We start from the raw sequence: 55529 nt of genomic DNA on the forward strand, positions 1-55529 counted from the left end.
TTCTGTGTTGAACGTCATTCCAGTTCAGATCCATCAAACTATCCACCACAGAAACTGAAACATCATGGGCAGAGGAATACACAAAATCAGAATTTCTTGGAAAAACCCAGCCGCTATAATTGTAAATAGCTGGTTTTCTTCTTTGTATGCTCTTTCATTATGGATTCCACTGTTTCTGATTTCCAAGCTTTAGATCAGCTTAGAGTGGGATAGATGGGATTCATGCCTGAGAATGATTGAAAAATAAGGTGGTAGCTGCACAGAGAGGAGCATGTCATGTATTTCCAGTATGACTTGTGTTAATCAAACCAGAAATACTGTGATACCTACCAGGGTGACAAACACCTTAGCTACACAAACAGAAGGAAACAACTGAGAACAGGGAATGCCATCACCCTTCTGTAATTTGTTTGATGCTGCTGCTCCCTCTCCTAACAAAACAAAATAGAAAATGCAAAGCTCATGAGAGTTAAACACTTTTTCATCCATCAGAAAGATCTGGTCAATTTTGGAGAAGCTTCTTGTTTAAGCTGAGCTGTTACTGAGAGTCGTTAAGGCTATTAAAAGCAAAGCAAACCAGAGGAAACCAAATACCCCCCAGACCCAAGAGAAAGATGATGTGCCTTAGCATGTTCCCTTAGAACCATAGAATGGTTTGGATTGGAAGGGAACTTAAAGACCATCTATTTCCACGCCCACGGCCATGGGCAGAGGCACCTTCCACTAGACAAGGTTGCTCAAATCCTCATCCAACCTGGCCTTGAATACTTCCAGGGATGGGGCATCCACAGCTTCTCTGGGCAACCTGTTCCAGTGCCACACCACCCTCATAGTGAAGAATTTCTTCCTTATATCTACTCCAAATTTAACCTCTTTCAGTTTAAAGCCATTATCCCTTGTCCTATCACTACATGCCCTTGAAAAAGTCCTTCTCCATCTTTCCTGTAAGCCCTGTTTAGATACTGAAAGGCTGCAATAAGGCCTCCCCAGAGCTTTCTCTTCTCCAGGATAGAAAACCCCAACTCTCTCAGCCTTTCTTCATAGAAGAGGTTCTCCAGCCCTCTGATCATCTTTGTGGCTCTCCTCTGGACTCAGTCCAACAGGTCTGTGTCCATGTCCTTCGCACCCCTGGAAACCTGAGGTCGGATAATTCTCACCAGTTACCTACGTTGTCACATTACCATTTATTTTTGTCATTATTTGCTGTCTGTGGTCACAAGAGGACATGTGGCCTCGTGGACCCGCCCTAGAAATGAGGTAGAAAAGTGCAGTGGTTTCAGAGCCAGACTCAGAGCCCATCCTCATTTGGGAACTGAAAATGGAAGGAGCACGACAGTCGCAAAATTCTTCTATTCTTTGTTTCAATCGCTGCTGCTTCTTTTCACCAGTTTGCAGGATGCACACTGCTGTTTTGCTAGTTTGCAGGTGATAGATTTTGAGAGTCAGTCTCTAAAAATCCTGCACTAATAGGTAAGAGTAGAAGAGGAAGCAAACATATGGAGGAAGCTTAGACTGATTTTTGGCAAATCCCACGCTTGATTCATGTTGCAGTGTTGCCGACACTAAGTGTTCCAAAATCATGTGTGATGAGGGTGGCTTAAAAATAATCAATTTGGAGTTCCTTTTTATTTGCCTTCTGTCTTAAAAATAATCAATTTGAGGTTCCTTTTATTTGCTGTTGGTTTCCTAGCCTTCAGGGTACTCTCAGATAATGGTTTCTCAGAAACCACGTGTGCTAGAAAGCTGCTTTCTCTTTTCCAAATAAAAAATACTATTTCTCAAGTCAAGCCCCAACCCTACGCTAAGGCTTCAGGTACCAAATAGCATGAGATGTGCAATAAGCTTATTAGAGTTGCAATCCTTCATCTTGTTCCCCTCGTATTTTGTTTTGTTTGTTGTAGTCCAGGGTAGGATGACAGGGAAAGAAGTGGACAAGTTAATATGAATAAAAACAGGAGAACAAAGCGTTAGGGAAGGACGGGCATCAACTTAATAGATGAAGTAGAAAACAGAGAAAGGAAAGCAAGTGTGGAAACAGAGGTGAAGCAGGAAGATGGAAATATTCACAATGGGGAAGATTTAGGAGGAGAAAGCAAAGCAGACAAACAGGAAATATAATTCCGCATATACCTATCCTTTTAGTGTGGCAGCTGCATTGGGGCTCTGGAAGCTGTCAGGGCTATAACCAGCTATGTATCTGTAATTAACGATTTGAAGCTATGCCAATATTTAACCAAAGATTAGCCCTCCCAAAGCAAATGGGCAGCGGCATGTGGACCTTTGGAGACCAGGTGTTTTCAAGCTTTTAAATGCTGCACTCTCACATTGTTCTGCGTATATGTGTCTTCCGGAGAGCAAAGTTAATTTGAAATTCAAAGATCTTTAACAGTGTTGGGCTGGAGGGACACTCTTAACATTCTTAGGTCTGAAATTAAATCTGCAAAATTTGTTTTCTTTAGCAGGTACGTAACTCTGCTGAGGGCTGTCACAGTCTGCTTTTCCATAGTCTGAGTATTTGTGATGCCTGGCTTTCAGAAGGCTTGAAGGAATAATTCAGCAAAACACCCTGAAGTCTGGCTATTTCTTCAAAGTAGAAGGTTGTTCTTGTTTTTAGAATTTCTTCCTCTTTTACCCCTCTGTATATTTTTTGCTAGTGTGTCTCCTGTAGCATTCCTATCCCTTTCATTTGATGTAGAATTTTCTTTTAATTGCTCTCTCTTTTAGTGGACTTTTTAATGTTTCTCTCTCTGCCCCAAAAATCCTACTTAATGTACATTGAACTGTCTCTCATCTCCTTTTAAACCTGTCATTGGATTTGCAAGATTTCAGGCTATAACATGCTCTCTTTGTATCTATCTACTCTTTCTTACAGCTTGTGAAATAGGTGCATCATGTTTAGTCCCTGTTTAGCCACTCCATGTATCCTGTGTCCCTGTGGAACGAAGAGCAGTTAATAAGTTATGTACTTCAGGAGGCTGAATTTACCATTGTTGTAGATGGTGAGCCATATTTAATCTAGGATAAATGTCAGGACTTTTTTCCCCCAGATTTCAAATGCAAAGCCCAAATTAACAGAAGGTTCCTTATACAATCTACCTGGGTGGATGTGTTTCTACTCAGGGCTGAATACAAAACCAGAGAAATCTAAGGATAACCCTAGAAGTATTGATACTGTGACTTGGATGGGAAGCTAAGATTGCTTTTATGGTACAACTCTGACTTGGTAAAGAAGGTTGAAACACTGAAAAAATAAACTTCTCTCTATTGCATTCAGAGACACGGAATATTTGCACTTGCATTCATGTTCAAGGCTCTCATGCACTCATCTCTCCTCCCTGAAGACTGCTTGTCTTAGTAGTAAGTATTGGTTGTGCTCCACATATTGGCTCACCTCCTGGGAAAAAAAAAAAAATCAAGGGCAACAAACAGACTGAAAGAGACCAAAAAAGTTAAAGACAAAAGATGGACGGATAGGTATGCTATGACCATAGACCAATCCAGAATGAGCAGGTCTTATTTTAGGCACTATCAATTGGTCAATAATTAATTGCTAGTTTAAAAATGGCTTTTAGTAAAGTAACTTGGATCATCAATGCCTCAGCTACAGAAATTAGATAAAGTTTATTGTATAATTAAAAACTGGTTTGTTTATTTATTAAAATATTTTATTGGATACATTACTAAATAACCTTCCTATTCCATAACCTTTTCTTTTTTAGCTTTAAATCTAGCTTAATTTCATGCTTTAGAGTGTCTTTTTCATACATTTACTGAAACATTTCACATGTTCATGAGCTGCACAGAAAAAATACTGAAGTTCTCCAAGTGGGAAGCCTTAGACACAGATCTAAGTTTGGAGGTATCAGCATATGATGATGTCTGCAATATTAAATCCATGTCTGGAAATCACCTATTGCCAGGTCCCGAGTTGCAAAAATAAAGAAGCAAGGAAAATTTTTCTCCGTCTTTCTCTCACTCCCTCTTTCTCATACACCCGCACGAGCACGCCCACCGACACATGTGCGTGTGCATGCACGCATGCACGTACACACAAAAAGCTTCTGTTTTGATTCAGCTCTCCCAGCTTCTTTGTACGATTACAAATTGCAGATGTTCCAAACTTCAGGGCAGGGTTCAATTTCATTTGCAAATGAAATATATGATTTACATGTTAAAAAAAATATAAACTAGTCATCTCCTCAATAGCAATATTCAACCACTGGGTTGGGAATCCAAAGTTATTACAAATATCCTTCTACTTATAGAGTTAAAATTATCAGTTCTTTGAGGACACACAGTGTTGATTTTCCTTTTACCAAATGAGTGAGAATACTTCTTTTCTTTTTTAAAGAAGTACTTTAATATAAAAAATACCCTGGCTACTTCCACTGCTAAGAGTGCATGTTTTGATGTCAGTTTAAATTTAACGTAACAACATATATATATTTTAAGTATTTTTTTAGCTAATAATAATCCACTAGTATTTTTGTAGTGGGTAATAAAAATTGATGGTTGCACTGTTAGTAGCCTTGCATTTGTGGATACACCAGTTACAATTTTTCACATTATTCAACTCAAACCCGCTTGCAAGAGCTGACGAGTTCAAGGGGCTGACTAACTCATAGACTGTTAAGACCAGTTACTGATTTTGGTACACAAATTATGTTGTTGCCCAACTGCAGATGACATTATGGCTTGTAGGGTGTACTTTAACAGCTGTTTAAATGTTAGTGAACTCCTGACAACAGGACTTACTGCAAGGATGGAAGTATAGTGAACTTTAGATGTTCTGGATGGTATTCGGCAGGTAATGTCAATATGGTTTGAATATTGTGTGTCCACTTTCCCTGACACAAACCGAAGTGTTGCATTGAAAGGGAGAAGATGCAAGATGGTGTTCCCAACGTGTAACCTGGCCATTGTAAAACTGATGGCAGGTGAGTCTGCTGTTGTAAGTTGCTTAGGTATTTGATCTACTTTGAAACAACATCATACGGCCCAACCCAATTGCCCCCTGCACATACTTCTCAACCCCTGGTAACCATCACCTTGCACAGGACCCTGACACTGGCTTTGAATCAGCTACACTTTTCTTGGCTGTGTGTCTGCCCAGCAATTGTGGCTTTGCTTCTTCAAAGTTTCCCGCCCCTCAGAAGAGCTGAGTGTCAGCATGAGACTCAGAAGCTGAAGAGTCGCAGAAGAGATCCAGGAGAAGAGATTGAGAGGAACCTGATAAACATATTTTCTGAAAAGATGGAAAGCCACGCTGTGGGCAGGGATGTAGGTGGAGGATTGAGAAAACGGAAGTTAGGCTTCCCCAGCCTAAGATCTAAAGAGCTTGATCTTTTTCTCTGTATCCTCCTCTTCATGCTTCAGTGCCCCAGACTGCCACAATAGCTTGGTACCCTCTGCATCTGCATTAGCTTTTCTGATCTACTCTCTGTCATGCTAATTCCTCCAGCGATCTCTGAATAAAACCCTGCACATATCACTCAGCAGCTTTACACTCCCAGATGCTCAGTTCCACTCTCCTCAGATACCTGCATATCTTGGAGAGATGACGGAGAGGTGTGAAGGAGGTCCGGCTGTGAAAGCCAAGTGTGCTAACCGGAGGAAGGGAGGAAGGGCAGTGCGGAAGGGTATTTCCTTCCCAAGTATGAATGAACGTCTATGACAAGAAAGACTCAAAGCTTCTTCAGCATTTGCCTTTCTCATATTCTCTATTGTCTTACCAAAAAGTTATAGTGACCTTAGTAATGGCATGCTTGGCTTGTGCAAGGAGGGAAAGCGTTTCAGAGATTGATATGAACAGCCATGCCTTCATCTCCCTGTACCCAGTTCTGCTGAGTTAGGGAACATGACAACATTATCCTAACTGCTTCAGTTTGTTTGAGCAATGTCATTTTCCCCAAGTGGACTTCAGCGTTCGCATAAAACTCTACTTAAAAATACTACTGTTTAAGCGCAAAGCGCTATCAGAAGTTCTTGCATATGCTTTGCAAACTGCTAAGTGTCCAGGGCGAAACTCACTTAAATTTCATGACTATACCATGCCTGGTTACTGGGACAGCCTGCCATAAAAATCTTTTGCTTCATCAGAGCCCTGTGCTCTCTTTGGGTCAGCTGTTGGTTCCACCTTGACCTCGAACTCCAGGCACTGAGGTGAAGAACTTTCTCAGTTGTGTTTCACTCACAGCAGCACTTGGTCACATCCCCAGCAGCTGGGAACCTGTGGGATGGATCAGAGCCATGGGTTGAGCCGCATAAGCATGCAATAAATACATTTCAGTTGAACTGGTTGGTATTGTAAAATGCTGGGGTTTAGGTGGGCTGTATTTCAGAGGTCTGTTGTTTAAATGACTACAAATGGACTGGTAACCCACTCCCAGGAGGCACAAAAACTGTCAAGACAGTTTAGTCAACATGTAGATTTTTGACCATTTAGCATTTGACCAGTCAGCTTTTAAAAACGAGCTGGGCTTTATGGGTCTATAACACAGCACCCAGTTGCTGTGTCGCATGCAGCACTAGAGGGCAGAGCTAACAGCTAATGAGAAATTCAGGGTGCCTTAAGGTCCAGGGAACATACGTTGTAATGCAGTTAAACAAACTCTTAGGAAATAGCTGGAGAAGGAGGCTGAGACACAAAAGCCAAAATATTAGGTGACTGGTAAAAGAAACGGCAAATTAATTGCTATGCTGGCAGCATGACAAACGTGGCAACCATGGCCTTGCGTACTCCCCACAGCCCTGGTTGGGAGCGTTTGCAGCCCGGAGAGGTGCCGTTTCCAGCTTTCTGCACGCCTCCTTCTGTCTGTTTGCCAACGGAAGGACTAGACGTGTCGCTTTGAAAAACCAAAGCTGAGATGCTGGAGCACAATTCTGCTGCAGGAAGACGACTCCATGCCAAGTGCCACACGCCAGAGAGGCGGCACCTTATAAATTTGCTGGGGCCGAACCCGTCCTGCCACAGGCGCTCTAGCCCTGCAGTATTCCTGTGTCTCCATGCAATGGGGCTCACAGGTGGCTGGAGGGACTCAGGGTGGGAGTGGAGAGAGAAGGTGTAGGGATCTGTGATAAGTGCTGAAGTTCAGCTGTTGCTTGTCGGTCCACGTTGACCCTGTGCGTCCAGGTGAAGTATATCTCAGAGCAACATGGCACCCTGCTGATGCAGGTATGGGTGCTGCTGTGGGCGCCCTGCTTCAGAGAATACTCCCAGATTCAGTGAGACCCCTCGAAAGGGATTGCCTGTTCTCTGGTTGTTGCCCGAGGACCACGAGGAGTTGAGTCACATCCCATGCTTGCTCATGCTGCACATCCCCAGTGTAAGGCAGTCAGCAGCTATCGACTAGGTAGATGCAGGTAGCCTTGAATTTAATTTAATTGCTTTATCTCATCTAACTGAAGACCATGGCTGGTGAAGGTTAGAGGGTGTGAGAAAAGGAGGCTGAAACTGTGAAATGGGAGTTGTTCGTGTGCAGGCTAAAGAGGGAAATCCAGGCAAGGTATTAGATTCTGTCTCTACCCAGATTTTTACAGATGCCCACAGAGACCAAAGAGAAACCATTTGGCTAAACTTGAGTGCTTTTTTACACTGCTACATAATTTTCACCCATTAAACTGCTGCAAGGTTTTAGAAAAAGAAGAAAGTAAAAATTACTGCCCTCCCTCTGGCCAAATAACACCAACCAAAACCAGCCAGATGTTTGGTTTACCTCTGTTCATCAGGAAAAAAATGGAGCTAATTTTGTATATCACTAATATTGCAGCTGCTGTTTTATGGCCAGATATCTTCATTCTTTTCTGGAGACTGCTCAGTCTTCAAGAAATGAAGTGTGATTTTTACAGTTTACATGGCAATGATTTATATGAGGGTCGTGGCCTGTCACATGACAACTCCTGACCCCACATAACATGGTGGAAGTGTAAGAATCACACTCTTTCTCAAGGTCAGCAGCACCATGACATAGGTCCCTGTGTTCGACACACCACCCACAAAGTGGGGCATATGCCTTTTCCCTTTTTTTCTTTTTTTTTTTTCAACTCCCTGAATTACTTTCAAGTAGTTCTGCACATTTCTACTTTTTCATTTAATTAGGTGCAAACACTCTGTATAAATAAAATAAAAAGTTCTCTGCAGCTAGTAGACTGTTACAGACTGCCAGACACTGAAAAATGTTTGTCGCTGTTACTGTTGCTTAATAATTCACATTTTATAAACAAAGAAATCTTTCTCTCCCTCTTTTTTCTTTCCCTTTTCCAGTTGGCTTTTGGGGGTTAGAAGCTTGGATACAGCTGCAGAGTAAGTTTGGATCCCAGTATACAGTAGGTGTACTATCCGTGAATACAATAGGTGTACAGTACTACCAAGGCTTCCTGCCTGCCTTTCAGTCGCACTGACTCCATATGCTTTAGGAGATGTCAGTCATTGCAGTGCTTGTATGTAAATGGTATATAGTCTATTAGGTATTTCAGATCCCTTTACATGGTGCTTGGCAAGCCGAGCCGTAAATCTTTCTGTCCTGTTTCTAGCAGCAGCTCAAGCTCAAGTCTGCTTCAGGAAAGCAGACATCCCCCATGATAATGATATGATACTACAAAGGTATCTATAAAGAAACTTATATTGATTTACTAAGCATACCAGAATGGCGTGTAAAGTTGATTATCTCCATTCATATGTGAAGAGAGAGAGTCTGAAGAGGTTGTGCAGACTTACAAGGTGGTGTGTTAGTAAGCGTTAGAACCCAGATGCTCTTGGTTTCCACAGTTCTCAGCACTCTATCTAGGGAGAGCCATCGCCAACACGTCTGGCCTCCAGGAAATCAACTATTTCATGATATTTACATATATCAACTGGTATCTGAAAGTTTGGATATGACAACTGATACCTGGGTGTGAACCACCACAAATGGTTATGGAATTACCCAGTAGTGCCATTGTTTTATGCAGGCTCTGCAGCTGAGTGTAGGGCACACAGCAAGCTGTATGCCTTAGTTATTTCTGTATTTATCTCATTTCAACTTCATCTGGAGACAGTACTTAAGAAGTTCCAGACTGTATGATAAATTCTAATAATCATGCTGGTTAGAGCAATGTAGTGACCACCTTCCTCATATATTAATGTAGAGCTCTTTCTTTAAAAAAAGAGTTACAATTTAGGATGATAAGTAAACCTAAAGCCTATATTCTATTTAAATTAATTCTTCAAGCTAAATTATGCAGACTGTCAACATCTGAAGCTATTGTGTTATGCAGAGAAACAAATTAAACAGAATCTCATGCTTTAGTGACAGAGAAGAGAGGTATCTTTTTCTGAACAGAAACTTTATTTCTGTTGTGCTTTATTCTGATATGAAAAGTGACCTTTCCTATGACTTTCCAGCATTCTTCAAAGACCACATTCTTTGCCAGCTGCAGCACTTTAACAAATCTGCCAACATCTGCCCAGCTTGGCCTGAGACAGCAGATGTTTCTGAGAGTGCCTCTTTGCTCAAGGCCTTAAGATCCTAGGTCCTTATCTTGCAAAGGCCTGAGATCATGTGTTAGGATTTGCAGAATTGGAGCCTTTACGTCCATAATATTTATACTATATGCATTTCTAATGGCAGAAAGTAAATATTCCTAGTAGTAGATATGAAGGGACCAAATACAATAATCTCTGTTGTAAATACACATGTTCCTCTTTTCAAATGCGTCTTTGTTCACTTATATTTAGGTGTTTTATTTAGTATTAAAAATCCACTCTAATTTGAATGACACATTCCAGGCGTAAATGTATATAGATGCTCTTCAGGTACTAGTTGCCCAAGCCATTATTAGGTGCTTCACAGCGCCTGAATGTTTTGTGTGTGTACGTTCATATGTGTCTGTACATACTTTATGGCCCAGTGCCTTCACGTGACTTACTCCCCGTGTAAAAGTTTGCATATGGTGAGGCAGTGTTTCATAAAATATCGCCATTGGCACATTCACTACTCCCAAGGAAGGCACGATCTATGAGTTGTGTAAAGCTGCACGTACAATTAATCTTTTGTAATGTGTCATAATACATTGTACATCATGCACTGAATAGTTTGACCAATGTGTTACTGTAGTGCTATGAATGCCAGAGATTCTGAGCAAAAGGTTATATCTGTTTCTAACCATCTTAACTTCCAGATCTTATTCTGAGTTTTTGCTTCCAAGAAGCCCAAAATCTAAAGGCAGGATTTTAGCCTGATTGTTCTTGATTTCAATGCAAAACAATGCATACATCATTTCAGTACAAAACCTAATCCACCCAGCTTTACGTAGATCTTCTGCAATACACTAGGAGTAGGGATTTTTGACGATAGAAATATTAGATTGGAAGGACAGCTGTTTGGCAGTGAGGTAGGTACTTACCTTCCAAGAATTAATAGCTGCTAAGTGTCCTTACCTTTCCACACTTACAGACTTACTTTACAGTTGAGATGGGATGACAAGAAGAAGCCAGGTCATTCTACGAACTGTTCATGCCTTCAAAAAGGAACAGATCCTGTGGTCTGTTGTAATTCTTTAAAATCAGTAAGAAGTTCTACTCAAGAATACAAGCTGAGATTTTCCAAGAAAGGAGCCAGAGTGGCAACATGCCTCTACATATATCAACACAAGGAAATGATCCAATTACAGGAAAACTAATCCAACAGACCTTTGGAATTTTAGATGGAAATCCGGAAGATACTGTCCTTTCCTCCAGCTGCTTTGGCCAAACTCCTGAGGACAGCAAAGGGCCAACAAAATCATCGGCCCTATGACAAGTGTCAAGGAAACCTGCGGCTATTTCTGTGGTCACATCAAGTCTCTGTTAATGCCTGTGTGTCTTGCTGTAATTACTTACTCAGTTTCATGGAATCTCTTTGCTATCCCACTAAAAGTGTGTAGATTCAACACCTTCGCTCATCTTTTTGAGTCCACTGATTTTTAAAATGGGGGTAGAACTATTGGCATATCGGAGGGCTAAAATGGCATTTTATGCCATTAGCTATATCAGTAGTAAAAGAAACATAAATTCAAAGAACGCTAGTTTTCTGTTTCCTTTTCTGTCGTTGTTGTATGTTAATTTCTGTTGTAGAGACCATACAGTTTCCGTTGAAATGAAACGCTGTTATGTAGTTACAATACGCCAACCGTTCCATGTTAAGGATGGAGTGAGCAAGAAACTGCCCATGCTTCTAATTCTGGAGGTGTTCCTTACAAGTTAAGCTGGCAAGGCAATGTAATGAAACCTTCTGCCATCCCCATTCTCTGGATAAATAGAAAATTCAAAGCTACCTGTCTGAAAGCTTTCAGCGTGTACATCCATGCGCCATGCATGGGTATAAAGAAGGAGAAGGCGGCTAAGATTCTTTAAAAGTCAACAGGATCTGCCTGAATTCATCAACAGGTATTTTTAAAGTTTCCAGTCTTATGGTGTTACTTGCTTCCTTGAATATCATATACAGAAGTCCCTGAGCTTGAGTCATTGCAGTCAGACTGAAACCAACATTGGGCAGGTTCATCATTATCAGAAGATGCCTGCAGCTGCCTACCAGCACCTTGCCATGTAGGACACTGGGGCCTCTGGCAGTGAGGAGGGTCGGGTCCTTACTTCTCTTCCCGGTGGCTCAGAGTTTCTAGCAGACTGAGCGTTTTTTGCCCAGCTTCCAATTTCTAAGAGAAAAAAATTTAAGAAGCAGAAATAAAAGCAAAATAGGTTGGGAATATGAAAACAACATTTCTGAGCCCTGCTCAGTTCCAACAGCAACACAAAACTATGCCGTTTATATATTTAGCGAAATAAATCCTGGCATCACCACCAGTATGTTTCCTCTTATTGTGGGTGTTTCTTTTGAGTTGTCTTGGGACAAATGGAGGACAAATGAGAATGAGGGACAGATGTCAGTGCTGTAAGTACTACTGGGAGCTGGAAACTCCCTTCATCAGCTGCTTTCAGAGTGTTCAAACCTGACCAGCACCATTTGTCTCGACCAGGAGTGCTGACGGAGACCAGGTGACGGACTCCCGCTTCGACCTTCAGTTCCTCACGCCTGTCCTGAACTCAGGGTCTGAAAGAGCAGGATTAACCCATCCCAACCCCGATCTTCAGGGAGCCTCGGCCGCCAGGGTCCCGTGCCATTTGTCACCTTTCCTCAGCCCTTATCTGAAGACCGTCACCCTTGCTGCAGCAGCCCCTGCCCTGCAACCCTCAGCAGCGTACGCAGAGAAAACGCTCCCCACGTCTGAGCCCGTCCCCCCAGAGATGCACAGCTAAGCCCACAAACTCACCGAGTACCAGCACCAGCTATCTAGCTGCCCTTCTCCTCTCAGCCAGGGATTGCTTCTGCTTGTCGCTCGTCCTCTCCCCCCCCTTTTCTCTCCCTCCTGGCTTTTACATTTCGTCCACCGTGATCCATTAGGTATTTACTGACAGGGTAACGTGACTTTTCACACCGGCTCTCTGCGTGCACTGCCCTGCAGACTGGGCTGGATAAAGCCTCTCCCCAACCCCAGCTGGCTGGACATCTCCCCCCCCCTTCCCCTCCCCTTCACACTAGCCAAGCCAAGGATTCCTCTCTCCCTCCCTCTTTCTTTTTCCACCCCTCCCGCCTTCAGTGCAAACCCAAGACGCAGGATCCTGCCGAGGGAAAGCGCTCCTTGAAATCATCACCGCAGACCCCGCCGCGAAAGTGCAGAGGAGGAGAGAGAAAAAGCCTCGGCAGCCAACCTCCTGCGGCTGGGGGCTTTGCGAGCAGGGCGATGGCTTCGGGCTCTCAGAGATTCTCTCTCACCTTTCTCCAGGGCGTGGGATCTGTCTTCTTCATCCTTCAGATCATCTCTGTTCAGGCTGATGGTGAGTCCCCCATTCAGTTTGGGCTGGGTTGCTATGGCTGGAATGAGCGCAGTATGTTGAAATGTGTTATTGCAAAAAAAAAAAAACAACAAAAAAAACCCAAACCCAACTTTTTTTTTTTTAATAAGAAACTTAAATACACGCCCCAGTTTGGGTTAGGAAACGTCTGATTCAGAGGTTTTTGAGACTCTACAAATATCCTGGGGTTAAGCAGAGAAAGGAAATAAGATCCCAGAAGGCTAAGATTATTTTATTACAACAAAATGACAGGATAGTGAACTTTTCCAGAGGAAATAAGAATAATAAAACAAAGCCAGAACACGAATAAGAAGACTCAGCTATATTTTAGGATAGCCCTCCTTATAATTAACAGTATCTTTTCTCCAAAGAACTTCTCCATCTGCCCACTTCAGATGCCCCCCCCACATCGATTTATATGGGCAAGAACTTGAGGAAGGGAAGACAAGAAGTCAAAGGCTTTTATAACCTTTTCTGTCCAGTACCACACACGCTGAAGATTTCACTGCTCACCTTTCTGCACGTGAGTTTCATCTGCCCTTCGCTGCCGAGGGCTGTGATCAGGACATGAATTTGGCTGACGCACCAGCTTCCATTTACTCTGAAATGGGACTTTTTACTCGCTGATGATAATCCTGAATGCCCTTGAACGTTTCCAGTAGCCTATTGCCCTCTTAATGATTAAACCTGTAATAACGATGACCCACTTGCCTTAGCAAAAACACGATTTATTTTTGAGACAACTGTGTCTTTTCCTGGGAGAGCAATGCTGAATGGCCACGGTTTTTTTGCTTTCGCAGCTGTGATAGATTTACGCCTGATCTCAGGATTTTTTTATTTCGATACACTAATCCTTTACCATCGATGTTTGCTGCATTATTCCAGAGAACAGATCTTAAACATTACAGGGCAATAAAAACCTCTTCTTTTTGTTCTCTGAGTATTTTTCCTCTTTAACTTAAATTTATCTCAGCTGATGGCAAAGTATGGCAAAGGAAAGGGAGAAAATTAATCTTGCCTGTACGTTTCTACCACTTTGTGTAAAATACCATTTATACAACAGAACCCTGGCTTGTAAATTTGAAGAAAATTACTTTTCATTAAGAATAAAGGATAAGAAATGTGTCAGGCAACTACACTGTGTTGCAATAGGCAAAACTGCAATTCTGATTTTAGAAAATACTCCTTCCCTAGCAAAATGCTTCTGAAATAAGGAAAAAAAATGCATAGCCATGAAAGAGGGTTCTCCACAGAACTTAAGAAAAGGGGACAGCACAGGAATAATTAATTTCCCTTGCTAAGAATGCTTCCTTTGAAAAATTCCCTTATCTTTCCAAGAGCACCTCCCAATTTGTATTATTTCTATAGAATTAATGGCATCTTCTTGGTTCCTAAACAGACATTCTCTAAAAGAAAAAGGGAAAAAAATGCTGGAGATCATTTTATGGCAGAGTTTGTGACAGATTTTAATTGTCATTCAACAGTTTGTCAAATTTACTTCACACGTGGAAAAGCAATTATGAGAATTACAGTTGCAGAGCATTCATTATAACACTGTAGTTTCCATTTTTATTTAACTTCTAAGTACCATTGTGAAAAATGTGCAAGTTTTCTATTAGCATGCTCTTCACTGTGTTCTCCTAGTATTAATATTCAAGCAAACAACTGTAACACTATCCTATAAACCATCTGGCTTATTGTAGCTTGATACAGAAGAAAACACTTCATGTGAATTTTAAAATTTACCACTACATGTATGCTTATATATTTAAGAACATCTGAGAGTACGGAACAGGATTAATACTTTCTTTTATAACAGACTCTGGCCTGATCCAGTCAGGAAACCACCTTCTCGTTTGCGTAAGTTGTAGGTGAAAATACAATCGTGCTACTCGCTAGTACATGCAGAGGTCACGGAAGTGCCAAAGGACCGCTCTGGGTGACACATATGTTCGTGTGTATCTGTTATTTTTAGCTAAAAGTAACTGACTGTTTTGCAAACCACTGAAGGGATTTTGAACTCACCTTGTAAAAACCCTGTGAAATTCAGAGTGGCCCCTGTTACAGGCAACCCTCCGAAATTGGTTATAATATATTTCCCTAAGGACGACTTTCGCTTTATTGTCTTGCACGAATAATGACAGAGAGCAGGCAATAAAACTGGAGGCCATCGGAGTCTGGTGAAGGTGTAAAGCCTCGAAGCTTAATTGATCTTTTTTGACGAGTACTTACCACAGCACATATTGCTGTAGTGCAGATAGCATCCAGAAAGACCAAGGTAAATGCCGAAATCAAAAATAGCTTTGTTTGGCTTTGCAGGTTTTTTACAATTGAAACGTGCTTGCTCGTGGCTGGTGAGGTGGGGGTCAGACGGACAGAAGGCTCCTCAAGGGCTTGTTCCTGCTCTGACGTACCGTGTTGTGCCACTACTCTTAGTGCAGTTACTGGAGAATAATACAAGTTATCGTGACGAGTCTCAATTATACCAGTGCAAATGCAGGCTTTAAAAAATGTCTTTGTGTTTGCACTGGAATGGGCGAACAAGGATGCAGCTTCATGCGTCCCGCGCAGGAGTGGCCTCTGGTTTTTTTGACTCCGTCTTTTGTCTTTTCACGGCTGCTAAAATATCCATACGGATGAACCGTAGTTTTCTGCAGAGTACTTGCTCTGAGGCAGACCGTGTCGGGAGAGAACGATGGTGATAAATCTACCTTACCAAGACACTCCTGAATTGGAAAAAATGTGCTAATTGCAAAACTTTACTAATTGTTCCAGAGTGGAGTTGGTCTGTTGGCTAAATTTGGGTTACATGGAAGACCAGTTGGTCAAGCCAGTCATCAGGTAGTGACCTTGAATAGTGACTGCAGAGGTTGCAAGTGGAAGGATCCTGAATCCAGAAGGCTAGGCACAATTAGGTGAGGATCTGAGATACACACTTCTGACTTAGAACCAGATATGTCTGATGTCAAAGGTAGGGAAAAACCCTACTATACTCTTTCCTTTGGCTTGCTTTGCACCTTTTTTTGTAAGGAAAAGGAAAAAAGTATGCTTTTTCTCTTCTGCTCTCTCTAGACGTTTGCATTTGAGTAGCAGGTGTCTAAGCATTTCAGGCTCCCACTTGCAAAACAACACATAATCTTTTATGTTGCAAAAGTAAATGCATAAACAATTCCAACTACTTGATCCCTAAAATGTGCAGTAAAATTAAAATTTAAGCTCAAACTGAATTTAGCGTAGGAAGAACTCAAAGGTGACCTCCCAATCTTGCTTTTTTTTCTGGTGATGTAATATTTTAAGCAATTTGAATGAAATAAGACATCATTCATTTTAGTTTCTCACAGAAATAAACTCTACATTCATGAACACTAAGCAAAACTGGTAATTGCCCAAATCTCTGTCTGTAATTGTACAGTTTTACTGAATCCTCCACCCTTACTATTACAATCAAAGCCATTGTTACACACAGCCATAGAAATGGAAATTAAATTGCTCTTGAAGTACAGAAGTGACCTATCCCTCCCTCTTCTCTCTTTTACCTCAATTTGAGGTCTTAACATTTAAGTAAAAATAAAGTAGACTCCACATTTGCACATCTTTCACCACATTTATTTTGTTTAAACTGATTAGGTTTTGTCCTTTGAACTAGTATCATGTCATGAGATCAGCACACTGGGCATGCCTTTTAAAGTGCTTTCATTTTATATTATTTGGGAGAGGCATTTTTATTTCAAAGTGTATTTTGCTATGCAGTTTTATGTTTCTTCTTCAAGTGTGGTGCAAATCCTGCTGAAGACATGGAGAACTTTGAACTCATTTCAGTGGGCTTTGAACTGTGCCTATATGCCTCAGAAGAACTTCTTGTTGTATCTGTTGCTGTATCAGACTAAATTAGATAAACTCTGTATTCTTGGTAACCAAGAAAATTCTGCTAATTCCACCGAGATTCCTAAAAGTATGAAGAAATGGGGTTTGGACTGATTTTATTTCTGAAGAGTCCCTTTTTTGCACTTCCATATATTTGATTGTAGATGGCTCTTCAGTCTCGAAAGCATAATAAGGTCCAGTTATTAGAAGCTGAGTTTAGCAAAATTTGAAACTGCAAATAAGGTGGAGTGAGACTAATGAAGCATTGGAACAGTTTACTATAAAGTGTGCTGTAAATTCTCCATTACTTAGAGTCATTGAATCATGACTGGATGCCTTTTGAAAAGACGTGCTCTAGTTCAACCATGAATTTTTGGACTCGATGTTGGAATTACTGGGGGAAATCTACAGTCTAGTTATACAGGAATTAAACAGGTGATAAAAAAGGATCCTAGAAGCCTTGAGATCTATGCTTCTATGGGTATGTTTTCAATCAGAATATATTGGGGTACTCTTAAGTAAAAATTGTATTCAGCTATTGCTTGTTTACAAAGTTTTAGTGCCAAAAAATAATAAAAATTATTCTTCTATCAAAATATCAAAATATAATCAATATTCTGCAATAATAGTGATAAGATGATGGTAGAGGCTAGGAACATAATGTAGCCTAGTTATTAAAGACAGACACTCTTTAGTTTCCAGTGTGAATTTTTCTTCAGAACTATGAATTCAGCTGTTAATTAACAGTTGGAAGAATTATGTCTTATCATTTATGTCTTACCACTGAAGTTAAAACTTTGTCACTGGTTTCAAAAGGGAACCTGAAGAAACTTACTGTGGCAAGGACATTTTTCATACTGAACCTGCTAAACTCAAGATGTGCATTAAGCCTCCTGAGACAGACTGCTTTGCATGGCCTTTTAGCCTGATCTTGAAACCGAAGGGACTGTCTTTGTTCAAAAAGGCTTCAGAAAAGTACGTAGAGTTCTGGGAACAAATTTCCACACCACGTCTTTCATCATCACATTATGGAAAACAAAATGTTACGGGGCAGAAATGAAGGGAGAGAGTTGAGAAGGAGCTCAAAGATGGTGGCTGTTCAAAGGTACCACAACCAAACACATACTACGTTCTTCACACAAATAACCACAAAGACATGATCCTTCATCGTGTGTCTTGTGAAAATATAGAACAGTCTTATATTTAAAATTGCATATTTAAAACAGAATGACAGTACATCTCTTGATATTATCTCAGAGAAAATTGATTTCAACTACTCCACACTGTCATAATCTGCTAGACAGAAAGGGGATACCATTTGAATTTTTCACAACCCCAGTAACAAAACTGTCTGTGATATCATCAGAGAAACTTTTTTAAAAAGCTTTTAATTGCAACTAGCAGTGAGAAAAATTTTACAAATATTTGACCAGGACCCTTCAATACCAAGCTTGAACATGAACCACTTTTGTGATTAAAAGTGAGAAAATTCAATACATTAATATCTCAAGCATGTTAGCCATGCCACCATAAGGTGCAGAATTCAATTTTGGTGGTGTAGTCTTATTTAGTTAAAGGGATTTCCCGTTTTGATGTTTTTATTTTCCTGTTATCATGCTAGCATGTGTCCTATATTTTTTTCCTGTAAATGCCCCTCGGTCACAGAGCAAGATACTGGGATTCAGCTATTCCATTGGTCAAGTGTCAGATAAGTAAACCTTACTTGTTATTATATTTTCTAAGCAAGAAATTAGGTAAAACAGAGGGCACGTGTTAAAAACTGGGCAGATGACCATATTGCTTCTAAAGCTTTGGAGAAGATTCCCAGGTTGCTCTGGTAGGCAGGTCAGCCTTCATTATCCACTTCTGGCTAACCAGAATTTCCTATAAAGCAGTTCACTGTAATTTTCCCAATGAGAAAGTCCCTCCTAGCTTACCCTAAAACCTATTTGTCTACGTAATGTGGATATCCCAGATAGATACCTTTCTGAAGGACAGGAGTCTGTTTTGAACCAGCATCTTCAGAGTTCCTAGTAAAAAGTTAATTTATTTTAAGTACTAGAAGACACATAACAGTAGTTAAAGCTGTCTCAGCCTCAGTTTTGGCTGGCTAAACTAATGTAATTGTCACTTACTGGTGAAAAGACTAAATGATGAGCTTAATTTCTTCTAATTATGTCTAGACGAAACTTGATTTTTAATGGTTTTCTTTTTTTATGTCTTCTAACTAAAATACTAATGTCTGGAAAATAGGGCTTACTGCCATGTCAAACTAACAATTATGATTTAAGTCAGATGCTACACAAACTTGCTCTATATGTCTTTGGTGTTGCATCTCAATCCTGACAGACAAATTGTGAAATGTAGAATGTGGACAAGTTTTTATTTGGGACAAAGTCTCCATAAAGCATTACACTTAATCCCTGCCTACCTTTACTAATGAAAGCTATTCTGCAATTTAGGAACTGTTGTTTAAAACCATCATCCTTCTGCTTATATTATCTCTCTCCCTACCCCATGCATACTTCACTACGTCTGTTCATGGCTTTGGAAACAACAGCCTACATTAGAGTCATGTGCATTATTTGGGGCATTTTGGAAAGAATCCTGAGGTTTTGGTACTCAGGACTGTAGAGGCTTGCTTTTTTCACTGTTCTGTGTAAACTCCCCTGTTCTAATTACAATTCATGGTATTGATTATAGTTGAGAAGCAAGAGACTATGTAATCTAGTGGTTAGGACACCAATCTGTGCTTCTGGGTTGCATTCCTGGTCAAGTACTGTAAACTGCGTGAGAAGATCACTCTGGGTACTCTGAATTTCTTTTCCTTCTCATCACTGCTTGTTCTGCTTATTTAATTTGCTATCTGCCCAAGTCAGGAATACTTCTTACTGTGTGCATGTAGAATTCCCACCAAAGCAGGAATCTTCAGCAGGACCCATCTGTGCTTGCCAGCTAATGTAAACACAAATGACATGTTTACCTGAAAGAAACTTTGCATTTTTTGCTGTAAGGACTGTGATTCTTGCAGTGGGTTAAACTGTGCACAGGTGAGAACAGAAAGCTGGCCAGTACAGACCTGCCCTGTATCAGTCTCATGCATTTAGGATTAGATTAATATTTATCAACTTGTTGAAATTTCAATATCAATATACAGTGGGGTGGCTGTTGGTACAGAATCAGGCTGAATCAGTCTGAGGGATTCCTGATATTGGTCAATATATGCTATGAGTGTGAAGCTAGCAACATAGTGAACACTTGGTGTGTGCTGGAAGCTACGCATATAACCACTACCGCTAATCTACACTTGAAATAAGACATAAGTGTTTCCAGGCATTTACTGAACGAGCAGTGCTTAAAAGTTGTCTTCCTGCACCTGCAAGTAACCTAAATCTGTACCTTTGAAATTTAGAAGGTATTCTGAGGGATGTTATCTTCAGAAAGAAGGCACTTATGGCTATTCAAACATCAGCACTGTAAGCTATCTCATTGTTTATTTCTTCTTCTGGAGACATCCAGCTACTGTGTTTATTCCATAACACAGTAACTTCTCAGGCTTTATTGCCAAAACCCCAACTGCCCTGTTCCCAGCTGCCAAAACCTCTAACTTTCACCCTTACAGCTTTCACAGTGTTAGATAAATTAAAGTAAAATAAACTGAAGTGAAAATAAAAATAACACAAGAAATTGTTATGCTAAATATGTTCTCATGCTCATTCAAAAAAGCCTTCCATTAAGAAAAAAATTCCCTCTGTCTTTCCAGAAAGATATGAAAACAAAGTGGCTTTGCAACAGCATTTAACACAAGTTGCCATAGTATTGTATAATTTTGATTTTAGCGAATAAGTATAAATCTGTTTCTGATGTGGAAGAGTGAGTTGCAATACTGGCTTTTAGATTCGTGCTTGCTTTATAGATGTAGTTGTTATAAATGTAACTGTACTACGCTTAGTAATGAATTCCAGCACTACAGCCTACAGGAGATGTTCTGACTCTGACTATGTATGTGCATATGGGAGAGTGTTGTGCTTTCTCTCTCAAGGTCTTAAGCACAGACCTAAAGAGGCAAGATGAGCTTCTCGTATGGGCTGGGAATGAATATGGGCTAAGCCATACTTGCTTTTCTGTTGATGAACAAAACTAAAAGAAAAGCTAAGACAAAGGTATTTACAGTGTTGATAAAATTGCTCGTTCCAAGAAGTGGATTGTGCATTAAAATTAATTTAGTAAAAGAAAGAAGACTTTATTCGGTGATAATTTGCAATATTTGTATTGAAAATGTATTGAATACAATAGCATGACGAGTGACATATCCTTTCTTGGTGCTGCAGGGAAAGTGTTTGTACTTGAGTCCAAGAACAACTCTCAGGGTCTGGATATAGCTGAAGCTGAGAAAGCTTGTGTTGACCTGAGTGCTCGCTTAGCAACTGCAGAAGAACTGAAAAGGGCTGTTCTGGACTGTTCTTTCGCTGGCTGTACCACGGGATGGCTCGCCGGTGGCTCCACCGGGTAAGGACAATAGCATAACCCTTCCTGAGAAGTATGAATGACAGCTGTCAAGCAAGTTTTCCTCCTTGACTGAGAATATTACTGAAAAACACTGGCCGCCACTGAAGGACCATGACATATAGCTAAATATGCCACTGTCCCCACTAAATCAATTTTGTACAGCCAATATCGCAGGGACACAAATATTTATCAGTCTCGGATCACATATTTCACAGATCTGAAGTGATTTCCTCTTTCCTTCTGAGTTATGTCGTTGTGGTTCCTTTCCACCTGGCCTATAGAGGGGTGCTGAGCCCTAAAGGAGCTTGCAGGCTGTGGACACTGAGCTCAGTTTGCTGAGCTTCTCGTGGAAACCGCATATCTGTCTCAGGTATTTACACGCGTCTGAAGAGGTGATGGGCATGTTCGAATAAGTATGACTTGAGGTGTACTTAGGTATGACAATGCACATGTGGTAGAGAGTTTGTTGAGAAAGCTCACCAAGGGGCTGGTACTGTCACTCGATGTGCTGAATTGTGTTATTTGAGGTAGCTCAGGTGACTCGACATGGCACTAGGCTGAGCTTTGCCTCGCGTTACAGATAGTGTTGCCAGATGTGGCGGCCAGTCACAGCCTCTCCAGGAAGCATCATTGCCTCTGTAGACGCCAGTTCAAAGCAGGAACGTAAAAGCATCCCATGGTGGGAACTGCTTCCCTCTGTCGATCAGGAGGCTGAAGTCAGCCTTCATGAGTATTCCAAATGTCCAAATGAACTTTCAGTGAAATTAAAGATTTTGAGAACGCATGTCCATGTAGATGCCAGCTGTGTGCCAGGAGCAGTGCGGCCCTGTCACCACGCCACTCTGCCTTGGCTGATGAGGGATTGCTGAATTCAAGCTAACTCCTTCCAGTCTTGCACAGGTCTAGCTATGTGGCACTGCACTGGGCCAAGCACCCACATCCCAACTGCCCAATCACTTCCAAAATGAAAGTCTTCACAGCATGCCTCACCTACAGGCAGACAGGTTTCATATTTGACAAAGAGACCAAATCACAGAAAATTCAATTTAAAAAAACCCGATATGGAGACGCTGAGGGTTGACATAAATGTCTTGTGTCAGTGAAGCTGGGACCATGCCAGAATTGCCCAGAAGGAGCATGAGTGGCTCCGAAGCCCCTTCTGTCTTGAATCTTTCCTTCAGCAGGCTTACCTGCCACAGCCTTAGCAAATACGTATATTCATTCCCTTGAAGTGGTTTACAAAGTTCTTATGAGTTATGTAACCTACTGTCACTATTCAACAGTGATAAAGTTTTGTTTTATCGAGATAATTTTGTCCAAGATCCCAAACTTTAGTGTATTACTGGATTTTGTGACAGTTATAAGTTATTTAAGTAAGCATTGATGTTTGTGTATTTTTAGTGATAAAGTTTCCAAAGGACAGTAAATTGCTACTATGAATGAAAGTGCTATATAAACAACTTCAAGCAAAAGTAACTAGTTCCAGGTGAAAAATTGTTTGAAAATGTATTTGTGTCTACTTTTGGTCATTTAAAAAAATCCAGAAATCCCTCAGGATATAAGACAGTGATCTAAACCCTAAAAATTTTTTTCCTAAGCTAGTTGCTGAGATGTTGTGGAAGCTGAAGAGCCAGAGAAACTATCCATCTCTAAGATGTGCATGGCAAGTTTGTTGTACAGGTTCTTTTATACAGCCTCTGTGTTATGGAAGTATGGAGTGTTGATGGGTAGGAGAAGAAGCGGTCCCTTTTTTATCTAAGCAATACCACTAGTTAATCCTGAGACATCCTCAATTAATTACTGCAGGCACTGGAGCTACAACTATTAATAGACCATTTGTGGACCTATCCCTGAATATCTTCAATATCAAAACTGGATACAGTGATAGTATTGAACGCATCACACCATGATGATGTGAGAAAGTACACATCATCATAACATTGGGAAGGAAAGGAAGGTTTTTCATCCCTTCCAACTTTCCATACTCCATTCCTCCAGTAAACCTGTCCTTAATATGGAAGTCTCTAAACTATTTATCAAGAAGGACATTGTGGGGGCACATCAGCATGCCATTGCTGTGCAGTCACCACATCTGACCTTCACTGGAGAGCTTCATCAGAGAGAATAGTTCTTCAGGGCTGGAATGTGATATTCTTGTCTCTGGGACTATTTTACCCATGGCTGGGCAAGCACCAGAATGTATGTTACTTGGTTTGCTGAAATGGGTATTTTTGACTCTGGGGATAAACAGGAAAAATATAATGCCTAAAAAGGCTATACTGGTTTCACTGTTAGTTAATGCAGCTCTGGAGAAGGAAATAAGCAGGCGAGTGCAAAGTATGCAAATGAGACCAAGTTACTCAAGCTGGACAAGCTCAAGTAGAATATAAAATTTTTCAGAGGGATTTAGATGAATGGGCAAAATGATGACAAATGTAGTTCAATGATAATACATGAGGAGGAATATGCAATCTACTTGAAAATATCTTACAGGGTTCTGATTTACCTGTGTCAGCCCAGGAAAGACATGAGGACATCGCTATGGACAGCACAAAGAAAACCTCTGTCAAACTGCAGCTATAGGACAAACAAACAAACAAGTTGCTAGAGTTCTTATGGAATAGAATGGAGAATGTAAAAATATATACATATATATACACACACATATAGGTCAGTGTAACAGCCTCCTTTGGAGTATTATACGTACTACTGTTACAACATCTTAAGAAAGGTACTAAAACAGGCTCAAAAAAGGGATCAATACTTATTAAAGGCATGGAAAAGCTATTAAGAAGGGACTTGAAATATTTTACTACATTTATTAGTTAATTAAAAAAATGTATCTGTGGCTATCTATTCAATACTTTGGGCATTTCCTTGATAAACAGAAACATGAAAGCAAGGATAAAGGATAGCTGGCAAATAGAAAAAAATCAATCCACACTCTCCTCAACTAATTTAACAAGGACAAGGGAAAACAGGCTTCACAGCATGCTCGGAAAGTTACAGAAGTAGGGAAAATTATTTCAGAAATAAAGAACTCTTCACTGTTTTTCATCTTGATGGACATCCACATCTTCGAATGTGATGGCATGGCTCAGGGAGAGAAGTGACCTCCCCACGTTTGCCAGGTCCAAAACCGTTCAGGACTATAGGTTGGCTCTAAAACCTTGGATTCCTCCCAGCAGCTGACTGACATCCAGTGCAGATCACAGAGCTTTATTCTAATATTCTCCGATATCCTCTTGGACCATGTACATCAGAAAGGAGATGAATAGGAGGGAACATGATGAAAGAAGTTCCTAATTTCAGGAAGAATGCAGTTTGTTTTATTTATTTCGTGCCTGGAAACTATCCCAATCTTTCCCCCAAGGAAAAATGGACTAGACATTGGCAATAGAAGTAAACACAAATGATGTGAGTGAACTCACTGTAGCGTTGCAGATTTTCTGACACACTTCAGTCCTCCTTCCACCTTAAGTTCAGACTGAAAACTGAACATGAGCTCTACCAGAGATGTAAGGACTTTTTCACCTCGAGATCAATTTTCCAGGTTTTGTACAAGTCAGTTACTTGTTCACTTCTGATGGCTATTTTATGGTCTTAGTGAATAATTACAATCCCACTCCTAGTAAATATTACCCATCACTTTTGACTGTTGTGTCATTATTATTTTTACGGCCAAATCAGGGCCTGGAAACCTGTGGGAGTTTCTCCTGTTATGACTGAGGGACATCACTGAGTCAGCATGAGTGTGTTTGTACTGCCCACTCTCTGGGCATACTTCTTATATGGGCAAAGAGGAGAATTTGGTCTGAAGAACTGGCCCTCTTTGAGTAACTCTCAATTTTCTGAGGACCCATATGTAAGTATGCAAAGATTTTGAGATTATAACGGGACATCCTTTGTTGGATCCAACCAGCTCATTGCAGGCCAACTGCCCAACTCACTCTCCAATCTGCTTCTTACTGACCCGCTGCAGTGACTGTTGCTTCCTCAGCTGTGCTGGTAGAAGTGCTCATCTCTTGTCTACTGTAAGCCAGAAGTGAGCAGGGTGGGCAACCAGCTACTAGTCAGGGTGTTAAAAACAATCATTCTGCAGAGAGTGATGCCAGTGGAAGAAGGTGCCAGTCTGCTGGGTGGAGGTGTTCACCGTGTGTTCTCTAACCCACCGCAGTCCCTGCAAACTGGGCTAGTCCAAGCAGCAGATCTCGACAAATACGCTTCACTTCAGCTGATGTAGGATGGAAATTGCTTAAATAGTTCCCTGCCAGCAAATCCAAAGAGACGATAAACTTGGTAGTGTTGTGGTTTGAGCAGAACCTCTTTCACAAGCATAAGGGGATGTTTTAGTCTTCCACTTTCAGTTGTTCAGACCAACCCAATGCAGAGTTCAGGGCTGTCGCTGGCAGGTCCGAGGGCTTGGAAACTTTTAGAGAAGAGCCAGTGACAAGTACATAGGGGTAAAAGGATAAGCGGTAACTTCTCCCAGCAGCCCAGAAGTAAACCATTTACAAGGCAGTCCTGAAATGTGTAACTTATAAAGCATTACGCATTGTTACATTTCAGGAAATGAAATGTAGTTAGGCCGGTCTCATTTGTCAGATGAGCCCTAATAGCTATTTATACTAAAATGACACTCTTACGACTTATTAGCATGTCAGACAAGTGAGTCAGTAAAACAAGCAAGCGATCTGCCAGAATATAAATGAAACAAGGTGGCAGGGTTCTTGGAAGGCCTTTCGCTGCTATCTTTTGAATTCAGATGTCTTACTGGAAAACCCTGTGTCAAGTCCTCCAGTGCTGAGCAGTGTGTTCTGTAGGGTCTTATTTTAATTTCTGGCGTTTTTGAAATTGGGAAAGGAACATGACACAATTTTTCTTGTGATCAGCCCTGTGCACAGAATAGTGGAAGGTGGCTTTTTATTTTAGAAATTGTAAATATCCTCAACAGCTTCTATTAAGATATTCATAGCAAATTTACCCATTTCCATCACTTTTATAGGACTGAAAAGCTGGAGTTGTCCTATTCCCTATCCTGTTCCTTATTTGTCTACAAAATAATGAAGCCATGTATCCCTTCTATAAGGGCTTTGGAGCTCTGCATAGACCTTCTATTCTATAACAGACCTCCTACACGGCTGCCAACCTGTTACTTTGCACGAAATTGCCCTGGGCTTGTTCCTACCCAGTCCCTGGAGGATTTATCTCAGAGGGAATAACTCTGCAGTGAGCAAGCACAGTGAGCTAGAATAAGCCTTGCTGTGGGAGTCAGAAGACTGGGGTTCTTTTCTTGGCTGACCGCAGACCAGATGTTTGCTGCTAGGAAAATTACTTCATCTCTATTTTTCCTTCCTTTTGTTAGCTCTTTGGGTTTTGCGCTGACTCCTATTGAATGCTTCTACAGTGTCAGACACAACAGGGCCCTCACTGCAGATGACACCACTGGGAAATGTAATAATGAGACTCAGAAATGGCATTTCACAAGACTACCTACTTCTTTCTCTGCCTACTGCGTGGGACTTGCCCAGCACCTGGCAGTAGGGTAATAGCAGCACATTTCTTGGGGGGGAAAAAAGCAATACCCAAGGAATGAAATAAGGGTCAATTGCTAACCCAGGCCAGTCCTCTCATCTGGATGTGTAGACCCTTGGACTTGCGGGCCCCGTGAAATCTATCCAGGTGTACATGTCCACGTGCTTATTTGCAGAGATTTAGTCCTAATGATACGTCGATTTGGCAAGCTCTCTGTTTTATTTCAAGGCTGTGCTCTGCTGCCTGATGATAATGCAAATGGATGTGCTCCCAGATGTCTGTATGACAGACCCAGGTGGGTCAGTTAGTTCCCTTTGAGAGAAAAATCCAGACATAGCTGACAGGACATGATCCAATTCAAAACTTTAAAACTGGTCATGAAACTGTCTGAGGAGGTCTTGCACTCTGAAATGCCTTCGTGTCACAAACTCCAGTCCCACAGCCCACAGCTGGTGTCATGCTTTCCTAGAAGATGACTTTATCCTTTTATTGTTTCTTGTCAATCACCTCAGAAAGTCTCATACAGATCAAAAACAAAGTAGTTGTGTTTCAGGAATACAGATTTCTGCATGAAGCTCAGTCAAGAGACTTGAGTACGAGAGACAGGTACGGACACGGCCGGTTTACTCCAAGGAATGGTATCACTCAGCAATGTGGACATGAGCCACTTTGCATCAGCTTCTTTCTTGGCACAACCTGGGAAGACAGCATGGGCAAAGTATGACAGCCACAGTTCTTGTAAAACAGACAATCCAATAATTGAAGGATTTTTTAGAAAATGTACTTTTTCAGGAAAAGCATCATACAAAAGAAAATACATTTTTGATGTATTTTCTAGGAGAAGCACCCAAAGTACTATCTGCTAAAACATAGCATGACAAGTCCTCAGAGTAGCCATTTATTTAGCGGGGACTTGCACCTTTAAATTGTATTTTTACTGGGAGGTTTTTTTAACAAACTTTGAGGGCTTTAGCAAAACCTTAACAAACTTTGGCACAAAAGGTAGGGGTATGCTAGTGAATTTAGTTAATGCCAGAAGGTTAGAACTCATTGTTAAGACCAAGGAAAATCACAATATTGAACAGGAAGGTAAGCCTGACTTCAGAGATGGAGTAATAGAAATGGGGTGAAATATAACAGTATTATGTGAAAACTAATGGGAATTTCTGCCTTAAACCAGCAGTTCAGCTGGAAAAGGCAGAGCAGGAGAAAGAGCTGGGTGTATTCACAGAACACAGGATGGCAGTGAGCCTGTCATAAGATAAAATAACCCACATAAAATTTGTGAAAAAAGGAAATGCAGTCCTCCTAAAAGATACCCAGCAGGTCTTCCAGGATTGAGAGGGCAGTACTGAAGGGCTTGAGCCACTGGTGAGACACCACCTGCAACAGTGCCATATAATTCTTGGCATCCAAGCTCAGAAGGGATAAACTCAGACTAGGATCAGTCTAAGAAAGCACCTCTCTTATCAGAAGTGATTAAAGGTGATCAGTTTGTTTAGCCTAGCAAAATGAAGGCAGAAGGGGGATCTGCTTACCTTCAGCAAATGAAAAAAAGCGACTGATACCAGGATTTTAACCTGCCAGTTAGTTCTAATGGGGTTGATTTTCTAATTTTCAAAAGGACTCCACATATTTTCCCTTATTTTACAACCTCTGTAATGTTCAGTACTATCTGAAAGCCTTTTGTCTGAGAATTGAGCTTCTTTGTAAATTAATAGCACTCAGCAAATATTTTTTTTTTAATTTTTTTTAAACCCTTTGGTAAATGATCAATAACATCTGTTATGAAAGCCATGGATTAAACCAGAGCCCATAAAATGAAATTGGGTAAAACCGACTTTCTAGTGACACTTGACGTGTCTTTGAGCACTCAGCTAGTCCAGGACAGGAAGCAACACAATTCTCCTCTACATGCACTAAGAATGCTTAGATTATATGTACATAGCTGTATTATAGTAAAATGGCTATATAAAATCTTTCATACTAGGCTACAGTATGAAAATCTGCATGAATGGGCCATACTTATTTAATGAACAGAGGCCTTACTATTTCAGTAGTCATATGTACAGTTTTAAGCACAAAAGACTGCATTTTGGTATATATTTTTAAGAACCTAAAGGATATTGGGTCTGCTTTGGTAAGACCTCCTTTTGACATTTCCAGTGGCAGTATTGCTGTTGGAATGTCTTCATGTCACACTTAGCAGCTGCTTTCTTTGGGTCACATCCAGCCAAAATTAGCCTCTATAGTTCCCAGTCAATGGACTTTCCAAAGCCCACCTGTGCTCCCTTTCATGACTTTTCAGGGAAATTTTCTTCCCTTCGGTAATCGTGAACATGTCATTTATATTTTATTCCTCATCAGAGCCAGCTTTATAATTTGCAGTTTCCCAAACTACAGAAGGGAAAGACTAAGAATAAAAATCCTCCAGTTTGGCTTCCAGACTACTGATTTTTTTTTTTCTCTCACCTAGTTACTGAAACACAAGTGGTAAAGTGGTAAAAAAAACATGAAGAAAATTAGCACAGGATGTTAAAGATTTATCTTGACTAAGAAAAGCAATGACATTTTAAACTTTCTAATTAGGGGAAGGTTTGTTATGTCATGTTATGAACCAGACTTCCACAGTGCCTCAGCTAACGCATCGTTGATGATGTTCTGAGTTGAATATATTCAAGTTCAATATATGCAAGTTCATACTACTATGAATAAATGTCATACGAATGTTCTGACTCAGTTCAGTGAATTTATTGACTAAGACTAGAAAACTTACAATCAACTGGCAGATAATGTAACAACTACAAAATATCCCAGTCCCACCCACTGGTTTCTGTGCTGATGGATCACACTATGTCATATAAACTCAGCTGTTAACTCCATATGTTTTAACTTGGGTTTACTGAAAAATTTTCAAGTATTACAAACTTGCTATGTAATTATCTTAGAAAGTAGAAGTACCAGTGGATGCTACTTTATATATAAATATTATGAGTTTATTATATATATGTTTACTATATATATTGTATATATACAATATGTAAAATTAGGTATCATTACTATGGCTCAAGTATATCATTGTGGTGTATTTAATAATACATATTACATAATGGCATATTATGGCATATTGTGAAATAAATACCATTCATGCCAGCTTTTCTGCTATTTCCTTCTTTGAACAGAGGGATTAGAAGAAGTGCAAAATATACCAATTACTCCTCGGTTACGTGATAGATTAGAAAAAAATTTAACCAGTGCAAAAGTAAGTGGAAGGCTTCTCATATCTTATTGTGCTAAATACTAAATTTTCTCCTCATGTGTGCACATGATAAATGCAATATCCATGTCATGGCACAGGAAAACAGTGATTAGCTTGGCCAACCTCTGATCTTTCTTTCACGGTAGGTACAGAGGAAGGACTGTTAATTGTTCTTAGTTGAATCAAGCGTATTGTACAGCAGAAATTAAGCTGAGTCTCAACATAGTACAGAGTCTTTGTGGTCTCCTGTTTTCTCACACGAGAGGAGAAGAGGCATCATGAAGCATGTTGTTCTTCTAGGCTGGGTAGCAGTGGACTGAGAAGATTCTCAGCAGTTTTTGTCTTCCCTTGTCAAGAAACCACAGAAGACACCATCAGGCACACTCCCACTTTCCATCAGAGAGCAGGGGCTGTTGTCAACACCACTAAAACCCCTCCTTTCCCAACTATATTTTTAGCTTACTGATAGTATATGATACTTACACAGTCTGTAGCAATAGTATGTGTGACTGATTTTTATGCTGTGATTATCAGTTCATGGCCATGTAAGAGTAATTTTCAGGGACGCATGGATGTTTCAAGGAGATGTGTATTAAATATAAAGGATTATTACGGATGATTTGCAATCTGAACTCAGTATGTTTCTTCTGAGCATGTCTATTTTCATAAGAGATAACTCCATAGAAGGAAAAATAAAATGGCATCTGTTTCTTAAATACAAGGTACAAAATCACGCAGTACACTGCTCTAAGCATCATATTACAACGTATGCTAAGACGAGTAATGAGCAAGTCTGCTTAAGTTCAATAATTACATGAAAGTAGCAATAAATAGAATTAAAGTTCCCTGAATAACTACATTCTTCTAAATGGCTGGGCAGGTGGATGTATCCCTAAAAAAAGTATGTTTGTGGCATTCTCTCAACCGTGATGCATGCCCCAGTACAACAATTCAAAATAGTAAAGAAATGAACTAGGCGACACATTTCCACAACCTCGCAGCAGGGTGCTGGAAAGAGTAGGAAAAATGTATGATTTTTTGTTCCTTATTTCAGTGTGGCGATGCTGCTGCTGAAGAAATTTTAAAATATCTTGAATTCTGAATTGATAGCCATTTTTCAGTCCTCAGATGAAAAATGCAACAAACTTAAAAGCATCAAAACCTACCTTTTAGAACTGAGACAAAAGTGACAAAAGAACAAAGATAAATACCTATGTATTTCATCTAATAATTATAGATTAAACCCCAGCATTTTAGGATTTCGGGAAACATATATCCACCCTCAAGAACTCAGAGAAAAGAGACTATTATTCTATATTTTTAGTCATACCTGGAGTCCTACGAACTGCAGAGAGACTATTGCTACGCAAAAGGCATTGCAGGTCTGATCGTCAGACCCACTACTGAGAAATGCTGAGCACTCTTGAAGCTCCTTTCAGCAGCAGTAATAACAGCTTGCTGAAGATGTTTAAAGCTTGCAGGGTTGAGCTCGTGGTCGGAAACTACTGACAGAGAAAGAGGAATGGGAGAGATTAAATAGATTTTTTTTTCCTCTTCTATTTTTTGTATGTGTACAAGACATAATTTCTTTCATCTCAGAAGAATTACACTAGAATGTTTGCCGTTTTAATCGTAACAATTTTAATATGACAAAATTCCAAATTAAGTCCTAAGTAGAAGATTAACCAAGGTCTAGGCTGTTGTAGGAAAAAAAGAAATAGACAGGAGAGCAGTTTTTAAACTTCATGTGGGAAAAAAGTTTAGTGAGAAATACATTTAAAAATCATGTTATTTAAGGCCTTTCTTTATGTATAATGTTAAAACTATACGCAAGATACACCTTTGTAAGTTTGGTCTCATTGGATAGCAGCTAAGAAATGCTCTTAAAATAAATAAATCAATCCTCATAGAATCATAGAATAGTTTGGGTTGGAAGGGACCTTTAAAGGTCATCTAGTCCAACCCCCCTGCAATGAGCAGAGACATCTTCAGTCAATATATTCTATCACAGGATCACACAGAATCACAGAATCATTAAGGCTGGAAAAGACCTTTAAGATCATCAAGTCCGACCATCAATCCAAGACCACCATGCCCACTAAACCATGTCCTGGAGTGCCACATCCACACGATCAACTACAAACTTGTAATTCATTGTACAATACTTGAAAAAAAAGTAAGAAAAACTTGCCCTTCAAATACACAATCTTACATTTGAGCCAGGTATCCTGTTTTGGAGATGATCTGAATATACCAAGGATGTATCACCCACAGTTAATTTTTTAGCCTACTGAAGAAATTATAGGGGAGTTACAGTGCCTTGGACAGAAGCAAAATATACTGTCTAGAAATTTGAATTAGAAATCAGAAAATTCAAGATAAGATTTTCAAAAGTGGCTTCCAAGTATCAGGAATTTTGTTCCTTGATTGAGCATAGAAAAAAATGTGGCCTGATTTTCAGAGACCAGAGTTTTATGATGGCAACAATCTTCAAAACTGTCTTTTTTTAAAAGAGAGGCTGAAGTCTTAAGTACACAATTACAGACAAAGGCACAAATTTTTAAAGATATGTCAGTATCTTTCTACTTAGCATTGCAAGGCATAACTGATCTGGGTACCTAAGTGAGTTGAGTAATTGTTGGAAAAATTAAGGTTGGTAAGTCACTTTTTGAAGGAAGGCATAACTGTTTCATTCACTTAGGCCTTGTAAGACCTAGTGGAACAATATGTGAATACATACAAAATTTTTCTAATCAATGGCCTGATCCTCCCAGTCATCTGAACTCACTTTGGCAGATCAAGTCACTTTTGTCTAGGTGCCTGATTAATGACTTAGAGGACTCAGACTTCAAATGCATCAAATTCTAAGAGAACTTGATTTTAAAACTGTATGGACAATATTGCCCTGCAAGAGACCTCCCCCCAGATATCAAGGGGTGCTTTCCTTACAAAAGAAACATATTTGATTTGAAATCATAAAGGGGCCTTCAGTTGGGGGTGACATCATGTCTTTTTCCAGAGCAGAAGTATGGTAGGAACCATTCTGGTACATCTGGTCACATACGTGACCACCACCGTATGGCTTGCTTCATGTTGCTTTTGTGCTTACGTTAAAAGAACATTTAAGTTGCATATTGAACTGCTCAAAAGCTAACACATGCCAGAATGAAGATGGTCTGTACAATCATAATTCAGCCCACTTGTGTAAATCAATTGTTATATAGTATTTAAGTGCATGATCAAATACTGGGTTTCCACTGGATCTTTTCCACACTCAGTGAATGGGAAGTTAGTCAACATTTGGTTTATTCTCCAAATTGAGTGTGGGACTGATGGCAAAATTAGTTCAACCATGGCACAAAACAAAATGATAAATTTCCTCCACTGGAAGGATTCCTCTATGGAAAGCATTTTTTTCTGGCTTTCACTAGGATAACTGATCGTGCAACACTTCTACAAACCTACTGTCCACAAAAAATAAACCCCATACCATTAACATCCAGCTGCAAAAATTTGGGCTGAATTCACTTTCCCAGCCTTTGTAACCTTCAGTGTAACAGTAAAACCAGTGTTTTCTACAATAAACTGTCTTCTATTTGTTAGTTTTAAGCAGCCAGTACAGCTGAGAGAAGAGATAATTAGTAATCTCTTCCTTCATGATCAGCATTTACAGAATTGTAAAACCAAATACAGATTTATTACCTTTGTTCAAGCCTATGAAGGGCAACAGGATGGATTAGGTACTGCTGAGTACCAAACCAGAAGAAATGGAGTTTACACAAAGGTGTGGAATTACTGTTAAAAAAAAAGATAGCAGTTTTTCTTCCAAGAATTCAATATGAATTTTCTGAGCTTGCCTGTGTTAGCATTTGAGCAGTTAAATACACAACCTTAATGGTCTTTTAATGTAAATTTCAAATGATTTATAATCTTTCAGAACAAGTCTTGAGTTTTCTATTCATTTTTATCCAGGTGCTATTGGTGGGAATCTGTATTGCTGGAATGTGAGTGCAGTATATGGCCTTAAGTACTCTGGGACTTGGTCTGATGTTTAGAAGTTTTACAGAATATAATAAGATAAACATCCTTTATTGCTTCCTATGCCTTGAACTGATCTACAGCAAACATTTATTTTAATTACTTCTAATTCTCCCTTGGCTTTTTTCATAGAACTTCCCACACTAATGCCTTATGTGCCAACTCTTAAAGAGTTAAGCTGAGGCTAAAGCCTGACTACTGTGATAAAAGATCTCCAAATTTCACCTGCGTGTAAAACTCCAGAAGATTTCTGATTATTTTTTTTCTTCTTCTTTATTTTAGGACAATTATATGCAGAAAGACGGGCAGCAAACAGCAGAGCGTGAAAGCCATTGATGTTAAAATTGAAACCCATCCCTTTGTGAATGACCAATATGATGCTTTTTGTGTAAAGGATGAAGGTCAGCACTGATACGCTATTGAAATAATGCACAGTCATTGCTGTCTTGCAACATTAAAAGTTTTGCCTTCATTTTTTCTACTGCTGAGAGGCAAAGAGGGAATGTTAAGGAATAAATCTTTATGGTAATCACCTGCTAAGTGAGCCAACTGCTGCAAAGACATTGGTTGCAGGAAATAAACTGCATTATATTTTGTCTTTGCTGCAGCTTAGCAAGTTCAAACAGCACTACTGATCTGGAAGAACCCATTTTGGTGTTCACAGAACATACTTTATGGAAAAGAATGTATCTGGCACCAATATAACTGAGATGCCTGAAGCATCTCCCATACTCAGCACTGAAAGTAACTCAGAAAGCTGGCTTCCAACCACAAAGCCACACTGCCGCGTATCTATCAGTACACAGTATTTGTATGCAAATGACTTAATTGCCCTCATTTTTGTTTTAGTTTGGGGTTTTTTTGTTAGCAAGTGTAGACCAGCCTCCTCGGGACTCTGATATATCATGGATGATTCTGAAAAACAAATTATTTCCAATTTAAGTCGATACTTAAACTTTTTGATATTCAAATGCCAGAACCCACAAGTGAAGATGGATTCTGAAGGCAAAAAGTAAATGGTTACTGACAGGCAGGATTGTGTAAAGAAGTTTGGGAACCCCTGAAAAAGATTGTTGATGTCCACAGTGAAGTTTTGCAGCTCATTTCCAAGAAAAGCAGGGGCAAGCAAATGCCATTTACTGAGGAAAAAATAAGTTCACAACACAGGGGGGCATTTTGATAGAGAGTCAGTGGCAGCAGTGGGAATGAAAATACGCTTGAAGTGAAATGCGGCAGAGGTGAGGCATATTTCATGTGCACCCCGTCATTCAAAAATTGCAGCGTCTGACTGACTGTCCTCTCAAGTAACCCTTGTGAAATCAACTCCAGGCTCCGTGCTGCTATGAGCGATGCCAGCTCCGTCACCCAGTTGCTGATGTTGTCACACAAGCACCTTTGTGCTTCTTCCATGCTGCTCCTCACATATATGAGCAGCTCCCTGTAAACATCTGCAAAAGTCTCTCATTGTCTTCCTTCAAATCTCCCTTTTGTCATCATCCCCCCTAGAGAAAAACCTTGTGGTGGGTGGGACAGCTGTGGCAGGCTGAAATCATTGCTCTGGCCACCATTGTTCCATTGTGCCCTTGTGCTCCCCTGTCTGTCTCCACCTGCTGCGTCTGAGCTTACACGTAGATGCTGGATCTCGGGGAAGGAACCGTGTTTGCCCTTTGCGTTTGGTTACCGCTCATGGTACAGGGGAGCTGGTGAAGAGGAGAACATCGTCTGACATTGCTTCTTGGAGAAGAGTGCCACAGAGGACTCCGAAACTGCGTGGTTAAAACTCAGGGGAAAATTCGGATCATTTGCGAAGAAGAGACAATTTACGAACAACTTGTTTTGTACAAGTCAGGGAGTTTCCTGATGACAGAATGGGATGGTCGTGCCAATGCGCTCACCAGATAGTCCTTACACACAGAAACAATTCTGCATGACAATAAGGTCGCTTCTTCTTTGAATGTATAAAAAATTTTGGACGTAGAGTTGTTGTTTGAATAGAAAGGCTTAAGCGAAGTTGTGTGGCCGAGCCTAGTCTGTCATCGGTGTGAAAAAAGCAAAGTCCAGAAAGGAAATAGCCTTAACATGCAAGTGTAACCCACAAGCCAGCACAAAGCAGTTAACTGATGAAGGAACATCCTCCACCTCAGGGATGCCACTTAAGAAGCAACAACAGCAAACCCTGCACCACAAGCCTTAGACATAGCATATCTGTTCTGTTGTTTTGTCCATGTGGCTAATAACTTCACATCTGAGTTATGATTAATGAATTGTTTCTTACTTGAAGCCTCCTCAGTGGTTTTTTTTTTCTTTTTGAAAAGTGGACATTGCTTTTAACTGATTCAATTTCAATTATAATACAGTAATACATTAGTATTAAGACCTATGTATTGAAATCAAGTACAAAAAGCAAATTGTTTTTCCCTGCTGAAAGTGATAAAACCCAGGTTTCTTACGGTGAGACCTATGTCCCCATACACAATAACCGCAAGCCGTTTTATTTTTTCCATATCCATCCGACCAATAATCTGCAGTCCCATATAAAATTAATCTAGTTCTTTCCCCAGTATTTCTTAACCTTACTCTCTTCCCATCATCTCCCCACCTTCAAGGCACTCTTCAGTTCCTTGCCAGGTCCAGGCATGGCTGGTTGGGCAGGGGTCCGCATCTGCTGTGGCTGCCTTAGAGGTATGAATATGCTGGTTTGTCCGTCCATATGCAATGCCGATCGTCTGGCCAGCACCGCTTGTGGGAACAGGTAAAGGCTGAGTCCTACCTCTGCCCATCCCAATGGAAAAGACGCCTGGCTTTGGCTCTTTCCTCTTTTAAACTCATCTTGCCATGAGCAGACACTCAGCAGCTTTCCATCTTTGTCAGACTTGGCTGAGATTGGCCAAAGGCTGAGACAGACTGGCAGGTTGAGGACGGACAGAGGGAACAGCCACATCAGCCTTCTCTTCTTCAGAAACTGAGTCGATCATAGTAACTCTTCACAAGTCTATTTTCAGTTCTTAGGGTTGTGCAAAGGGCATCCTGAACCACCATCAAACTTCTGTTACATCACAAAATTCCTTTCTTAGGCCTTGATTTCTAATTCATTTTTACTCAATTAACACTTAGCACGTATGTGAGTTCAGCTGAATTGCTTAAGCACACACCTCAGCATGCCTCAACTGCTGGGGCGGTGGTCAGATGCTCTGGGTGTGCTTACAGGATCAGGCTTTTACAAATACAAATCCTGAAGAGAGAGACAGATGCTCTTTTTTTTTTTTTTTTTTTTTTTTTTGGTGCTTCTGAAATGGATTTTGTTCTGTACACACAGAAGAATCACAGCAATCCAGGTATCAAAGAGTTATGTTTTACAGGGGATTGGTACTAAGGGTTATGTCTGTCAGGGAAAGATGCAGCTGTAATGTTTGGTGAGTGCTGTGCTGTGAGTATAGCTGCAGTTTTCACAGTACAGAGAAATGTGTCTCCTCAGTTTCTCCTAAACAAATGTCTTATGCAGCCATTGGAGTCAGGAAGACAACTCTGTACCAGCTCAGGATCTACTGAAATCAGAAAGTTTCTCTCTTAGCTCCAAGTGCCAAAAATTGCCTAAAAACATATCAGATTCTGCCTATTCTGAAAAAGATGTATCACACCTAAGTCAGATCTGTCCCACAGAGTGTGTATTTATTCTCTATCAAAGCTTATAAGAAAATGCCTCCAAGTATAAAGGAGATAAAGCAAGAAAAACAAAAAGCTGGAATTTTTCCTATCCGTTTTATTGTTTTGTACGACCACATACCATTTAATTTCATATGTCTATAATCCTCTCAGTTCCCTTTCTTCTATTTTTTTTAAATGCATCAAAGGGCAGATCTCTTTGTTAATAGCTCCTAAGTTTTACTGGTTCTTTCTTTCGGTGACCCACTGATATTTACAGGCAACAAGTAAGATCTCTATTCTATAAGGCTTTGATTTGCTGCCACCATAGAAAAACTAAACAGGCAGCAACGTGTAGTAGCCTACAGCATAAATGCAAATCAAACTTTGTTAAATATGACTGCTGACTCCAAATACCCATCAAAGCCTGATGGCTTATGTACATATTTCGGTTTGCCTTTTTCAGTAGCAAGAAAAAAAGAAATTAGTGTGTTCTTTACAGCGAATATATTAAATGCACTTTACAAGAGCAACCAAACTGCAATTTGGTTTATATAATATTTGAACCATTTCTTTGTATTTGTCGTGCTTTGCTGTGGGTATGAAGTTTTTCATTTTTTCATTGCTATGGCTTTCTTTTCCAGAGCTTTGCACGTAGCTGACAGTGAATTTCCAGCTACCTGGTGATGTCATTTAAACTAATAAATGCTTACAATCCCTATCTGATGAAAGAGATACTGGCATCCTAACATCAGTAGCTTACAAGCAGCACTTATATTGGCTATGGTTGAGTTTTGGTTCTTTGTACCCTATTTGTATTCAGTATTTTTATCTAAAAAAGAAAAATTCCATATACTTTAGTGTCTTAGCAATCAAGAAGAAAAACAAACGTCCACACTCATCTTTCACAGGGCTGAGCATTGAGAGTTGTGTTTTCCAATTCCTTAATGACGAGATGACATCCTATAAATTCCAGTGGTCTCTCTGGAAAAACTCTGCTGAATTGGGTGGTTGTAACAGGGGATATTTTACATCAAAGAGGATGTTTCATGTCAGCTTTCAGAGCACGGTACACAGCAATTGTAGATAGTCAGATTTCAGTAGATTCCCAGTTCTGCCAGGTGGCATGGAAGCTGACGTCTGCATCTTTTTCACGTTGATGGGTTTTTTTGTGGTGATCTTAGGGTGTCCTTTCTGTAGACAGTATTTTATCAAGACATCTCAAAAAAATCTTTACAAACTGATGGGATGCTTGTAGTTTAAATCAAGAAGATGCTTCTCCAGGGATCTGGATTGGGGAGGAAGGGTGCTGTGCTCTTAAAGTGACTTGTGTTGACTCTTTGCCAAAAATCATCTGTCACAAACTCCTTTCCATACATAGTTTGGAGTTAAAGTTACTCTTCAGAGGGTCTGTAATTCCTAACAGCCTATCACCACCAAATGTACTAACTCAAATAACAAGAACTGTCTTCAGTCCCTTGTAAAAAGTAGCTATTGACCCCCCCCTCTAAGGGGTCTGTAACCAGAGTCATCACTAGCCCTAACATGTTTATGCTCAACTCTTATATCTTTGCTGTGCCACTTATTCCCATTCAGTTGTTAGATATTGGCTCTATCCTGGTTTCTACTCATGCATATTGAGTTCTTTGTTGACTGTGCTGGTGATTTTCGCTCCAGTAGACAGTCTATGCCAAATTACTGCTGACATGAGGATCTTCTGTGTACTTCAACACTGCCTTATACCTGTGCTGTGCTGTCTCGCTGTCTAACCCAATCCATCCTTGCTTACTGGAGGTCAGCTATCAATGTATGGAGCTCTGTTAGGTGTTTGACCTCACTGTCAATATACGGCAAACTCAGGAAGGGTCACGATGTCCAGAACCAGATTCCAAGTTTCCAGGTTTGAGCTGTGATCTGGCACAGAAGCAGGCAGAGCATGGGATCTGCAGGATGGGGTCTGGGTATCAAACACATCAGGCTCTTCTACTGAGGTAGAACTACTACTCTTCTACTGGGAAGCATGCACTGGGCTCATTTTTTTAGCAAGCGCTAAGACAATATGCTGGTTTGCGGGAGGATAGATGAGGGGAAAAGCAGTGCTCCAGATGGAGAGTTCAGCGCTGGAGGAGCCCAGTCCTCATCTACCAGCGTCACCACTCCAGGCAACCCCTGTGGTTGCCTTAACAAAGAGCAGCACTGTTCCTCTGCAGGACAAGCTGCTGCCAACACACCCTCTGTCACGCTTCATGGCCCAGATCTGCCTCCTCTCTTCCAGCAAGAAAATGGCCTGAATGCCAGCACTGAGCACAGGCTGTTGTTCCAAACAAGCCCATGCTTTGCCAGCTCCTGGTACAAAGGCTGTAGACAAAAACATGAAGTGTATCCCCAGAAGTGGCTCAGTTTGATGAGCTGCTGTGCCAGCGCCACTTCTGTACACGTACCAGAAAGATCAGGTTTGGCAAAAGGCTGAGCAGGAATTGTCATAGCAACTGAGACTGCAGCAAGATGAGGAGCCGTAAGATGCTGCAACCTGGAAAATTCCTGTTCATCTTACACTGGAGAGGACAGCAGCAAAATGGATGTAGAAACTCGAGTACGTCTTTGCAGGGTATCAGCTTTCACTTCGTCTTGTCCATGCTGTCACTCAATAAGCTTTGCAGCAGACATGTCCTTAGAAAAGTCTCATATGAGAGAGTCAAAAGTTCTCCATACAGTGTTCATCCATGAACATCTTTAAAATCTCTGCTTTCTTTCTATTGACACATCAGCCAGATCTCTTTCAGGATGTCATTAGTCTCTGTTACCACCTTTGTTGCCAAATTTTACAGTAAAGCTCCCTTCATCTTAATTTCTTTCCTGGAAGGTTATAATGTGCTATTTGAATATGTTTGCTATAAGGTAAATGCATTTAACTAATGTAAGTGTTACTTTTCTGCTTCCTCTGGCCGCAGGGTTAAGAAGCAAGGCTTTGTAGATAAGAATACCCACTGACATATAATTGTCCCTTGCAGCCTTGGTATCAATACTTCCCTCAGAGCAGATACACAGCTCCCATTTGTACCGACGGAAATAGCTACATAAATAAAGTACATTAAATACAGGGGTCTGTAGCCTTCCTATGAGGCAATAAAATATTTTTTTTATTCCTTTCATCCACATCAATCTCTATTCATCCGACCAGTTCACAGGAAAGGCATTAGCTGCTAACTGCTGCTCGCTTCCTCGAATGCCAAGCCTCCATAAGACTTCACATAAACTGAGCTTTGTGCAGCCTCAGGAGCTTGTTTTTTCTGTTGGTGTGTGTGTGCATAACTCCCACTAACTTCTGAAGGTGTTAGACAGTATATATGTATGTGTACAGTATGGAGAATAGACTTCAAAGCTTTGACTTCAGTAGCATGTTGCTCAAATTAGTGGCAGATGTTTTTCCACACACCCGGTTGAGAAGTGGTTAGCCAGGTTTATCAGACAATTTCTAAAATCCTGATCCAAAAGAACCTTCACAGGGCATGGATGTTTATCAGAGAATGTTCATTTCACTACAAGGTAAACAACTGGCAACATAAATACTTCGTGTTTCTAAATAAACATGTATTCACCTGTGCCTGGGTCAGAAGTGGATGGATGATGGGAAAAACTGCACCAGGACTCCGGAGCTCACAGGGATCTTGCAGAACGTCCCTGGGGCAAAAGCAGGAAAGCCTGGGCTTTTACAGAAAGTAGACTGAAAAAAGCTTCTTTTCTGTCAAAACAGAAACTTTTCTTTTCTGTCTGCCCATTCAAAACTCTGGATGTGAACCGGTGTCAGTGGAAATGGTGTTTATAAGAGCTCATGCTGATGCTGCCCCAAAAGCAGGCTCTAGCAAAGGAGCAAGGATGCTCTCTGAAGGTGTTTCTCCTTCTCTATGTTTAGGAGCACAGCCTTGGAGGTCACTTTTTCAGCTTCCAAACAGAAGTCTTTCCAAGGAACACAATCTTTGCTTAGCCAATTAAGAAATTAGTTTCTTGTATCAAAGCAAATGGTTTCAACAGGAGAAGTCAATACTAGAACACAGACCTGACTCTAAGTTTCCCTTCTCCCATACAATTACCAGAACTCCTGAGCTATTACCTATTAGCCTTTTCATTTTTGGTTGTTCTGTATCAGGACAAAAGCAGGTTCTGAATCTTCAGTTACCCTGGCAAGTGTAACAGTTGTTTTTTCTTCTACAGTCAATAAGGGCTCTAGAACTACTGGGAAAAATCCCAGATTTAAGAAAGAATATAGAAGTGTTTATCTGTACCAACACTGCACACTTTAACTATTGAGTTTCTTGGCAAAATCTTGTTCTTACATTATATGTTTTTTGTTCGTTTGTTTCATTTTTCTGTAACCAAGAGATGTCTATTCCAAAAGGGATTGTAAGAAACCTGGAGGAAAAGGGGACATGGCAAACCCCTCTTGAAGTGCACTTCTGAGAGAGGAAGACCTTAGAGAGATGAGAAACCGCAATGCCTAGAAGTTCTCTAGAAGATCTTGACCCATCTTGTTAACAATAACCAAGATGGTTCAAACCTGAAAAAGAGAATTACAGTTCAGTTTACGCTGGTGTTGGCGGTTGTCTGTCTGCCTCCTCTCTGCACTTCTTTCATGCAACAAAAAACTCAAACTGGTTTTGTTATTGTTTATAGTAATTTTTGCTTCCTGGTTTTTAGTGCTGTCAGCGCAAATATTATCAAACATCTTGTTAGATTTTATATCCTGATAAATTTAGCTCTTCAGATTCTCACAGAGAGCAGAGTTATGTCACCCCTGGGTGTTGACAGGTTGAAGAACACGAGTCACCATTTATTTTGGGGTGTCTCTAACCTAAAATAGGGAGAAGTTGAGTATCTGGGAAGAAACTTTTGATTTTGAGAAAGACTAGAAGGATAGAGATAGTCTGAAAAATGACCGGTGTTCACCTAGACCTTTTCTTTCTGTGAACGCGGACTGGGTCACTGCTCAGCCTCTGCTTGCTACAGTGTAGTAGACATTAAAGTGCCGATCTTAAACAATTTCACAAGCTTTTCTGCAGTTTGGAAAAATGACTGTGTCCAAGCTTTTGCTTTCCGGTCCCAAGCCTTTGTTAGCCTTTGCTGAAGCAGGCAGAGAAGACAACTGTAGCTTGACGTCCTGGGCTGATTTGTTGGAAACAAAACCCCTCTAGGTGCATCCCTGTTATTCATCAGTAACATCAGGGTTATCATGTCACAGTTATACCCAATATATACCTTCCTGATTACAGCTGAGCATAGTTGTGAAGGAGGATAAGGGCATGGATCAGATGAGGTGTATGAGTTCCGTGGATGGATGGAAGCTTGTCCTCGGGGTAACTCCTTTAGCACCGCTGTTAGAGCTGCCTTCAAAGACTACTGCAAGGTCTCTACAACCTCATTTCTTTTTTCCTTTCAGACAAGCCCTGTGGGGACCCACCGTCCTTCCCCCACACCATCCTGCATGGCCACACTGGCTTTGAAATGGGGGACGAGCTGCTGTACGTTTGCGCCCAGGGGTACGTCATGGGCAACAAGGAGACGGCGTTCACGCTGCTCTGCGACAGCTGCGGGGAGTGGTACGGGCAGGTTCAGGCCTGTGTCAAAGGTAAGCTCACCCAGCTCACGCAGCATCCTTCCGGGAGGTCGCAGCCTCCCCTCGGCCCAACCGAGGTAGTCTGAGGCTTACAGGAGAGTCTCCGGGGCGTGTGCCATCCCGGTGAAGGTCCCGATGACTGGAGCGTCAATGTCTTAGCGGGACCAACAGGCCTTTTGGTAGACATCTCCTGTAAACCACCGGTGAGCATAATTTATTCATACTTACATGAGCATAAAGTGTCTTTCTGGGTAGCAGGAGCCATTCGAAATAAAAAATGGGATTTTTTCGTGCCATATTTATTTTTTCCTTATACGCTAACCTCATTTCAGGGATTCACTGTGTCTTATCCCAGGATTATCATTCAGCTCCTGCCATCCGGTCCACAGTCTTCCTTCTTTTTCCCACAATAGCCTTTTTCTTCAGTACTGAACATAATTTTTAACTACTGGAAAATAACCTTTGGGAAGATCCTTCACCTGCATATTTAATGTCAGAATCAGTGTCTTTCTGGAAATCAGCTGTTTATAATTTTGTATGTGCTCATACAAAACTCATGAATGAGTTTTGTAACTTTTCAATGTACTTGCTTTGTTTACTCAAGGAAAGGGATTACTACGGATGTTACAAGAAATATCAGAGGTATTTTTTTCAGAGTAGTTCAAAAGCCGTGCCCAGGCAACGTTAGTGAGCCAAAGACATTGTTTACCAGATACAGCACACAATGCAGGTTTTGTGTGTTTTCTGCTATGTTTATTTTTACATGAAGCCACAGAGCTGCTACAGAGCAGGCTACTGAAATGAAAATTCGGTGTTTCTTCACACCTTTGGGAACCTAGAGCAAGCACAGAGAAAAGCCGGTGTCTTTTTGTAGGCATGCACTAAGCATGGCCTGCACGCAAATAACATCTTTCATCACCATAGACGTGCTGTGCATGGCTTTGTCACCTGGTCACCAGCCTTACATCTTCGTGTGATGCTCCATGCTGAAGCCCCCGAGATAGATAGCGTCCTCCTTACAGAAAAGACAAGATGCCATGGAGGTACTGTGGCCCCATGGAGACAGGGCTCAATACCTCTGAAGGGCACAACAGACCATACGCAACTCCCCCCACTTTCTTGTATTTTCGAGGTTGAATTGAGCTGGCTATCCTTTAGGTGTTCTTGGATTTTTATTTGGGATGCAAAATAGGTAATACAATAGCTGTCCATCTTCTAAGCTCCAGACTTTGTCCACTGGCTTGTAAGAAGCTAGTTTGGCCAATCCAAGCTTTTACTAGCCCCTTCCTACTAGTTGCTTTAGCACTTTTGAACTTCTGGCCTTACATATATATGATAAATGCCGCTTCCTTTGGGTAGGTTAGGAAAGTTAAAGACCTACATAAGTGAAGAGAGATGCCCATGCCACAGAAGAAGTCTGTGACAGAGTGGCAGAAATACAGTTTGGGTTAGAGCTAAGAGAGATGGAAATTTTAAAAAATTTTGTATTGTTTTTTAATTTGTCCCAATAAAAAAGCATACAGTTTTAATCTTGTACCATGCTTTCAGGACTTTTGTCTACAAACACAACAGTAGTTACCCAGATATTTACTACATTAAAAGGAATGAAAGTGGATTTTCTTACCAAATAACTTGACTCAAGGAATCAGGCTTTTATTTAAAAAAAACAAAAACAAAATGTAAAAGCTCTGGGAAATTATAATAATGACATTTCCTTAATTTAAACAGTCAAGAAAATCCATCTTTGTATGGTAGTTAAATTCTGCAACAAACTTTTAACTTTCCCCTTGTTTAAATGTAAGCTAAATAGTACCATGAGTTCAGATGTGGATGCAATCCGAATTCTGCTTTCTCATTCGCTTTCTCATGTTACCCTGCTCAATGCATAAAGCTCATCACTTTTCCAATATTTAACAACAGTCATCAGAGTATCTTACTATTTTTTTCAGAGACATACCACACCTTTGAGATGATATTTCTGGCAAAACAGATAAATTTTAAGCAAAGGAATGGACAGCTGTTGGGTAGCTGAGCTATCTATATGGCCTGGAGTTAGTGTATCTATTTCAGAACCTCTATATTCCTTAATGCAAGGAGTTATTTTTACTTATGAATATATAGCACCAGGCAGTGGATAATCATGAGAAAAGGTCAAACTTGAGCCTCGTAGAAATGGGTCATGTCTGTGCACCAGGGAACCAGATATTCAAAACCATCCAAATGGTATAGAAATTAAAAAAAAAAAAAAACCACCAAAAAAATTCCAACATCTTTCTGAACTATTTCAGCTTCTTACAAACAGCAGTTCAGACGATTAAGTGAAATACTGCAGAGAGTGGAGGGGGAGCATGGAGGGAGAGAAGGAAAAAAGAGTATTTACATCTGATAACCCAGTGGTTCTGAATCTCCTATAATTTGCACCAAATTCATACTTCTTTTTCCTTCACTGAGGTTAGTGAAAATGCTAACTGTATTACACATAGAAATAAAACTGTATTACACCAAAGTAAGGAAGGGAAAGAATCAGGCCATTTAAGTTGTGTGTGTTTCACTGTTTTCCCTGGATAAATAGTCTATTTCCCCTGTTTTGCCTGAGCCTTTCACACAGCCGCAGGGGAGAGAAAAATATTTTTAAAAGAAATAGGAAAGTGTGGCTATAAAATCACAAACATCAACACTGGAACTTGGGAGCAGATGTAATATTGTGGATTATGGTTTTTAAAATTATTTAAATGTAGACTTCATGCTGAGGGGCTTCCTTTGATTAATGTTTTTCAAGCACTTTAAGGACCTGGGATAGAAAGTACAGTACGTGTTAAATTAATAATTGTATTTTCAGTCCTCCTAATCACAATTCTTTAAGAAAGGAGGCTTTACAAGGAAGACTGAAATGTGTGATACTAGGGTTCATTATTTTTAAAAAAGTAAGAATTCAGTGAAAAAGAAAGGAAAAAAAAAGGAATTTAATTAAAAGAAACCTGATGTACAGTTGACAGATATTTTGGTCATAGGAGAGAGGAGAATAATTATTAATTAAGTACTCCAGAAGTCAGCACACACACTGCTTTTTAAGTGCTTCGAGGCAAGAGAGTAACTTCCCGATCATGAAGGTTAATGTTGGGACTTAAAGGAAAATTCATATCCCGGCTGGCAGAGTGGGCCATTTCTCTCCTAACTGGCTCACATCAGAGGAAAGATGGTCGTGAAGCCACTTCAATGAACATTGAAGTGCCATCTTTAGGGGCTGGTAAGGTGATACAGTTCCGGCATGTGTGCTGCGGGAGCAACTGGAAATGGGAAGTGGTCCGGATGCTCTTACACGACTGGACCACGGGGAGAAAACTCCGGTCAGAGGATTGAAAGGCATAAGGCCTGTTCCTATATCTTGCACTGTCTCTGAGACCAGGGGCAAGTCACTACGCTACTCTCTGCTGCTCACGCTACCTCATCCATGAAAAGAGTGATAACGCCGACCCAGCTCCATAAAGCTCGCTGAGGTTCGGGGAGGTTACAGCTGCGTGCGACTGTCCCCCTTGGTGGCTGCCACGTTACAATGCCCAGCTGGCCAAGCAGAGTGTCAGACTAAACAGCGATAACTGCTTCTTTCTCTTGTTTGTGTAAAGGCATTGGGCCTGCTTTACGTTCCCAGCGGCTCACCTTGAGCAAATGTGGAGTCAAAGAACTTTCATCGTAGCAGCGTCTAAATATAGCTTTTAAATGTTCTTTGAAGTAGCTTTATGATCATCTTTCCTCCCTGTTTTGATCCAGTTTGAAGAGATACAGTCCATTCTAGCACCCAGGGTGTAAGTGTACAACCATACAGTTGGCAAATGCGTAAATTAAATGAGAAAAATATATTATGCATCAATGCACATATAATCCAAAATATGTGGCAAAACTTGGCTATGGGCATAACTGAACAAAATAATTTTGGGGTTATATTAAGTGGATTCTGGACACAGTAAAGTGTGTCGGGAGCTAAGAAAACAGTACATTACAAATGGCTTTAATGTACATTGCGCACACAAGGTAATGAAGTGTAATTTTTAATCAAGATGCTTTTTAAGAAAAAAAGTGCCTTTGTATAGTTAGTGTTTCCTGCAATGTCTCATCATGAAAAGACGCTGTGTTCCAACTGAAAACACAGGGATATTCAACCCAACAAAGCAACCTTAAGCAGAGAACAGGGAAATCCATGTTTTTTGCAGTTTATTATTTTTTCTCTTTCTGTGGAGAGAACACATTTGTTTCACAAAACACGTCCTGAAGATTGGCATTGTAGTGAGGTCTGAAAAGCAGACGTATACATGCCATGCTGCGGCTGCCCTGCCGGCACAGAGACTAAAGTGACCATTGCTAAATGACATTTGGGGTTTTTCCCCCAAACGAACCATAGGTTCAATATCAGAAGCATTGACACTAACATTTCAGCGCGGGGATCAGGGCTGCATTGCCTTAGGCTGCATCCTTGAGAATTTGTTTCCCCAAAGAGAAGGCAGATTAGATGGCTGGGAAATCATGTCATATCTCTGCCCTAAAACTGGCTAAGAAGAATGTCATATATTTATCCTTTTCCCTTGGCTGCTTTGGGTTTTTCCAACTGTAGGCTTGTGGCAGGAGAGGTCATATCTTCTGCCCTTCTAAGGAATCTCTCCAGTGTCAACACTTGGATACTTGTCTAGTGTGTTCAGAGCTGGTCTAACTTTTCCACACTGAGGACCACACTTCTGATTTCAGTAAGGAGGATTCAGCCGACTTTGACCACCTCTGAAAGCTTCATCTGCAGCTCCCAGTCTTTTTGCTCGGTTCAACTATTCTCATATTTTCAAACATTGCTTTCTGAGCTTTCAAGAATACTATTGATTCACATTCATGTGGTCTGTCAGCGTGACTGGCCAGCACCGTTGAATTATTTTTCTTTTATTTTTTTAATGGGGAGAGTAAAACAAAATGGGTCTGGCTTTTGATCTTATTTGGGAATGCTTTCTTTTTTTTTTTTTTTTGAGAGTGCAAAAGGAGAGTTGTGACAGACAAATAAAATCAGCAACAAAATATGCTCACGGCCTGTCAAAACAATTGTTATGACAACCTTTGGTTCTCTTTTCAGGTCTGTCACTGAGCAGTTGTATTAGATTAATGTAGAGTATCGATCTGGCATGAATGGATTCTGCCAAATCAAATTAGCTTAAAAAATTATGATGGGTTATTTATTTATATTAGCAGGCTTTCTGCTGGAATAAAAATCATCCTCCTTCTTGCAGCTGTTGCAAAAGACAAAAGGCAACACAAATTCTGTCTAGCATACTCTGACTGATTTGAGAGAAGTCTGTTCGTGTGCCTGATCCAAGTCAAATGGATAATTCTTTGAGATGCTGTAGTTCACAAATCTGACTCATCTTAGGCAAATCGGTCTACATGCTGGTTTCCTTCCCATCCTTAAAGACAGATGCTGCCTTGTTAATGTTTGCTGTAACTACTTTGAGATTCTTAGAATAAAAATGTTTTTATACAGTAGAAATGTTTATGATGATGGTCTACATAGAATCAAGTTTCAATTTCCTGTACTCCAAAAATACATCCACAAAATATGCAGTGCACTTTATGGTTGTCCAAAATAGCAACACTCAAAATAGAGCTCGGATGCCAATACGCTATCTAGAAGAAAAATTAAACTGATCCTAGAGTGTGGAAAACCAGGCTCTTTGTTTTTGCCTGTCTCTATGTTTGGTCACTGTTTTCACATTAGGATCAAAAGTTGAAGGAGATGAAAGCTTTTTAGGACTGGATTCTTCCCAGAAAGGATAAGGCTAAATTAAAAGGATTTTACCTTTTAATTGAGCTTCATATCTTTGGTCGTATGCCATTTCAGCATCTGTTGCTGTTAAATGTTCATTTCAGCCTCAGTAATCCCTTAGACAGTGAATCAAAACTCACTGATCCTTGAGTCTGCCAGAGGAGGGTAGGGGGAATATGTAACAATGACCAAATATAGAAGGATTTTGGTCTTGGACTAAATCTTAAAATTAATTCTTAAAACCAGACCTGCCTGGATAGGAAGGAAGATGCAACTACTTTTAAATCAGTTGCTAGCTGTTTTAAAAATGTGTATAAATAAAGGTTGCAACTATTTGGATAAGAGGTGGAGCTGAATCTACTTTGGTGCTCTTCAGTACTGACACTAAAGTTCAGGGCACTGGAAAGCTCAAGAAAGTGCTGAGGAGGTGAGGAAAAAGAAGTGCAGAAGTTGTGCAACTTTTTCCTGCAAAATCAAGCTCACAGCTGACTGAAAATATTGTCATCGTAACACAAACTCACTAAGTCCAACCCCCATTTGAAAGTCTGAGGCCCAGAAGAAAGAATAGAGTATTATTACTGTGTAAGTCAATTCAGTATCACATAAATCAAAGCCTTAGAGTAATGGGGTCTCTATTTCCTTTGATGGTTAGAGAGCTCAATACTTGCTTTCATTCTGGCACCCCGTAAGCTAACTTTAGTTATGTTGATGGTCGTTGCTATAAACTATACAAATATGAGAGATTGCATATGATGAAAATACATTATAGCAGCTTTACAACTGGGGCCACTATCTGATTGTCAGAGTAACAAGACTCCCTTATGCGGTGACGAGCGGTGCATAATGAGCCCCAATCTCAGGCTCTCTTTAGACTACAATGGGCTTTTTCTTCCCTCAGCTGAGCATTAAGAAAGCACCAATTCATTTCTATACATGCAGGATCAGGCCCAAAGACAGCGGGTTTGATGGAGACTTGATTGATGGTTCAAAAACCACTTAATATGTTCTGATAGACTGAGGACGCATATTCTCCTAGCAGCACATGCTCTTTCATGATGTGTCTCCAAAGGACTTTCTTCTAAAGGGCTGGAAGTACATGGCAGGAGAGGCACTAAAGGGGAAGAGCTTCACATTCTGTAAAAAGCATGCTACTGCAGTTGTTAAGCATTCACCAGTGATCCAGACTGGTCGATAAGATGAATACTAGCTGCCCTTTCATATGGCTAACTAAAGAATAGGTCTGGAGGAAACACCACAAGCATAGGAATGTAATTTTTGTTCATGGATGTATGTGCGTGCACTAGAACACCACAGCGTAAAAATCAAGGATTCATCCTCAGCTGGATTACTGCAGTCTGAAGAGTAAATGAATGGCAAAATAGAGGTACAGGAGACGTACAGGTGAAAACAGACTGGTGTGATGATTTGTCTCAAAAAAGAAAACAATTGCCATCACAGTTGGTAAATGGTGAGTTCTCACATTATGATGTTCCAGTTCATATGTATCAACTAGACACCTATAGGCTGTCCTGAGAGACACTGGACTTCAGCAAAGCAGGCGTGCCAGAAACCAGCTTTGAGCAGGAGTCTGGATGGTAAGAGGACAAGATGGCTTGAGGGACTGTTCCCATGCAAAGAGTGTGCCGAGTAGAAGAATTCTTAAGTGAAAGTGAGAGAAGGGACAATGTGAGACTAGCATTTGATGGCTCTTATAAGTGTTGCATAGCAATTGTCAGTGCCACACAGAGCTTCATAAATATGTTGCTAAAATGCTTTGGTATTCAGAGGTACCTTCCAGTCATTAACAAAAGTCTGAAATACTGTTGGAAAAGATTTTAAGATGAATTAGGAAAGTGAGAGTCCTACCAGGAAGCTTTTCACTCTGACAACTGGATTCTCCTGTCTGTTAAGTCATCTCTGCCCCAGACAGAAGTTTTTTCCTGCTTTGGAGAGGACGGAGAGGATCTAGAGGATTACACAAGCTGATGAGGACACCGGGACCTGTGAGAGGTCCGTTGTTGGCACTGTTGTGTCGTGCACAGGTTTCACCCTACACCCGTGCTGGGAGATGAGAGGACCTGCAGAGAACATCCCCTTCTCCAGCGTGATAGCTTTCACAGAGGTATTAACTCTCTGCAGGCTGTTGCACACTTCGGTTTCCTCAGCATAACTACTTTGGTTTATGGTAGACCCAGACGGTATTCCAAGAAAAATACCTTTTGCTAATACTCATTCTATTCTGGCAAAAAGTAAGCTGGTGTGAGCTGTATCACCACTAAATGTTTTTGGTCAGACTGCTTTGACAATGTTTCTAATCGTTCTTAAGAGTAGACCAAATGTGGCTCTGCCAGAAGTCTGAGAAGCAGTCTCCAAGGAGAATGTGACTCATTCGGAAATTGAGGTGGGCCCCAGATGAAAATGTGATTCAAAGTTGGTTGAGTGTAAAAAGGCAAAAAAAGATAAGGCTCTATGAATGCATTGATTTGCAATACAGCTTTTCCTACTAATTTCTTGTTTCCCATGTCATGCCAGGTCTATTGCTTCACTGTCTTCACGAAAGACTAAACACTCTCTTAACAAGAAGAATTCTCACCATGATTCAGTTTGTTTTATTTTCCATATCCCAAGGCACTATTTTCTAGGACTTTTAATGCCAGCATAAATCTCAGCAATTACATCAACTTTCTATGGAGTAAAACTTCTGTGAGCTGAAAATCAACCACCCTATGTAGTTTTCAGGTTTTAGAAGAGTGGAAAAAATATAAATTAAAATGCATTATTTCATTCAAATTCAAACATTTATTTTCATGCTTTGAGTCAAGTCTGTTTTGCTATGAGTGATAGGTCTGTTGCAGCATGGGGAGTATTTCTAAATCAAACTCAAAATCTGTGATGAATATGCCCTTCTGTTGCACTCAGCTATTTTTTTGCTGGTTTGTTTTTGGTTTCTTTTTTTTTTTTTCTCTTTTCTTTTTGGTAACATTTAGTTTCTTAAAATTGGAAGCCCAAAAATTGATTACAGACGGTATTATCTTGATACCCAGCTGTTAGGTTTTAAGTGTTGGAGCCAGAGTTTTCTATCCTTGCAGTCATGGGTGCATCTTTCTTCAGATGAAGATGAGCAGAATTCAGTGTCAGGGTGGGAGTCTTCCTCAGGCAGCTCTGAAGAGCTGTCAGGGAATAAGAAATACCATTCAGTTTACCTGGCCCCGGGTATTGTATCACTGCAACACCAAGGTCATTGAAGAAAAGTACTGTAATGATAAAGAATTGAACACAAGTACTGAATATAATCCTTCAAAATCAGCTGTCTCAAAAGGGATGAAGTTTCTGTAAAACTAGTAGGCTTTTATTTTTTTAGAAGTCCAAATAGTAATTGATTACTTTTTACTATACATTCCTCTCCACACCCATTTCCTTCTTGAATACGATGAAAAACTTTCCTCAAGTCTGGCAAAAAGAGTCATGTGAGGGAGAGCAAAGGTTTGAGAAAACAATAAGCAATTGAAGTAAACCCTTTAAGTGCAGACAGTAATTTCTTTATATACATTTTTAAATCTGGAAAGGTAAGATATTAGCAATCAGCATTGACACCTATCTTGATTTTTTTCTTAAACTTGATTTTGTCTACCAGCTTATGGTGGACCGTCCTCTTTTCCAATAAACAATACCATTGAAGGATTGTCTGAAAGTCACTCCTCATTGCACCTTTCATCTTGGCTTCTTGTAGCAAATGAGCCCAGTTTTTTTCTGGAGAAATTGAATGTTGGCTTTTTTGTTTTTTTCTAGATGAAACTGAGGCACACATTGACTATGAAGACAATTTTCCTGATGACAGATCGTTACCTATTGCTGAGAATGAACATGTCAATGGCAAAGAGGAAATCGAGCAGGAGCAAGAACAGCTTTCCTTCAGTAAAAGTTCAGAGGAAGGAAGAACTGGAAGTACCAAAGGTGTTACTCAGGACACAGATGCTTCTGAAAAAGGAAGCAGGGCACCAACTGAGTCCCCCGTGTCACTCCTAAGCCAAAAAAACTTGTTTTGGTTTCCGTCAGAGGCTTTCAGTGAGCCTGAATCGGAGAAAGAGACAGATGATTCCACCAAAGCCCAGTTTTCTGAAGGTGATAACCACATTGGAGTGAAGACAGCCTATGATGAACCTGGTACCAAAATGTTTTATGACAGTGAGGATTTCCCCATTGGACCCATTCTCACAACTAATGATACAAAGACAGAGATAGATGCAGTTGCCATTACCGACGAGTCATGGTTAGATGGGTATCCAGTAACTCAAGAAGTGGTAGAGGATGATGAAGAAGAGGGGGATAAAATTGATGGTTCAATGGGAACAGAAGACGATGTTGTCCTCACAACTGACCAGCCAAATCACGTAGAAGTTAGAAAATCGGGCAATGGTAGCCCGGCTCCAGAGGAAGGTTTAACACAGATTGTGGCAGCAACGACGAGGACAGATCATGAGGGGGCTAAAGAGACACCGGTACCACTTACATCAGTGAGTGGTCTGGAGAACTTGAGCGTAAGCAGAGGTTATGATGATGCTCCATGGGACCACCCAACTACATCTCTGGAAACTGTGACTCAGGAGCCCAGTACAACAACACTGTTTGACATAACCAGCTTAAAAACATCCATGTCAGAAACCGCTACGATGGTCAGCCCCTTGGATCACACTCCATATGCAGAACCAAAAGAAACAACTGCCTACCCAGCACAAGTAGCAACCACTGCACCAGCTCCCGATATCATTACTGACACATCATCCCAGGAATTAGCCAAGCATGAAAATCTCACCCAGGGCCTTGGAGAAAAGCCCGTCCCCACTGCCGAGCCATGTGAGGGAGAGGATTGTCCCAAGTCAAGTAAAGGTGCCATCATAGCAGTAATTGTGATTCTTCTGTGCTTGTTACTGGTTGCAGCTGTCCTGGCTGTGTGGTTTTTCAAAAAACGGCAGCAGAAAAATTCTGTCTATAAACTAAATGGAAGATGTCAACCCAGACATCATTGCTACCACCACTACCACCACCAACACATCGAAATGCAGAAAGTCTAACCTGCGAGTCTTTTGGGAGAGATGCTAGAAATCAGAAGAAAAACATGTTGATGCTAGAAGGATTACATGACTCATGGATGCTAAAATCCAGCAGTGCAGAAAGCAGAAAAAAAAAATGCTGAAAGAACATAGAAGACAGAAAAGGTATCACCTTTTTGAAATCCAACCTTTCAGAGCTAATGAATCTGTACATTTTTATCACAAGGGTCTTTTGGAGACATCAGCAGGACACAGCGTGCTTGGTACTACATCTACAATTTGTTCCGCTTTTACATTTTGCTCCTATTAATAATAAATTAATTGATTAATTTCTGTGTTACCTGGTTATAATGTAATGGCAGGGCTGGTCAGGCCTTCTTGGTCTGTTCTCAGAGGAAGAGGGAAAGAAGGAGGGAAGGAGGGGAGAAGGATGTTTCTGGAGCAACCACACATTTGGTGTTTGTTCCTTTTTTAGAACCTGCCCAAGCTGGTCAGGATAAACCACCGTAACAAATTATTACCTGACGTATCTTAAAAAGAAAAACTATTTGCTACCATGCTTAAATGGATAGTATTGCAATGATTACTAAGGTACTTTTCCTCAACGTTGTGAATTTAACAAGCCACAAATTACGCTATTTTTCTGGAAGGTGTTTTTTTAGCCTTACTGAAGAAGTGCTATTCTTATACTAATCTTTTTATAGAAATTATGATGTCTCCCTGGAATTCAGGGAATACTGTAAGTGCCCTTCTTCCTTGAGCATCAGCAGGAGAGGAGTCAGAGCACCTTTGATTCCAGGTGTTATGATGAATGGTCTCTTACTACAGAGCCAACAGTGATGAAGCACTTTCCAGGGGAACCTTATATAAAGTCAGCTGCTTTTCTGAACACGATTCCGACTGACCAAGATACTGAATTTTGATTCGCAGCCAGTAGTACCTCCGGCAACTGAAGCCATGTATAATCCTTCTGCCATATCTGCCATAGGAAATCTGTGGAAGGACTGATTTTCATCGTTCTGCTCTTTCATCAGCTGGAGGGGTGTTTGGGGTGGACGTTGACTATGCAAAATGGGTATCCATTTTGAATGCTTCTTATTGTGGTTTTAAAGATAAAGCAAACCTGGGAAAGGGAGAAATTGCATCCAGTTGATAAAATGCAAACACTTGGCTTTTAGACTGGGTGTTGGTGTGAAAACAAAGAGGCTCTTCCAACAGCATGTTCCATTTCCAACAGTTTTGAAAATAAACAGGGAGAGAAGGGAGGATGTTTTCCAGAATCCCTTAACATAGTTCTGGCGAGCTTAGTATGAAACACTCTTCCTTAACTTTCTGAATGAACAGGAGAAAGACTGGCA

At 40.5% G+C, this 55529-nt stretch overlaps 1 protein-coding gene across 1 annotated transcript; it reads left to right on the plus strand.

The window, feature by feature from the left end:
• Nucleotides 1-12608: 12608 nt before the first annotated feature.
• SUSD5 (sushi domain containing 5) lies at nucleotides 12609-54299 on the plus strand. The gene is made up of 5 exons (XM_082015285.1): nucleotides 12609-12850; nucleotides 21064-21241; nucleotides 34356-34474; nucleotides 43150-43338; nucleotides 52910-54299. The coding sequence occupies exons 1-5, from the start codon at nucleotides 12757-12759 to the stop codon at nucleotides 54190-54192; spliced, it is 1863 nt and encodes a 620-aa protein (XP_081871411.1). The 5' UTR covers nucleotides 12609-12756; the 3' UTR covers nucleotides 54193-54299.
• The last annotated feature ends 1230 nt before the right edge of the window (nucleotides 54300-55529 follow it).

The sequence above is a fragment of the Phaethon aethereus genome, assembly GCF_964289735.1.
Source record: "Phaethon aethereus genome assembly, chromosome: 2".
Taxonomy (NCBI): Eukaryota; Metazoa; Chordata; class Aves; order Phaethontiformes; family Phaethontidae; genus Phaethon; species Phaethon aethereus.

Coding starts and splice junctions, on each gene's coding strand:
- SUSD5 (XM_082015285.1), top strand. CDS start 12,757: ATGGCTTCGGGCTCTCAGAGATTCTCTCTCACCTTTCTCCAGGGCGTG. Junction 21,242..34,355: donor CTCGCCGGTGGCTCCACCGG/GTAAGGACAATA, acceptor TCTTTATTTTAG/GACAATTATATGCAGAAAGA. Junction 43,339..52,909: donor GGTTCAGGCCTGTGTCAAAG/GTAAGCTCACCC, acceptor GTTTTTTTCTAG/ATGAAACTGAGGCACACATT.